We start from the raw sequence: 72,089 nt of genomic DNA on the forward strand, positions 1-72,089 counted from the left end.
TCATGGCTGATCATCTAATTTCAGTACCCTGTCCCTGCATTCTCCACAAATCCCTTGATCCCCTTAGCCTTAAGAAATATATCTAACTCCTTCTTGAATATATTTAATGAATTGGCCTCAACTGTCTTCTGTGGTAGAGAATTCCACAGTTTCGCCACACTCTGGGTGAAGAAATTCCTCCTCATCTCAGTCTTAGATGGCTTACCCCTTATCATTAGACTGTGAGCCCTGGTTCTGGACTCCCCCACCATCGGGAATATCCTTCCTGCATCTAGTCTGTCTAGTCCTGTTAGAATTTTATAAGTTTCAATGAGATCCCCTCTCATTCTTCTAAACTCTAGCGAATACAAGCCTGATCGACCCAATCTCTCCTCATACGTCATTCCTGCCATCCCAGGTATCAGTCTGGTGAATCTTCGCTGCACTCCCTCCATGGCAAGAACATCCTTCCTCAGATAATGCACCCAAAACTGCACACAATACTCAAGGTGTGGTCTCATCAAGGCCCTGTACAACTGCAGCAAGACATCCTTGCTCCTGTACTCGAATACTCTCGCTATGAAGGCCAACATACCATTTGCCTTCTTAACTGCCTGCTGCACCTGCATGCATACCTTTAGCGACTGGTGCACAAGGACACCCAGGTCTCGTTGCACTTCCCCTTTTCCCAATCTATTGCCATTTAGATAATAATCTGCCTTCCTGTTTTTGCCAACAAAGTGGATAACCTCGCATTTATCCACATTATACTGCATCTGCCATGCTTCTGCCCAATCACCCAACCTGCCCAAATCATACTGGAGTTTTGCTGCATCCTCCTCACAGCACACACGCCCACCCAGCTTTGTGTCATCTGCAAACTTGGAGATATTACATCTAGTTCCCTCATCTGGATCATTACTATATATTGTGAATAGCTGGGTTCCTAACACCGATCCCTGCGGTACACCACAAGTCACTGCCTGCCACTCGGAAAAAGACCCGTTTATTCCAACTCTTTGCTTCCTGTCTGCCAACCAGTTCTCTATCCAAGTCAGTACCTTACCCCCAATCCTATGTGCTTTAACTTTACATGCTAATCTCTTATGCGGGACCTTATCGAAAGCCTTCTGAAAGTCCAAATACACTACTTCCTCTAGTTCTCCCTTATCTATTTTACCAGTTACATCCTCAAAACATTCCAGTTGATTAATCAAGCACAATTTACCTTTTGTAAATCTATGTTGATTTTGTCCGATCCTGTCACTGTTTTCCAAGTGCTCTGCCATTGCATCTTTTATAATGGACTCTAGCATTTTCCCCATTACCGATGTCAGGCTTACCGGTCTATAATTCTGTTTTTTCTCTACCACCTTTTTTAAATAGTGGGGTAACATTAGCTATCCTCCAATGCATGGGAACTGTTCCAGCGTCTATAGAATTTTGGAACATGACCAGCAATGCATCTACTATTTCTAGGGCCACTTCCTTCAGTACCCTAGGATGTAGATTATCAGGACCTGGGGATTTATCGGCCTTCAATCCCGTCAATTTCCCTAACACCATTTCCCTACAAATACTGATTTCATTCAGTTCCTCCCTCTCATTAGATCCTATGTTCCCCGACAGCTCTGGGAGGTTATTTGTGTCCTCCTTTGTGAAGACAGAACCAAAGTATGTATTTAATTGGTCTGCCATTTCTTTGTTCCCCATTATAAATTCCCCTGATTCTGACTGCAAGGAACCTACGCTTGACTTCACCAATCTTTTTCTCTTCACATATCTGTAGAGGCTTTTACAGTCAGTTTTTATGTTCCCTGCAAGCTTACTCTCATACTCTATTTCCCCCCTCTTAATTAATCCCTTTGTTCTCCTTTGCTGAATCCTAAACTTTTCAAAATCCTCAGGTGTGCTGCTTTTTCTGGCCAATTTATATGTCCTCTCCTTGGATCTTATGTTATCCCTAATTTCCCTTGTTAGCCTTAGTTGGGTCACCTTTTTTGTTTTATTTTTATGCCAAACAGGGATGAATAAATTATGTAGTTCATCCATGTGGTCTTTAAATGTTTGCCATTGCCTATCCACCATCAACCCTTTAAGTAACCTTCCCCAATCCATCCTAGCCAACTCGCGCCTCATACCATCGTAGTTTCCTTTATTTAAATACAGGACCCTAGTCTCTGGATCAACTACTTCACTCTTCATCTTAATGAAGAATTCCTCATATTATGATCGCTCCTCCCCAAGGGGCCTTGCACAACAAGTTTGCTAATTTATCCTTTCTCATTACATAATACCCAGTCTAAGATGGCCTGATCTCTGGTTGGTTCCTCCACATATTGGTCCAGGAAACCATCCCCTATACACTCTATGAATTCCTTCTCCACAGTATTGTTACTAATTTGGTTAGCCCAATCTATATGTAGATTAAAGTCACCCATGATAACTGCTGTGCCCTTATTGCATGCATCTCTAATTTCCCATTTAATGTCATCCCCAACCTCAGCATTACTGTTTGGGGGCCTGTATACAACTCCCACTAACTTTTTCTGCCCCTTGGTATTGCTCAGCTCTACCCATACAGATGCCACTTCATCAGAGCTAATAGCCTTCCTTACTATTATGTTAATCTCCTCTTTAACCAGCAATGCTACCCCACCTCCTTTTCCTATTTGCCTGTCTTTCCTGAATATTGAATACCCCTGGATGTTGAATTCCCAGCCTTGGTCACCCTGGAGCCATGTCTCTGTAATCCCAATGATATCATATCCGTTTACATCCATTTGTGCAGCTAATTCATCCACCTTATTACAAATGCTTCTCGCATTAAGACACAAAGGCCTAGAAATTCAGTTGCTTGCACCAGCCGGTAGCGCCTTAGGAGGAGGAGATGTTGGGCGCTAGGCGGCTAGCGGCTGGGCTCAGCGCGATCTGCGCCTCTCCCCAACTTCACTAGAGATTTAGCGTCGGCACAAAGTCTTTGCGCGCGCTCAGCTGCGCGCGCAGATCCTGACGTCATTTCATCGTGCAACGCCCTTTGTGCGCCCCAAACCGGAACTTCAGTGGCGCCGCCCTTCTTTGCGCCTGGCGCCCCCAGCGGCTGGTAGAGGGGAACGGTTCCCAGTCGCTGCGGGGTGCGGGGGGCGCTATTTAAAGGGGACTCCTCCTGCATTATAAGTGACAGCCATTTTGTGCTAATCCTTCTGTGTGAGAGGCAAAGGCAGAGAGCTTTCTGCTTTGACTCAGCGCTCGCACAGGGACTTCTGGCTTCAGGCCAGAGCTTTGCACTTGGATTTCACTTTCAGTGCCATAGCCTTGAGTCGCCACATATACTGTAATGGGTGGAAACGTTGGCTTTCTGCATTGCATTCAAAGGGATCAGAGACGCCGTGAGAGAGTGCCAGTCATGGCCAGATGGAGAAGGGCCAACAGGTGTCGGCACAGGAGGCCTTACCCACCCAGGGTATACCGCCAGCAGTTCTCATATCTGAACATGTCTGAGGAGCAGTGTGTTCGGAGGCTGCGATTCAGAAGGGAGGTGGTCACTGAGATCTGCCACCTGCTTCGCAGAGATCTGCAGCCACAGCTGAGGAGCAGGACGTCTCTGTCGGTGGCAGTGAAGGTGACGGTGGCTCTTAACTTCTATGCCACCGACTCCTTCCAATCCGCTACTGGGGACATTGCCAACATCTCCCAGTTCGCGGTACATTGCTGCATCCGACAGGTGAACAATGCCCTTTTCAGAAGGAGACGTCAGTACATCTCCTTCCCCATGACCCTGGACAAGCAGCAAGAGCGTACAATGGGATTTGGAAGAATAGCGGGCTTCACCATGGTCCAGGGCGTAGAACTGATGAACCAGCATTGGTCAGGCCTTGCTTCAGGGCTGCAGTGCGCAGGGCATGGCAGCCAGACAAGTCCACCCTCCCCCTTTAAGAGCTGACCGGCGCCAGAGTGTCTGCCGTCAATCAGCAACTCGCCGCACCTGCGCTGCGCCCGCCCTCGGGGGTATCGCCCCGGACCGCCGGCTTAGCGCCTAATGATAGTCATGCATCGCCTGTTTTAGTGCAGCGGCAACCTCTTGGGGCGATGCGACTGAATATTGGCGAAGGTGGCGCGAACTTGCGCCGGGCGCAAACTTTAGCGGCCGCCCGACTTTAGCGCCCCGAACGTGGCTATACTGAATTTCTAGGCCAAACACTCTTAGACCTTTCATGATTATTATTTACTGTGGCCATGTTTGATTTACACCCTTGATTTCTCTGACTGCCACTTTTGCTTTTCTCTTTCCTGTCTTTTGTTTCTATCCTTGCTTCCCTTTCCTCTGTCTCCCTGCACAGGTTTCCACCCCCCTGCCATTTTAGTTTAAACCCTCCCCAACAGCACTAGCAAACACTCCCCCTAGCACATCGGTCCTGGTCCTGCCCAGGTGCAAACCGTCCAGTTTGTCCTAGTCCCACCTCCCCCAGAACCAGCTCCAGTGTCCCAGGAATTTGAATCTCTCCCCCTTGCACCATTCCTCTAGCCACATATTCAGCTGAAATATCCTTCTATTTCTACTCTGACTAGCACGTGGCACTGGTAGCAATCCTAAGTGTTAGATCCGTGATTCTGAGAGTATGATGTTTTTCAATAACCACACGGATTCTGTAACTTAACAATCAACAGGTATTTACTGGAGTAGGGTAGTCTCAAGACTGGGGTACAGAGGCATGCTCAAGGCTTATATACAGGTGTGGTCACTGCCGGTACTACAGTGTACAGGAGCTGTAAAAGTAGTTCTCTCTTAAAGGTACATACACTACAATTCCTCCCCTTTTAGATTAGTAATACCCATAATATTCAAATAACAATTAACACTTTAACATGTACATTAAACAACAATAGTCCATTTATATATTCAGTCTTTGGGGCGGCTTCCTGATCCTTTCGGGATAGCGCCTTTCCTGAGGTTCTTGTTCTTGGTGCGGAGGCGATTCTGGCCCCTTTTTATCGGTTAGTTCATCGGGTTCCACTGCTACTGGTTCGGAGGTAGATGCTACCGGTATGTCGGGTTCATCCCCAGGTACGCAAGACATGGGGTTGACTCATTCCTGTGACGCTAAGATCTGATCAACGTGGCGCCTCACAATGTTCTCCCTGACATCCACTGTGTACATTAATGGCCCCTGCCGTGTGCATATCGTTCCGGGTTGCCATTTCTCTGTTCGGTAGTCACGGGCCAAGACTGGTTGTCTTACATTGAAGCTCCTTGTCGGATTCTCATGGATGTGCTGGAATTGTTTATCCTCAACATTTCGCACATTTGGTCTAAGCAATTCTAGACAAGATCGCAACCTTCGGTTAAAGAACATCATGGCCGGGGTCTGGTTGGTAACTGCATGTGTCGCTTTTCGGTAGGCCAATAAGAAATTGTCCACCTTATGCTGCAATGGAATTTCATCGTCGCACATGGCCTTTATCGCCTTCTTAAAGGTTTGTACGAACCTCTCAGCCAATCCATTTGTGGCTGGATGATACGGGGCGGATGTTTAATGCCTTACCCCATTCCTTCTCATAAATTTTTGAAACTCTTCGGACACAAACTGTGGTCCATTCTCAGAGCAAATCTGCTCTGGCAAGCCGTTTCTGGCAAATATGGTCCGTAGGACTGCAATAGTTTTCTCTGTAGTGGTTGAGGACATTTTTATCACCTCAGACCACTTCGAATGAGCATCCACTGCTATTAAGAACATTGAGTCCATGAATGGACCAGCAAAATCAATATGCACCCATTGCCATGGAGAGGAGGGCCACTCCCTTGGGTGTAGAGGGGCATGTGGTGGTGCATTTTGGACCTTCTGGCATCCTGAGCAGCTCTTGGTTAGGTCTATGATTTGTTGATCAATTCCTGGCCACCACACATAAGCCCTAGCAAGGCTTTTCATTTTCACTCTCCCCAGATGACCTTCATGTAGCTCATTTAGCACTCTCTCCCTTAACTTGGGTGGAATCACCACTCTGGATCCACACATCACTGTCCCCTGGCATACTGACAGCTGTTCTCTTCTGGATGAGAATGCTGGCAACAGTGAGTCGCCATGTGTTGGCCATCCCCTCACCATGAAATCATATACCCGAGACAGCGTCGGATCATTGCGGGTCTCCTTCTCTATATCCGCGTTCGTTACTGGCAATCGTTCAATTATTGATGAATAAAATATCTCGATAGGGTCCACTGCTGGTGCTTCCTCCACCGTAGGCAGTGGCAGGCGCGGTAGCCTATCAGCGTTTCCATGCTGTTTCGTGCCTTTATATATCACTTTCACCCTTATTTTTCCTTTGGGGTAGACTTTTTGCCCCGTGTACTTCTTCAAGACAATCTCTGTAGCTTTCAAGGGTATATGTGAAAATAGCCGCTTGTAGTCCCTTTGGTTTATGACTGTTAGGGCTGATCTTGTGTCCAATTCCATTTTCACTTGGACTCCGTCTATCTTGAGTGTAACCCAGATAGTCTGGTGATCCTCCATTTTGGTTACCTTATGTAGTTTCAGACAACCCAGCTCCTTGCTTCCGGAGTCTGTGTCACTTTTCTGTTCGTCTGAACTACTGTCCATCACCTGGTGTACCTTTTTGTACTTCTCCTGTGGAGATTTCTTACTGTTTTGATTTCTTTTTGGGTTCAATAAAGACTCATTTCTGAAAGAGAATGTTGTTTAATCTAAAGTCTTGTTCAAGACTTTCTACAGCTTTTACAGAACACACTATGCTGTGATGCATCTAGAATGAAACTGAAAGTAAAACTCCTCTGGACTGCTTGTCTCTCACATGACCTCTGCTGGTCAGGCACAAGTAATCAAAAACACAGACAAATATGCTGTAAGGCATAAGTAATCAAACACAGACAAATATCATCACTATTTGCTGCTATCATTACATCTCCCTTTCTTAAAACAAAAGTATTTTACTTTTAACTAACAACATTTAATGAACTTACATTATCATTATCATGATCAAGGTTTTTTACCCTTGCTTTGTGTGTTCACATGAAATATGTCAATACACTAGAACTTGAAGAAAGAATAAGATAACATTACTTCCTTCTTTAACAATAGTCCTTAAATTTGCTCAATGAGTCTCTCAGGAGGCTTCACGTGTCTTGAGGATTTTCTGATTGATTGTCCTTGAATCTGAGTTGTTGCCTCAGATGATTGGTTCTCAGCTGTGTGATCAGGTTGTTCACCAGTATCAGTCTCTTGACCTGCTGTGGCTGGTCCCATGAGAAGATCTCGACGATTTCTTCTCAGAACAGCACCCTCATCTGTCTGAATGGTGTATGATCTTGGTTGAACTTCACTCAGGACAGTTCCCTTCTGAGTCCATGTGTTTGTTTTGTCTTTCAACCTTACTTGGTCACCAGTGTGGAGTTCAGGTAGGTTTTGTGTTCCTCTGTCATAGTAGTACTTTTGCTTTTCTTTCTGTTGCTCTTTGAACTTCCTCACTTTCTCCCCCTCTTTTGTTTTCAAGAGGTTCTCCGGGAAGGGTAGGTTTGACCTTAGCCAACGTCCCATCAGGAGTTGGGCTGGTGACATACCACACTCGAGCGGCATTGTGCGGTATACAAGCATGCTTTGGTAGAAGTCAGTTCCACTGTCTTTTGCCTTGTACATCAGTCTTTTCACTGTCTGGACCGATTTTTCCACCAGTCCATTGGACTGTGGATAGTGAGGACTTGGCGTTGTGTGGACAAAGTCCCATTCTTTGGCAAAGTGTCGGAAATTTGCATTGTTAAACTGGGGTCCGTTGTCTGTGAAGACCTCGCTTGCCACGCCATGTCTGGAGAATATGGCTTTCATACTTCTTATCACAGCTTCTGCAGTGGCAGTGTACAGTCTACAAACCTCTGGATACAGGGAGTAATAGTCTGTGACGACAAGATAGTCCTTCCCTTGACATACGAATAGGTCAGCGCCTACCTTCTGGTAAGGTCTGTCTGGTGCTGGGTGTGGCTTTAGTGGTTCTACCGGATTGCTTGCTTGATATTTCAGGCATATTGTGCAGTTTGACACCTCATTTGTCACATCTTGGTTGATTCGTGGCCAGTACATCACCTCTCGTGCTCTTTTCTTACACTTTTCGATTCCCAGATGTCCTCCATGGATCTTTTTTAGCATCTCTCTTCTCAGACTCTTTGGGATAACTATTTTACTTCCTTTGTAGATGATGTCTTCGACCACTGATAGTTCCGCCCTGCAGTTCCAGTACTCTGCTATATCAGGTGAGCAGTCTTGCTTCATGTTGGGCCATCCATCCAAGATGCTTTTTCTCAGTCGTCTCATTGTTTCATCTTTGTTTGTCTCAGTCTTTATGAGCTCCATTTTTACATCTGCTATGGGCAGTGCACTTGTGATCATGTCCAAGTAGGCGTTCACTTTTTCATCCATTGTGGTGTTTGCGGGCTCACTTGGGTCAACAGCTCTGGACAATGTGTCTGCTGTATACATCAGCTTACCCGGTGTGTACGCAACATTCAGTGTATAGCGTTGCAGCCTGATCATCATTCTTTGTATTCTAAGCGGACAGCTATTCAGTGGCTTTTGGAACAATGCAATCAAGGGCTTATGGTCAGTCTCTACACTGATTGCTTGTCCTGCCACAAACTGGTGAAATCTTTCACAGGTGTATGTGATGCTGAGCAGCTCCTTTTCTATTTGAGCATATCGCGTCTCCGCGTCTGTCATTGAGCACGATGCATATGCAATAGGTTGCCAGTAGTCATATTGTTGCAGAAGAACGGCACCGAGCCCACTCTGTGATGCATCTGATGATATCTTGATGGGTCTCGCTGGGTCATAAAACCTCAGAACTGGTTCCTCTGTGAGCAGTTTCTTTAGATTGCTCCATGACTTCTCATGCTCATGATTCCATTCCCATTCTATGTTCTTTTCAGTTAGTCTTCTCAGTGGCGCTATTTTTTCTGAGAGGTTGGATATGAATTTACCCATGTAGTTGATCATTCCATTAAACCTCTGCACGTCCTTTTTGCATTGTGGCCTTGGCATATTCTCAATGGCGGACACCTTTCTGGGATCTGGTCTGATGCCCTCACTGCTAAGGATATCTCCCACGAATGTCAGTTCTGTCACCCCGAGCTGGCATTTCTCTCTATTCAGCTTCAGGTTTGTTTTCCTTGTTGCTTCCAGCACTTTTTTCAGTCTCTCGTCATGCTCAGTTCTCGTGGTTCCCCATACTATGATGTCATCCATTGATGTATCAACTCCCTCCAGGTGCTCATAGATCATATGGATAGTCTTGTGATACACTTCAGGAGCTGAGGCAATGCCAAATGGTAACCTTAGGAATCTGTATCTGCCAAATGGAGTGTTGAACGTGCACAGTCTTGAACTTGCTTCGTCCAGCTTCATCTGCTAAAATCCTGAGGATGCATCTAACTTGCTGAAATATTTTGCATTTGCAAACTGTGCCATGATTTCCTCACGTGTAGGAAGCTTGAAGTGCTCTCTCTTCATTGCTCTGTTTAGATCTCTTGGATCCAGGCAAATTCTGAGTTTTCCATTCTTTTTGTCCACTACGACGAGGGAACTCACCCACTCAGTTGGCTCATCTATTTTCTGAACCACGTTCAGGCTTTCCATCCTGTCCAACTCTGCCTTCAGTTGCTTTTGAAGAGCAAACGGAACTTTTCTGCATGGATGTATTACTGGTGTCATACTTTTATCTACTCTGATCGTGTGTTCTCCTGGAATGCAGCCTAGACCCTTAAATAGGTCTTTGTACTCTTTCATGAGTTCATCATAGACTGTCTCTCCTTCGCTTTCCACAACGAGGACTCTCTTTACCAGGTTCAGTCTCTCACAGGCTTTTAACCCTTGTATGGCTTGCACATCCTTTGGCACCACGATTAATGCTAACGTGTGCTCTCTGTCCTTGTGTGTTACTTTGACAATGCATTTTCCTTTCACTGGTATATCAGTACCTGAGTATCCGGTCACTTTCACTTGTATTCCATGTAACTTTGATCTGGGTCTAATTCTCTTAAAATCAGTCTCTGATATCACATTAACTTGTGCTCCAGTATCCAATTTAAATGGAATGTGCATGTCATTCACTTTTAGTGTCAACATCCAGTCTCTTTCTTTTATGTTTTCAGACACAACATCTACATTGAATTCCTCTATCTCGCTTTCATCTACTGTATGGGCCTTGCTTTGTTGCGCTTGGTTCTTACAGCAACGGGTATAATGGTTGTTTTTGTTGCATCTATTGCATGTTTCACCATATGCTGGACACTTTCTTGGTGGATGCTGTGTACCGCATCGACTATATGACTTCCGATTGTCCGTTTCATTTTCGTTTGCTGGCCATGCCTCTTTTTTCACATTGGCGCTCTCTTTGTTAAACGGTTTGTATCCGTTCTTTCTCACTGCATCCACGTTGCAGCTACTGTCACTGAACAGCTCCTTTGCCTGCAACTTCACAGTCTCTGTAGCCCTACACAATGCTATGGCTTTTCCCAGGTCTAGATCTTGCTCGCTTAGCAGCCTTTCCCTTAAACCATTATCTGGAATACCACACACCAGTCTGTCTTTTATCAGCGAGTCTGTGAGTCCCCCAAATTCACACGATTTGCTCCAGTTTCTCAGTTCAGTCACATACTGATCAATAGTCTCGCCGATTTTCTGTACACGTGAAAAATTTGTGCCTCTCAAAGGTCACGTTGCGTTTAGGTATGCAGTAGGCCTCAAACTGTTCCATTATTTTATCTAGCTTCATTTTGTCTCCATCAACAGCAAATATGAAATTATTATATACCTCCAGCGCTGCATCACCCACGACATGTAAGAACATGGACGATTTTTGTTTATCACATTTCTCGTCAGCTCCGATTGCCGCTAAATACAACTCTAAACGTTGTTTGAACCTTCTCCAATTTTCAGCCACATTACCTGTCAATTGAAGCGTCGCCGGTGGGAGTAAACCTTCCATTTTTTCACTTTGTTAGCTATTCTCTAATGGTAAGCAACGATGTTCTCTTCTGGCTTGCTAATATGTGGAGAGCTGATTTCGCTTACTTGCCACAACTGCTTTCACTGTCCCATCAAGTTGCTAACTTCAGATTTTTTCTCTTTCAGCCACTTCTGACATCATGTTTTGATTTCTTTTTGGGTTCACTAAAGACTCATTTCTGAAAGAGAATGTTGTTTAATCTAAAGTCTTGTTCAAGACTTTCTACAGCTTTTACAGAACACACTATGCTGTGATGCATCTAGAATGAAACTGAAAGTAAAACTCCTCTGGACTGCTTGTCTCTCACATGACCTTTGCTGGTCAGGCACAAGTAATCAAAAACACAGACAAATATGCTGTAAGGCATAAGTAATCAAACACAGACAAATATCATCACTATTTGCTGATATCATTACACTTACTGTTGGTTTTCTTCCCAGACTTGGAGACTCTTGCTATGTGTCCTGCTTTTCCACACTCTCTGCACACTTGGTCCTTGAACCAACAATCCTTCTGGTCATGTGTTGTTCTGCCGCAGCGATAGCACTTCCCTGTTCCATAGGACATTTCATTGGTGCCATATTCTTGCGGTATCCGTTGTATCTCTGCAGCGCCCCTTGCGGCTGCCTCGTGTGATACTGCCATACTGAAAGCCTTGTCCAGCGTAAGATCCGTTTCAGATAGAAGCCGTTTCTGGGTTCCTTCATTTTGCAGCCCACACACAAACTTGTCCCTTAACGTATCTGCTAGTCCCGCTCCAAACTGGCCATGTTTCGATAGCTTGCGCAGTTCCGTTAGGTACTCAGCATTGCTTTTGTCTTTGTGTTGGTTCCTTTTATGGAACTTAAATCGTTCTGCTATCAGCAGCGGTGTGGGGTTTAAGTGGTCCTGTAGGATTTCTACTATGCTTTCGAAATTCTTGTTCACCGGCTTCTCTGGGGTTATTAGGTTTTGCAGTAACCCATAAGTTTTTGCACCCATGGAATTTAACAAAACCAGTGCTTTCCTAGCATCTGGCACTTCATTCGCCCTGCAGTACACCTCAATACGTTTCACATATGTCGCCCAATCTTCGACTTCATTGTCAAACATAGAGATACTGCCACTCTTCTGCATCCCTGGGTGTGATTTAACTGTCAAAAATGGCGTCTCCTGCGCTTCCCCTTCTTCTCCGCTGGCACAAAATGGCTTCTCCCGCGCTTTCCTTCCTTCCCGCGCTCGCCCTTCTTCTCCGCTGCGGCTTCTAAAAACGGCGTCTCCTGCGCTCTTCCTTCTTCTCCGCTGCTCAATGGCGTCTCCCACGCTCTCCCTTCTTCTCCCCGTGGACACTATTCAGCCCTTGAGCCCAGGCTTTGCTCTGCGCGTTCTTTTTTTTTGTGCGCCTTTCCCGTTTCCGCCGCTCGGTCCTGAACCTGGCTGTTGCTTTACCCTCTCTCTCTCCGTTTTGTTTTTCCTCGACGCCGCTCGGTTTTCAACCCCCGGCTGCGCCCTGTGCGCTTCACCCTCTGTCTTACCCCGTCGACGCTGCTCGGCTTTCTCTCCGCCGTCGGTCGGCTCCAGCCGCCGCTGTCCGGGAAGGGTCTGCGCTGTACCTGTCATCAGTCTATTGCTGATCGTCGTGGCTGGGGAACCAAGCCCGGCTCTCCACAGCCTCCCCTGCGATGTTTACTCTCTGCCAGACGACTGGGCGGTTGCTCGTCGTCGACGCTCGTGTTTCTGGCCTCGACTTTCTTCCACCGCCCTCCCGGAGCGAATCCTCGAAGGGAAATGCAGAGTTGCAGGTAGATTCGAATCGACACTCATCACCACTGTTAGATCCGTGATTCTGAGAGTATGATGTTTTTCAATAACCACACGGATGCTGTAACTTAACAATCAACAGGTATTTACTGGAGTAGGGTAGTCTCAAGACTGGGGTACAGAGGCATGCTCAAGGCTTATATACAGGTGTGGTCACTGCCGGTACTACAGTATACAGGAGCTGTAAAAGTAGTTCTCTCTTAAAGGTACATACACTACACTGAGATTACTACCTTTGAAGTCCTATTTTTTAATTTACCTCCTAACTCCCTATATTCAACTTTTAGGACCTCACCTCGGTTTTTACCTATATCGTTGGTACCTATATGCACCACGACAACTGGCTGTTCACCCTTCCCCTGCAGAATGCCCAGCAGCCGCTCAGAGACATCTTTGACCCTTGCACCAGGGAGGCAACATACCATCCTGGAGTCTCATTTGCGGCCGCAGAAATGCCTATCTATTCCCCTTACAATAGAATCCCCTATCACTATAGCTCTCCTGCTCTTTTTCCTCCCGTCCTGTGCAGCAGAACCACCCATGGTGCCAGGAAGTTGGCTGCAGCTGCCTTCCCCCAATAAGCCATCTCCCTCAACAATATCCAAAGCGGTATATCTGTTTGAGAGGGGGATGGCCACAGGGGACCCCTGCATTACCTGCCTGCACTTACTACTCTGCCTGGCGGTCACCCATTTCCTTCTTGCCTGTGCAGCCTTTACCTGCGGTGTGACCAACTGATCAAACTTGCTATCCACGACGTCCTCAACATCGCAAATGCTCCAGTATGTATCTATTTGCAGCTCCAGTGCCGCAATGCAGTCTGCCAGCAGCTGCAGCTGGATACACTTCCTGCACACATGGTCATCAGGGACACAGGAAGTGTCTCTGATTTCCCACATAGTGCAGGAGGAGCATGCCACGGGTCTGAGCTGTGCTGCCATGACTTACCCTTTAATTAATTTAAATTAAATTAAATCAAATCAATACCACTAATTACACTACAATTAAATGAAATACTCAAGGGCCCTTGCTTAATAGCACTCCCCGCTACACAACAGAGACCTTAGAAACTATAACCACAAAAATTAAGACCTTCTAAACTTTATAAACTATTAACTTTAACTGTCAAACTATAGAGTAGCATGTAGATGAGACATAGCTGGGGGCTAAGGAGAGATCCTTGAGGGACACCAAAAGTAACGATGCGGGAGCGGGAAGAGAAGCCAATACAAGGACAAGGGGAACCCTATCGTGGTTCTAAGAGGGAGGGGAAGGGGTGAAAGCAGAAGTGCAGGAAATGGGATGGACACGGTCAAGGGCTGTGTCAGCCACAGTGGAGGGTAATACTCGGTTGCAGAAAAAGGAAGACATATCGGAAGCACTGGTATGGAAGGTGGCATCATCAGCAGATCCAACAGAGCTGGAGAAACTGGGAGAATGGAATAGCATCCTTACAGGAAGCGGGGTGGGAGGAAGTGTAGTCCAGGTAGCAGTGGGAGTCAGTGGGCTTATAGTAAATACTGGTTGACAGCCTATCCCCAGAAATAAAGGAGTCAAGGAAGGGAAGGAAAGAGCCCGAGATGGACCATGTGAAGTCGAGGGAAGGGTGGAAATTAGAAGCAAAGTTGATTAAATTTTCTAGTTCAGGGTGAGAGCGGGAAATGGTACCGATACAGTCATCAATGTACCAGAAAAAGAGGTGAGGGAGGGGATCGGAGTAGGACTGGAACAAAGAATGTTCCACATATCCCACAAAAAGGCAGGCATAGCTAGGACCCAGACAGGTCCCCATAGCAACACCTTTAATTTGGAGGAAGTGAGTGGAGTCAAAGGAGAGGTTGTTCAATGTGAGAACAAGTTCAGCCAGGCAGAGGGTGGTGCTGGATGGGGACTGGTTGGGCCTCTGTTCAAGGAAGAAGCGGAGCGCCCTCAGGCCGTCCTGGTGGGGGATGGAGGTGTAGAGGGTCTGGACATCCCTGTAGTGCTTTGTTTTGTTGCCATCTGCATTTTCCAGATGGGAAAAAAAGCATTTTTTTGTATTTCTTTTATGATTCAGGGACTCCAGCTACAGTTGGGATCTTCACGAAAGATCTGTAAAGCATAAAACTGACAACGTTCAAGAAAAAAAACGAACATGTGAATGAATAATCGAATAAAATAATTAGGTATTTAAATAGACAGAAACTCATGGGCAAGATTGAACGAGCGGCAATGGAATAACCGCACACGTATGGATGCATGCATGTATATGGATGAATGAATGAACAGTTGAGCGAATTGAATGAATGAATGAATGAATCAATCAAGAAGGCGGCTACAGGCTGGGGAAATGCTGAGCTGCTCCTTTCAATCGTACAGCGTGGTAATGAACCAAAGCTCCGTCTCTCCTCCACACAGGGGCGGTGTTCTTACACCACTCGGTGCAAACCCGCGTCACATGATGAAAGAGGGGCCGCAAACGCTGAATTGCCACATCCTGGAAGACCGAGTGATATAAAAGTCCTGCGTCCGACAGATCAGCAGGTTCAAAAAAAGTTGGATCGCTATAGTTTAAAATAAAACTTTAACCATTATGGATCCAGATGTAGATTACATTGGTCAACTTCATCACTGGTGACCAATTTTAAAATTTAGCCGGGCTGGTTTTGGATCGAATGGTTGATTATTTTCCTCCTTAGAATCTAAATTTGCGGGTACCAAGTCAAAGCCAACGAAAATGAATACGAATATAAGTTGTTTAAACAGTTCCAGCCCGGTACCCGAGCCGTTCACATTCGATCGCCCACCTTGGGTGACAAACACTCTGGCGGGGTTGCTGATATTTACCATCGTGATCGATATCTTGGGGAATCTACTCGTCATCTTGTCAGTTTACAGGAACAAGAAACTGAGGAACGCCGGTGAGCCGAGCACTTTTTGTGTTTTCGTTAGTAACCTATTTCCTATTTTAAGTGTATATATATTTAAAAACTTGTATTTTGTTTGATCAGAACGATGCAGCTAATTATTCTTATTTTTGTGGTTAAGTAATGTTTCCCAGGTTCTCCATTATGAAACGCTAGCTGTGCTTATTTACATTCAGAGACCACCCGTCAAACACAGACTATTCCCTGAAACCTTAGCAGCGAACAGGTGTAAGGAGAAGATGCAAACGCGCTGATGGGCAGATCATCTCGTTGACTGTCGGCAGCTCGGACAGGAGGGTCATGTTGCTGACAGAATCATAGAATGATACCGCACAGGAGGAGGCCAATCGGCCCATCGCGCCTGTGTGGGCTCTTTGGTCGAGCTGTCCAATCAGTCCCACTCCCCTGCCCTTTCCCAGTGCCCTCTATTCCCCCCCCCCCGCCACTTTCAGGTATTTCTCCAATTCCCCTTTGAAAGTTATTATTGAATCTGCTTCCACCACCCTTGCAGCCAGCGCATTCCAGATGTTTTCCATTTTTATAGTGTATATTTCCCGCATCTACTTTGTTCTAAACTTCACATCGAGTGTGGGTTGCAATCGCGGCGGTGGTGGGGGGCACGACAAGGGATTGCTTTACAATTAGAGTGAAAAGTTGAAGCAGTTTTGTTGGCTTTTTGCCTTCACCGTATTTCCACTTTTAATTGTGACATTGATTTTACATTTTGTTGTGACGCGACTGACGTTTCCAGTTAGTCACTTTAGACCTGACTGCACACCCCAGCCAAGGTGCAGTAGCTCACTGCGGTGGCGAAAAAGAATCCATTACCTATGAAATAATTAGTTTGTCGGGATTTATCCTTTCACCGTGTTATCCGCAGAGCAATGCATCCAGGCTATATTTATAGTAGAGGTAGTGTCTGGGGACCGTGTGGTACCCGCGGTCCAGCTGGAGTGGAAATGGAGTCTGTTTAGCGCCTTTAGGAATGTGCCTGTTGATTTCAGCTGGATCAGCGAGATTATCCAATTACAGGACCGAGTGATCCAAAATTGAAGTGATTGTTTCGAAAGAACAAGCAGAATACTTGCTTTTGACATCAGCCTCAGCGGTGCGATGTTTGTACCCATATTTCAGGCATCAATGTGTGTGTACCTGTTTGAGAGAGAACGAGAAAGAGTGACCGAGGTGTTTTACGTGATATTGAGATGTTCTTTTTTTCTAATGTGACATTTTAAGGTTGGGTTTTAATGGTGCTAATATCTGCTGAAATACCCCAAAGAAGAAACGGTTATAGATTTATCACGGTCAGTGGTGAATCCACCTATAAAAGCTCCAAAGTCCCCCCACACCCCCATGTAATCACTTTTAATAGGACAATTTGTAGGGAATCTAAAGAAAATCAACACAAACGCATTTCAATGAACTGGGGAGGGAAATATTAATTGCCTTCTCTCCTGGTTCATATGTAGAATCATAGAATGATACAGCACAGAAGGAGGCCATGCGGCTCATTCTCCCTGTGTCGGCTCTTTGAAAGAGCTATTCAATTATCCCCACTCCCCTGTTCTTTTCCCTGTAGCCCTGCAACATTTTCCCCTTCAAGTATTTATCCAAATCTATAACCGTGTCCAATTTTTATTCATAAATATATGAATTTTGACTTGGTGCTATTTTTACTTTATCAACATAACTATAAATATTTCTTTGATAAAATTCTTCCCTGTGGTGATGCTGATCTCTACTGAAGTTTGTGAAGAATTCTTTGGTGTAAAACAACACTGCTTTCAAACAACACTCCCTCTGGCATATATCAGATGACAGTACCTTGTAACTACTGTATTGTCCTTTTCATTCTGTCTTAAGTTTATTTTTGTTACAGTTGGTATTTAAGCATCCTCACTAGATGTTAAGATGTATTATATATATATATACTAGCTGGGGGAGCCCGGCTTTGCCAGGGCTGTTTTGGGCCGGGCGGTTTAAATCGAGTCCCAGGCTTTCAGGCCCTGTCTGTCTGTCCCTCTGTGAATCTGCTGCCGGGCAACATTTTAAATCGAGTCCCAGGCTTTTGGGCCCTGTCTGTGTCCCTCTCTCAATCTGCTGCCGGGCAACATTTCTACCTTTTAATACCTTGAAAGATGAAAGTGAAAGTACTTATAAAATGTTTTTGGTAAATCTTATGTTATTTTTAAAAGAGATACTAACTTTTTCAAAGCTGGATGATCAAAGTAGTTTGAGCTGGAAGCAGTGAAACAATGGCTGCCACATCCCTGAGATGAAAATGATTAGTCCCGCCCACACACACACATCAATTGGCCAACCATCAGGGGACTGTACTGTAGGATTGGTCAATCGTGACGGCACAGGATTGGTCGAACCTTGACGTCAGTCAATCAATGCTAAGTAGCAGATAATGAGTTTAATTTTGAAGGTGTTTTGCATAAGGCGCGAACAATTTTCGTCCGACCGAAAAGTAAATATGCTTACGACTGTCCCGGAACCGTAAGCTTTCTTTGGAGGTAACGCGCGCGTAGGTACGCTCTATAACTTTCGAGCGCATAGCCGGACAGACGCACACCCGAGGACAGAAGGACAGACAGACAGATAGACAGACAGATCGATTCGTTTATATATATAGATACTAGCGGGGGGGGAGCCCGGCGTTGCCAGGGCTGTTTTGGGCCGGGCGGTTTTAAATCGAGTGCCAGGCTTTGGGGCCTCTCTGTGTCCCTCTGTGAATCTGCTGCCGGGCAACATTTTAAATCGAGTCGCAGGCTTTTGGGCCCTGTCTGTGTCCCTCTCTCAATCTGCTGCCGGGCAACATTTCTACCTTTTAATACCTTGAAAGATGAAAGTGAAAGTACTTATAAAATGTTTTTGGTAAATGTTATGTTATTTTTAAAAGAGATACTAACTTTTTCAAAGCTGGATAAGGAGAGTAGTTTGAGCTGCAAGCAGTGAAACAATGGCTGGCACATCCCTGAGATGAAAACGATTAGTCCCGCCCACACACACACACTGATTGGCCAACCATCAGGGGACCGTACTGTAGGATTGGTCAATCATGACGGCACAGGATTGGTCAAACCTTGACGTCAGTCAATCAATGCTAAGTAGCAGATAATGAGTTTAATTTTGAAGGTTTTTTTGCATAAGGCGCGAACAATTTTCATCCGACCGAAAAGTAAATATGCTTACGACCGTCCCGGAACCGTAAGCTTTCTTTGGAGGTAACGCGCGAGTAGGTACGCTCTATAACCTTCGAGCGCATAGCCGGACAGACGCACACCCAAGGGCAGAAGGACAGACAGACAGATAGACAGAAGTATCCGTTTATATATATAGATACTAGCTGGGGGGAGCCCGGCTTTGCCAGGGCTGTTTTGGGCCGGGCGGTTTAAATCGAGTGCGAGGCTTTGGGGCCTCTCTGTGTCCCTCTGTGAATCTGCTGCCGGGCAACATTTTAAATCGAGTCCCAGGCTTTTGGGCCCTGTCTGTGTCCCTCTCTCAATCTGCTGTTTGGGCCGGGTGGTTTGAAATCGAGTGCCAGGCTTTGGGGCCTCTCTGTGTCCCTCTGTGAATCTGGGGCCGGGCAACATTTTAAATCGAGTCCCAGGCTTTCAGGCCCTGTCTCTCTCTCCCTGTGTGAATCTGCTGCTGGGCAACATTTCTACCTTTTAATACCTTGAAAGATGAAAGTGAAAGTACTTATAAAACGTTTTTGGTAAATCTTGTGTTATTTTTAAAAGAGATACTAACTTTTTCAAAGCTGAATGATCAAAGTAGTTTGAGCTGGAAGCTGAAGTCATGGCAGTGAAACAATGGCTGCCACATCCCTGAGATGGAAACGATTAGTCCCACCCACACACACACACACCGATTGGCCAACCATCAGGGGACCGTACTGTAGGATTGGTCAATCGTGACGGCACAGGATTGGTCGAACCTTGACGTCAATCAATCAATGCTAAGTAGCAGATAATGAGTTTAATTTTGAAGGTTTTTTGCATAAGGCGCGAACAATTTTGGTCCGACCGAAAAGTAAATACGCTTACGACCGTCCCGGAACCGTAAGTTTTCTTCGGCGGTAACGCGCGTGTAGGTAGGCTCTATAACTTTCGAGCGCATAGCCGGACTGACGCACACCCGAGGACAGAAGGACAGACAGACAGATCGACTCATTTATATATATTACTAGCTGAAGTGCCCGGCGGTGCCGAGGCTTTTTCGAGGGCATGTTGTTGTTGGAAGAGAGAGAGAGAGCGACTGGGGGGAAGAGAGAGAGCGACTGGGGGGAAGAGAGAGAGCGACTGGGGGGAAGAGAGAGAGCGACTGGGGGGAAGAGAGGGAGGGGAGGGGGGGAGGGGAGGGGGGAGGGGGGAGGGGAGGGGGAGGGAAGGGAGGGCAGGGGGGGGAGGGGAGGGGGAGGGCGGGGGGGAAGGGAGGGTGGGGGGAAGGGCGGGGGGAAGGGAGGGGGAAGGGAGCAGGGGGGGAGGGGAGGGAGGGCGGGGGGCCCCCCCCGAGGGTCGCGGCCCCCCCCCCCGAGGGTCGCGGCCCCCCCCCCGAGGTGAAGACCGCCGATTGCGCGCGCAGCAGGAGCTGACACGCGGCATCTCTGGCTCGGCCGGCGGGCTCGGTTGCCAGGGTAACCGTGACGCTGACCAAGCCCCGCCCCCCAGCCGAGCAGAGAGAGAGACATCGCGTCTCAGCTGCTCCTGCTGCGCGCGCGGCCCCCCCCCGAGGGTCGCGGCCCCCCCCCGAGGGTCGCGCCCCCCCCCCCGAGGGTCGCGGCCCCCCCCCCCCGAGGTGAAGACCGCCGATTGCGGCTGTGCCAGACGTCCGGCGGGCCCGGTTGCCAGGGTAACGCTGGATGCTAGCCAGAGAGAGATGCCGCATCTCAGCTCCTGCTGCGCGCGCACCCTAGCGGCGCTGGGCTGAGGCTCGGCCCTCCAGCCTTCGAGTGGGGCCGGGAGGTGCCTAGCTCGGGCGTGGGTGTGGAGGAGACGCCGAGGCTTCTAGGCCTACCTGGAAAAAACGGGGAAAGGTAGGAAAATTAATGAGATTAGATAAGTTAATTACTTTCTAAATCATTTTTTTTTAAAACAAAATGTGTTTTAAAAGCAACTTTTTTTTTTTAAGACGCAGAAAGCGGGGAAAAAGAAAGGAAAAGTTTGGAATCAAGATGGCGGCGACTCACCTCGGTTCAGAACGATAAAGCCCGGCCACACATGCACTGATTGGCCCCGGCGGCACACGCCAGCAACCCGGCGTACGATTGGTCGAGCTCGAGGTCACTCTGTCGCTAATGAGCGGATAATGAGATGCTAATGAGTGGAACGTTGAAGGTTTTTGGGATACCGCGGGCGGGATTTTAGCCCGGCCGAAACGTAAATACGCTTAAAACCGTCTCGGAAGCGTAAGCTTTCTTTGGAGGTAACGCGCGCGTAGGTACGCCCTATAACTTTCGAGCGCATAGCTCGCCAGACGCACACGCGATGACAGAATGACAGAATGACAGACAGAATGACAGACAGACACACCGACCGATTTATATATATAGACTAGCTGAAGTGCCCGGCAGTGCCGAGGCTTTTTCGAGGGCATGTTGTTGTTGGAAGAGAGAGAGAGAGCGACTGGGGGGAAGAGAAGAGAGCGACTGGGGGGAAGAGAGAGAGCGACTGGGGGAAGAGAGAGAGCGACTGGGGGGAGGGGGAGGGGGAGGGGAGGGGAGGGGGGAGGGGAGGGGGAGAGGGAGGGCGGGGAAGGAAGGGAGGGGGAAGGGAGGGGCGGGAAGGGAGGGGTGAAGGGAGGGGCGGGGGGGGAAAAGGGGGGTGGGGGGAGGGGCGGGGGGCCCCCCCCAGGGTCGTGGCCCCCCCCCAGGGTCGCGGCCCCCCCCCACGCCCCAGGGTCGCGGCCCCCCCGGGTCACGGCCCCCCCCCAGGGTCGCGGCCCCCCCCGGGTCGCGGCCCCCCCCCGAGGGTCGCGGCCCCCCCCCGGGTCGTGCCCCCCCCCCAGGGTCGCGGGCCCCCCCCCCCCAGGGTCGCGGCCCCCCCCGGGTCGCGGCCCCCCCCCGCCCCCCTCGAGGTGAAGACCGCCGATTGCGTGCGCAGCAGGAGCTGAGATGCGGCGTCTCTCTCTGGCGGCCGGCGGGCCCGGTTGCCAGGGTAACCATGACGCTGACCAAGCCCTGCCCCCGGGCCGAGCCAGAGAGAGAGACGCCGCGTCTCAGCTGCTCCTGCTGCGCGCGCGGCCCCCCCTCCCCCCCCAGAGGGTCGCGGCCCCCCCCGAGTGTCGCGGGGCCCCCCCCCCGAGAGTCGCGGGCCCCCCCCCCCCCGAGGTGAAGGACCGCCGATTGCGGCTGTGCGAGACGGCCGGCCGGGGTTGGCAGGGTAACGCTTGACGCTCAGCAAGCCCCGCCCCCCCGGCCAGCCAGAGAGAGACAGCGCGTCTCAGCTCCTGCTGCGCGCGCACCCTAGCGGGCGCTGGGCTGAGGCTCGGCCCTCCAGCCTTCGAGTGGGGCCGGGAGGTGCCTAGCTCTGGCGTGGGTGCGGAGGAGACACCGAGGCTTCTAGGCCTACCTGGAAAAACGGGGGAAAGGTAGGAAAATTAATGAGATTAGATAAGTTAATTACTTTCTGAATCATTTTTTTAAAAAACAATATGTGTTTTAAAAGCAACGTTTTTTTTTAAGACGCAGAAAGCGGGAAAAAGAAAGGAAAAGTTTGGAATCAAGATGGCGGCGACTCACCTCGGTTCAGAACGATAAAGCCCGGCCACACACACACCGATTGGCCCGGCGGCACACGCCAGCAACCCGGCGTACGATTGGTCGAGCTCGAGGTCACTCTGTTGCTAATGAGCGGATAATGAGATGCTAATGAGCGGAATGTTGAAGGTTTTTGGGATACCGCGGGCGCAATTTTAGCCCGGCCGAAACGTAAATACGCTTAAAACCGTCTCGGAAGCTTTCTTTGGAGGTAACGCGCGCGTAGGTACGCCCTGTAACTTTCGAACGCATACCCGCAAGACGCACACGCGATGACAGACAGAATGACAGACAGAATGACAGAATGACAGACAGAATGACAAACAGACAGATCGACCGATTTATATGTATAGATAGATATATATATTTGCACATGTAATATTTCAGGACCAGCCATCTTTTTCCCTTGCATTTCAAATTTTATTGAATATGTTTGTGTTGATCTTCTTTGGATTCCCTGAAAATTGTCCTATAAAAAGGCAAAAGGAAAAAAAATCTCTTTGGAGCTTCCATAGATGAATTCACTAGTACTGACCATGATAAATCTATAACCTTCTTTAGGATATTTCAACAGATATTAGCATAATTAAAACCCAATTGTCATGATTCTTCCCTCTAAGTAGACATGAAGGTATTGGTAGAGTAAGTCAGAGGATTATTGATATGACAAAGTATGAAGGTATTGGTAGAGTAGGTCAGAGGATTATTGATATGATGACAAAGTATGATGATAGGAAATTATTCAACCCTCCCCTGAATTGCCATGTGCTAATTTCATTGCCCTGTCAGTAATATTTTGGTATCTTCTTGGCAGAACAAGTATGATAACTTTGATAAACTTTCCTAATTCACTGACAGATATCAATAGAAAACAGCAATATTTTGCAAAGTAACAGGTTTCCTTTATAAAAAATTACAGCGAGCACGATTGATTGACAGTGAAACATTGGCAGACATATTTGAAATGAACAGTAAACTGTATATTTCATCCTTTTTCCAATGGATATTTTCAGTAGTAGAAAAGAAAAATACAGATACGCATTTGTGATAATGCAGAACGAGTAACGGTTCTACAGTTTTTGGAGTTTAATGTTCCCTGTGATGTAATTAGAGTATGATAGGTACCTATACCTCTGTCTTTTCACACCACTTGCTTTTTAAATCTTATTTCTGATATTCAGTCCAGTCATTTGCAAGTTTTACCTAAAAGACAGCTCTCAAAGTACAGATTTTTCAAACATGTTGAAAGTAATTTGGCAGCTGAAGAAAGGACAGAAAGAAACATCAGAAGAAATATAAATATGACAAAGAAAGTGATTATACCTGCAAAATTATTACATCCTGCTAGGACATAACAGAAGGTCATGGGTTTAGTTGATCTTAGTACTTGGTACTGAATAAAAACTTTCCAGCTTCTAAGATGCTGTCTTTATGTTATAACTTATAATCTTACCATAAACATTCTACTTTGGAAGGCTAAGTACTTAAAATTTAAAAAAAAGTTACCTTTCATCTTAATAGTATCTATTGGTTATTTAAAAGATTTGCAGATATATATGTCTCATACATTAACATGGAATGGTAAAAATGATTCTGATTGTTTGGTTATTTTCATTTGCCTTCAGTACGGGTTTAAATTTCCAGCATTATATGAGAGACAGAGAGAGATAGAGAGAGAAATAGAGATACTTTTAATTTATTATTTGCTCAGAACACTTTGTGACTTCAGCTTTTGACATGAGAGATTAAATTTCAATTAACAATAGAATTACCATGTTATTCTTGGCAATAGAATGATCAGATGGTATTTTAAACAAGCAAGGATAAAATGTTTCTACAAGTCTTTGTGTAGAGCAGCTTCTTATTAAAATATCCTTTCCAAGTTACAATTATCCTTTCCAATTACAAACTTTAGAAATTAATATGAATCTTTTTGAAAGTAAAACTTATTTGTACTCTCAAGGATATTCAAGACAATACTGAGAAAAAATATTAAGAGCAGTAGACCAAACTCACCAAGAGCTCATTCATTAGTTATTGCTAATGTGATTGTGATTTGGAGATGCACGGTGTTGGACTGGGGTGGACAAATGTAAGAAGTCACACAACACCAGGTTATAGTCCAACAGCTTTATTTGAAATCACAAGCTTTTGGAGCGCTGCTCCTTCATCAGGTGAAGTGAAGATTTGCATATAAGCACAGCATATATAGTCAGACATTACTGCCAGATGATTACAGGTAATCTTTCTAACTGCCCTTTATCACACCTCGGCAGAGAGATAATCACAGCAATCACAGGTGTGAATGGTGTCCAAACAGGTCAGTCAGGAAAACATTACATCAAAGAACAATGAGGTGGGTTCACAAGGGGTCAAATGTTGCAGATGCTGGGGACTGTATGAAAAACAAAAAACAAACAAAAAACTATTTTTTTGCTGGAAATCACAGCAGGTCCGGCCGCATCTGTGTAGAGAGAACAGGCCAATGATGACTCGAGTCTGGATGACTCTATGTCAGGTGGGGTTACATGTAGCGTGACATGAACCCAAGATCCTGGTTGAGGCCGTCCTCATGAGTGCGGAACTTGGCTATCAGTTTCTGCTCGATGATTTTGCGTTGTCGTGTGTCTCGAAGGCCGCCTTGGAGAATGCTTACCCGAAGATCGGAGGCTGAATGTCCTTGACTGCTGAAGTGTTCCCCGACTGGGAGGGAACACTCCTGCCTGGCGATTGTTGTGCGGTGTCCGTTCATCCGTTGTCGCAGTGTCTGCATGGTTTCGCCGACAACGCAAAATCGTCGAGCAGAAACTGATAGCCAAGTTCCGCACTCATGAGGATGGCCTCAACCGGGATCTTGGGTTCATGTCACGCTACATGTAACCCCACCTGATGTACAGTCATCCAGACTCGAGTTGTCGTTGGCTTGTTCTCTCTACACAGATGTGGCCGGACCTGCTGTGATTTCCAGCAAAAAAATAGTTTTTTGTTTTTCATACAGACCCCAGCATCTGCAACATTTGACCCCTTGTGACCCCACCTCATTGTTCTTTGATGTAATGTTTTCCTGACTGACCTGTTTGGACACCATTCACACCTGTGATTGCTGTGATTATCTCTCTGCCGAGGTGTGATAAAGGGCAGTTAGAAAGATTACCTGTAATCATCTGGCAGTACTCTTTGACTATATATGCTGTGCTTATATGCAACTCTTCACTTCACCTGACGAAGGAGCAGCGCTCCAAAAGCTTGTGATTTCAAATAAAGCTGTTGGACTATAACCTGGTGTTGTGTGACTTCTTACATAATGTGATTGTGACACTGATCTGCATATGAAAAACATCTACCGTTAAAATTATAATATTTCCTCCTGAATTTTCTTCAGATTCTGGTTTGTGAGTTTACAATGGGTGTGAAGTAAAGCAATAGGCGGTTAGTTGTGCATGTTAGTTTGCTAACAATTATACCATACTGCTGCCATGAGACCAGTCACTGTGGAGTGTGAAGCACGGCTGGCAAGGCCACAGTTATACAAGCAGAGAGGAGACAGCACTTTGTGTGCATGCTTATACGCAGCCAAAGAGCTCTGCTTCTCAGGTGGATATGTTTTAATGTTAGGAGATCACAGATGGTGGTTATTTTTTCATAATTTTATAAGGCTGAGTACTAAGTTAAGGAAATGTCCAGGAGATCTAACAGACCACATGAGCACTCTGAACCTGACTTCACAGCATTTTTGCATTGATGTGCAGCCAAAACCACTTTTCATCTCCAAGAAAAAAATAATTCAACTTTATTGTCATTGTACAACAAAATGTGATCTTGCAAGCTCCCATGAGTCCAGTACAAATAACATTAACAGTAAATAGCACCGTCCTGGGAGAAGCAAACCCGCTGCGTCTGTGCGTGCTGCCATTCCATTTCCACCATTCCTCCAATCTTCAGCCCAACACCCGGGCCTGCCCGGGGCTCTTTCCATGACTTTCTCACCAACTGCCCCTCCTTGGGGCTCTTTCCGTGACCTTCTGCACCTGGTCTTCCCTGATGGTCACCCCTCTAGGTACTAACGAGGCCTGGCTCTGCTTAGCTTCCAAGCCCTTGCCAGTGACCCTGTCCCTAGTCCCAGGAACAACAGATCTTATTTGCAAAGCACAGTGTTGCCTTTGGAGAAGTTCATTAAAGAATAAAGAGGGTAATATCCAGCGTAGAGATAAAAAAAATGTGGTATGATCAGGCTCATGATCATTTTGCATGAATTGCAGACATTCTTTAGGAATGCAGTCAACCTCATTTCAGAAAGTATCTGTTAAATGCAAATCCATTTATTTAACACACTTTTAATGTTTAATGTATTTTCTAGTTACTATTATAGAATCCTATTTATGAAAACAAATGCAATTTAGTTTAGATTCTGTACACTTATAATGCATTAATAACCATAGTATTAATAGTTTTGATTCTGGGTTTTCCAAAAGCAAGTTGATCCTGAATGCATCAGTATTCATACCTTGTAGTTTGTTAAACAGCATTTAATGTAAATGTGACAGGTCATATTTTTCCTTTCAACTCTCTTTGGCATATTGCATTAAAAAGAAGAATTTTAAAGAATATTTCAGATGTTTAATCTTTATTGATTTCCATTCTAGTTAAACTGAAGAAACAAATTAATATTGCCATTAATTTCATATTACAGTATATTTTGTATTGATTACTCTCTTGAACTGGCAGCGGTGCCGCCTTTTGGCTGAGGCGGTAAACCGAGGCCCCGTCTGCTCTCTCAGGTGGACATAAAAGATCCATGGCACTATTTTGAAGAAGAACAGGGGAGTTCTCCCCAGTGTCCTGGCCAATATTTATCCCTCAAAAAAATCATTAAAAATAAATAGACTATCTGGTCATTTTCTCATTGCTGTTTGTGGGAGTTTGCCTACTCCTGCTCCTATTTTCTATTACAACAATGATTACACTTCAAAAAGTACTACATTGGCTGTAAAGCACTGTAGGACATCTTAAAGTCATGAAAGGTGCTATATAAATGCAAGTTCTTTCTTTTAGTATATACCCACCCCAACGTGCACATCATGAGCCATACAATTAAGAGAGATTAAATGATATGTCATGTCATACGACACTAGGAATGTACAAGCTCTTTATATTCTTCTTCTTTATACTTTGTAGTTGTAAAATACTTTATAGGCTAGGGAATCCTTCAAACCTATCTACATCTATTGTACATCTTTATCTGCAATTATATTAATGCAGGGTGCATTAGATCTGGTGAACCAGACAGATAGCTAAAGTTTTGCTACCCATCCACATTGCTAACAATGACCAGGAGTTTGCGGTCACTGGTGAAGGAACAGCACTGGGCATTAATTGCGCTTACAGCTGCCGACAGACTTTTCGCGGGCTTTTGAGCAACAACTTATGGTGCCAAGAGATCATTTTCAGCATGTTGCTCTCTACAGGAGATCTGTGGCGTGCGAGGGCAGGCCAAGCAACAGCAACCAATCAGATTGAAAAATCCTCAATAAGACATGCAGGGCTCAAAATTCGGATTGGTAGCGCCCATTGTTTGGGTGCTATGAGTGCCAAAATGGTTTCCGCGGTACGTGTGCACACTTGTGGGGCGAATCACGGCAGACACCATATTGGTGAATATATTAGCACACACACAGTGAACGCCCACTGGAAGTATGCAGAGTAGGCAGATCATGATGTCAATTCACGTGCAATACTGATTTGACACCAGCACTGCCATTTTGGAGCTCAACGTTTCAACTAATGCCCTCTCTTAACCTCGCACAACTGAACACGAGTTCAGAAGCAGGAAGGACCCCCCACCCCCCTCCCACCAGCGCTATTTAAAGGGAGCATCAACTACTTACAGGTTAGTTGCTGATTGATTTCTTCTGGCTGTTGGTATGCATCTACAAATGTTTGTAGCTTTCTATAGTTGTTTAAAGTTGCTAAAATCTACAGGGAGTGGCGTGGCACATGCTGAAGGGCTTTTTCCTGACTTCAAGACTTCTGCACAAACCACTTGCTGCCAAACATGGGTGCACTAGTAGGAATTCCCCTTGGAATACAGCATGACTTGGAGAATAACAGAGGGCAAAAAGAGCAGGACAAGCTGGTGGAAGAGGGAGGAGGAAGAGGGGGACAAGGGCTCTCAGCAGAAGACCAATTCTGCCCAGGGTGTTCAGGGAGCAATCCTCCTACCTGAACCTCAGTGAGGAACAATGTGTGAGATGTCTGCACTTCGGTAAGGATGTCGTCACTGAAATCTGCCACCTGCTGCATCCACAACTGCAACCTCAGAGCAGAGCAAGGGCGGCATTGCCAGTGGCTGTGAAGGTGAACGTGGCGACGAACTTTTATGCATCAGCCTCCTTCCATTCTGGAGCTGGAGATATTTACAGCATCACACAGTTTGCCATCACTATTGCATAAGGTCACTGAGGCTCTGTATTCAAAGAGAGCTGGATACATTTAATTATCTCGCCAGAGAGCAACAGGCGGAGTGAGCACATGGCTTCATAAGGATTGCAGGCTTCCCCATGGTGCAGGGTGCCACTGACTGCACGCACATCGCTTTGCAGGCGCCGCATGTCAAATCTACCATGTACTGGAACCAAAATGGATTCCACTCCCTCAACGTCCAGCTGGTGTGCGACCATAGGCAGTGAATCACGCAGGTCAATGCCCAGGATCCTGGCAGGGCAGTCTGCTGTGCCATCTGTATTTGGGCCACAAGAAAAACCAAAGGGTGGCTACTGGGCGACAAGGGTTATCTGCTAATAACATGGCTCATGACTCCGGTGTGCAACCCATGCACACATGGGCAGCATGCATACAATGGAAGCCATGCTGTCACAAGAAATGTGATAGAGCAGACCATTGGTGGGCTGAAACAATGCTTCAACTGCCTGGACCACTCTGGAGGAGTCCTGCAGTATTCAGCAGAGTTGGTGTCAAGATTCATGGTGGCCTGCTGCATGCTGCACAACCTCGCAATCATGAGGGAACAGCCCTTGCCACCTGCTATATGGTGAGCAGCTGAGGAGCCAGAGCATGAGGAGGAAGAGGAAGAAGAGGAGGAGGAGGAGGAAGAAGAGGAAGGGAGCGGGCAACCGAGACAGCCCCTTTCTGCCCGGGCTGTCCATGAAGAACCTCCATCCAAGTGTGATACCAGTAACTGCAACCCCAGTTCTCCATTCACGAACAGTCCCACACCTTCCCTTCCCTCTGTCACTGACCATCACAGTGTCCACTTGGCCACAATGCAAAAATTAAAGCCAACACAAAATAAACATTCTCCAAACCAAATTTATAAATCAAATCATGCCATATTGCATACAAATGTAAACTAATCACCCTTGTGCATTCCCTTAGTGCCTATCTTCCGTGTGCCTTTGCCTGTCCTAGTGCTCCTACACAGTGCTACCACCAGTGGCTTGTGCATGGGCTAGTGGAAGGCGGCTGGTGGAAGGCCTGCTGACTTTCAGTGGAGGAGACTGCAGATGGCCTTGGAGGACGACCTCGAGCAGCTCTGGGCCTCGAAGACCTGACAGTGGACTGCACCACCTTTGCATGAGCGGCAGCAGTCTGGGTTGGCTGGCTGACAGGCAGCAGCAAGGGGCACTGGTGGAATGGCAGTGGTGGGAGGAGGAATGCTGTTATCCTGAGAGAGGACAGCAGGTTTGTGCTTCATGGAGCCACTGCCACTCTCCTGGGGTGGCCGCCTCAGCAATCCTAGTCATCTGTTGGAGGACACGATTGCTGGACTGCTTTTGACACCCTGCAAGCCCTGTTGAACACTGGAATCCAGAGCCATGATGGGTGGACGTTGGGTGGATGCTGCTTGTGCTGCAATGGAAGATGAGACATCAGCCATCAGAGGTTGCATCATGATTGGGTCCACAAGTGTGCTCATGGATTTGACCACCACTTCCATGCTGGAAAGGATGGGCTCCAAGTTCTGTGCAAAATTCTGTGTGAAGTTGATGCCGGATTCCTCCATGCTCCTTGACATTGCATGCAGGCTTTCTGGCAGACTTCCCACTGCACCAAGCATTTCATTGTGCATAACCATCAGCTTTCTACTGTAGCCTGGCCCATCAAAATCCTCATCTGAGTCCTCTACAGCAGAACTCGTTTGTGACTTCACCTTCTGGCGAGCTGGCACCTGCACTATCCTTGCATCTGCCCTGACTGCAGGCCACTCATGCCCAGTGTCTCACCATGTGCAGATCCTGCCTCTATGCTATCTTCTAAATTATGCACAGTGTCAGTATCTGAGCTTGTGGCTGCGAGTGCTCTTCCACCACTGCCTGGTCAGGTTGCAGTTCTTGGGTATCTGAAAGCAGAAAGGCAAAAGAGTAAGGTTGTGGTGAGGGTGGGGGGTGGGGGGTGAAGCAGGAGGTGCATGCTTACACCCTCTGCAGCTTGTAAATCAGAAGAGATTGTAGGGTGAGGGGGAAGTGGGATTAGGTATGAGGATACCGTCATCATCTATGGTTTCCTGCTGTCTCTGGTTGTGTGCCACCTTGTCCTGCAAGAGAGAGGGAAGTATATCAGTGAGTGTCGTGCAGTCTGTTTGGGTGACGTGGCTGTCATGGTTGAAGGGCTGGCAGGGTGTGCAAGCTGTGAGATGTGGGTGTGAGGTTTGTAGCAGTGCTAAGTGAATGAGGGTGAGGTGAAGTTATGAATGTTAGGTAGGGATTGTTGGTAGGGATTGTTGGTAGGTGAGTGATGGGAGTGTGGTGCATTGAGCAGAAGCTGAGGCGAGTGGTGCAGTTGGTAGGATATGGCATTTGAAGATGCATTCACTGACCTTGACCACTCATGAGGTCATTAAACCTCTTGTGACACTCCATCCAGGTCCTCAGGGCTGTACTCCTGGCATTAACCTCCACGGCTATCTGCTCCCACTGCCTTCTGAGCGGGTGTCCAGAGGGCCTTCTGGCCCCCTGTGGATGCAGCACACTTTTTTTAAGGGTAACTAGGGATGGGCAATAAATGCTGGCCTGGTCAGCGACGCCCAGATCCCATAAATGAATTTAAAAAAAGGCAGCAATTCCCGAGTTTCTGCACTCATTTTGCGACTACTGAAGTATCCTGAAATGATGCACAATAATGTTCGATCGAATCTGGAACAGTTCCCATGGATTGGAGGGTAGCTAATGTAACCCCACTATTTAAAAAAGGTGGTAGAGAAAAAACGGGGAATTATAGACCGGTAAGCCTGACATCGGTAGTGGGGAAAATGCTAGAATCCATTATAAAAGATGTAATAGCAGAACACTTGGAAAACAGTGACAGGATCGGACAAAATCAACATGGATTTACAAAAGGTAAATTGTGCTTGATTAATCAACTGGAATGTTTTGAGGATGTAACTGGTAAAATAGAAAAGGGAGAACCAGTGGAAGTAGTGTATTTGGACTTTCAGATGGCTTTCGATAAGGTCCCGCATAAGAGATTAGCGTGTAAAGTTAAAGCACATGGGATTGGGGGTAAGGTACTGACTTGGATAGAGAACTGGTTGGCAGACAGGAAGCAAAGAGTTGGAATAAACGGGTCTTTTTCCGAGTGGCAGGCAGTGACTAGTGGGGTACCGCAGGGATCGGTGCTAGGACCCCAGCTATTCACAATATATATGAATGATCTAGACGAGGGAACTAGATGTAATATCTCCAAGTTTGCAGATGACACAAAGCTGGGTGGGCGTGTGTGCTGTGAGGAGGATGCAGAGAAACTCCAGTACAATTTGGACAGCTTGGGCGATTGGGCAGATGCATGGCAGATGCAGTATAATGTGGATAAATGCGAGGATATGCACTTTGGTGGCAAAAACAGGAAGGCAGATTATTATCTGAACGGGAATAGATTGGGAAAAGGGGAAGTGCAACGAGACCTGGGTGTCCTTGTGCACCAGTTGCTGAAGGTAAGCATGCAGGTGAAGCAGGTGGTTAAGAAGGCAAATGGTATGCTGGCCTTCATAGCGAGAGGATTTGAGTACAGGAGCAAGGATGTCTTGCTGCAGTTGTACAGGGCCTTGGTGAGACCACACCTTGAGTATTGTGTGCAATTTTGGTCGCCTTATCTGAGGAAGGATGTTCTTGCCATGGAGGGAGTGCAGCGAAGATTTACCAGACTGATACCTGGGATGGCAGGAATGATGTATGAAGAGAGATTGGGTCGATCAGGCTTATATTCGCTAGAGTTTAGAAGAATGAGAGGGGATCTCATTGAAACTTATAAAATTCTAACAGGTCTAGACAGACTAGATGCAGGAAGGATGTTCCCGATGGCGGGGAAGTCCAGAACCAGGGGTCACAGTCTAAAGATAAGGGGTAAGCCATTTAGGACAGAGATGAGGAGGAATTTCTTCACCCAGAGAGTGGTGAACCTGTGGAATTCTCTACCACAGAAGACAGTTGAGGCCAATTCATTAAATACATTCAAGAAGGAGTTAGATATATTTCTTAAGGCTAAGGGGATCAAGGGATATGAGGAGAAAGCAGGGACAGGGTACTGAATTTGGATGATCAGCCATGATCGCATTAACTGGCGGAGTAGGCTCGAGGGGCCGAATGGCCTACTCCTGCCCCTATCTTCTATGTTTCTATATTTCTATGTTTCCTTGGAGCTGCTCTTGCTCCACCAACATAAATTCAGCACAATATTAAAAGCGTGGTCAAAGGGAAAATAGGGATCTGGAAATTCTTTCAATAGAATTGAGAAAGATTAATTCAGTAGAATTAATCAGTAGAATTAATTAAGGGAAGCCAGCATGAATTTGTTAAAGGTAAATCATGTTTTACTAACTTGATTGAATTTTTTGATGAGGTAACAGAGAGGGTTGATGAGGGCAATGCGGTTGATGTGCTGTGCATCGACTTCCAAAAGGTGTTTGATAAAGTGCCATATAATAGGCTTGCCAGCAAAGTTAAAGCCCATGGAATAAAAGGGACAGTGGCAGCATGGATACGAAATTGGCTAAGTGACAGGAAACAGGGAGTAGTGGTGAACAGTTGTTTTTCGGACTGGAGGAAGGTATACATTGGTGTTCCCCAGGGGTTGGCACTAGGACCACTGCTTTTCTTGATATATATTAATGATTTGGACTTAGGTGTACAGGGCACCATTTCAAAATTTGTTACGATCTGAAATTGTTGATCTTGATGTTGAGTCCAGAATGCTGTAAAGTGCCTCATCAAAAGATGAGGTGCTGTTCCTCGAGCTTACGTTGAGCTTGATTGGAACAGTGTAGCAGGCCGAGCTGGGCTTTTCAGCCTTGAAAGAAGAAAAGAGAGGAGCCCTTATAGAGGTATATAATCTAGTGAACAGCAACACTAGATCTGGAACACGACTTCAGAGTAAACCATGACAGTGGGTTCAAACTAGTAAAAGGCAAATTTAGGGCCAATGTCAGGAAGTTCTTCTTCACATAAAGTGATCAGCACATGGAATGGAAGCGGAAAGCTAGAAACCATTTACAAACGGTTACTTGAGCTAGGGGAGCTGTAGAGCTTTATGGATGAATTAACTAAAGTGGGCTGAATGTGTTAATTGAACAATAAGAGTGATGTGTTAAAACATAGAAACATAGAAACATAGAAGATAGGAGCAGGAGTAGGACATTCGGCCCTTCGAGCCTGCTCCGCCATTCGATGAGATCATGGCTGATCATCCAAATTCAGTACCCTGTCCCTGCCTTCTCCCCATATCCCTTGATCCCTTTAGCCTTAAGAAATATAACCAACTCTTTCTTGAATATACTTAATGAACTGGCCTCCACCGCCCACTGTGGCAGAGAATTCCACAGGTTCACCACTCTCTGGGTGAAGAAATTCCTCCTCATTTCAGTCCTAAATGGCTTACCCCTTATCCTTAGACTATGACCCCTGGTTCTGGACTCCCTGGCCATCAGAAACATCCTTCCTGCATCTAGTCTGTCCAGGCCTGACAGAATTTTATAGGTTTCGATGAGATCCCCTCTCACTCTTCTAAACTCCAGTGAGTATAAGCCCAATCGACACAATCTCTCCTCGTACGTCATTCCTGCCATCCCAGGTATCAGCCTGGTGAATCTTCGCTGCACTCCTTCCATGGCAAGAATGTCCTTCCTCAGGTAAGGTGACCAAAACTGCACACAATGCTCAAGGTGCGGTCTCACCAAGGCCCTGTACAACTGCAGCAAGACATCCTTGTTCTTGTACTCGAACCCTCTTGCTACGAAGGCCAACATACCATTTGCCTTCTTAACCGCCTGCTGCACCTGCATGCTTACCTTCAGCGACTGGTGCACAAGAACACCCAGCTCTCTTTGCACTCCCCCTTCTCCCAATCTATTGCCATTCAAATAATAATCTGCCTTCCTGTTTTTGACACCAAAGTGGATAACCTCACATTTATCCACATTATACTTCATTTGCCATGTTTCTGCCCAATCACCCAATCTGTCCAAATCGTACTGGAGTTTCACGACATCCTCCTCACAGCATACCCTCCCACCCAGCTTTGTGTCGTCTGCAAATTTGGAGATATTACATCCAATTCCCTCGTCCAGATCATTAATATATATTGTGAACAGCTGGGGTCCTAGGACTGATCCTTGCGGTACCCCACTCGTCACAGCCTGCCACTCGGAAAATGACCCGTTTATTCCAACTCTTTGCTTTCTGTCCGCCAACCAGTTCTCTATCCAAGTCAATACCTTGCCCCCAATCCCATGTGCCTTAATTTTGCACGCTAATCTCTTATGCGGGACCTTAACAAAAGCCTTCTGAAAGTCCAAATACACCACATCCACTGGTTCTCCCTTATCTATTTTACCAGTTACATCCTCAAAAAATTCCAGTAGATTAGTCAAGCATGATTTACCTTTTGTAAATCCATGTTGACTTTGTCCGATCCAGTCACTGCTTTCCAAGTGCTCTGCTATTACATCTTTTATAATGGACTCTAGCATTTTCCCCACTACCGATGTCAAGCTTACCGGTCTATAATTCCCCACCTTTTCTCTGCCACCTTTTTTGAATGGTGGGGTAACATTAGATACCCGCCAATCCATGGGTACCGTTCCAGAGTCTATCGAGTTCTGGAAGATGACCAGCAATGCATCTACTATTTCTAGGGCCACTTCCTTAAGTACCCTAGGATGTAGATTATCAGGCCCTGGGGATTTATCGGCCTTCAGTCCCATCAATTTTCCTAACACCATTTCCCTACAAATACTGATTTCTTTCAGTTCCACCCTTTCATCAGACCCTATGTTCCCCGGCATCTCTGGGAGGTTATTTGTGTCCTCCTTTGTGAAGACAGAACCAAAATATGTATTTAGTTGGTCTGCCATTTCTTTGTTCCCCATTATAAATCCCCCCGATTCTGACTTCACCAATCTTTTTCTCTTCACATATCTATAAAAACCTTTACAGTCAGTTTTTATGTTCCCTGCAAGCTTACTCTCATATTCTATTTTCCCTTTCTTTATTAATCCCTTTGTCCTCCTTTGTTGAATCCTAAACTGCTCCCAATCCTCAGGATTATTGCTTTTTCTGGCCAATTTATATGCCCTCTCCTTGGACCTTATGCTATCCCTAATTTCCCTTGTTAGCCACGGTTGGGTCACCTTTTTTGTTTTATTTTTATGCCAAACTGGGATGAACAAATTCTGTAGTTCATCCATTCGGTCTTTGAATGTTTGCCATTGCCTATTGTAGGGGGTTTCTCTTGCTCTTTCTGGTCTCCTGCCAGGCTTCGTGCAATAATTACCCTTGAGTGGTTCGACCCACTCCCCCCTACGGTTCTAGACCTTGGACTTAGGTGCAGAGAACAGTAGTGCAGAGAAAGAACTCAATAGACCAGGTTGAATAGCACGAAATGGATGCTTTTATTTTTAAACAGTTTGAAGCATTACAAAATACATATCATAGGCACAGATTAAAGTTACTACAATCATGCACAAATTTATGAACTTGACTCTATGGAAATGGGGAACACACGGCACATCGAAAAAGGGGAAACACATTACGATTTCCCTTAACTCCCTCCCCTATACCTAAACTAAGTTTCGACCTGGGGAACTTGGGATCATGCTCACCACTCTCGAAATCGCGAGAAAGGGGGGGTTCGCAGCCTTTTTGGCACCGCTTTCCGTCGTCACGTGGATTTGGAAACTTCTGGCGCAGTCGATATTCTCTCCTCCCTCGAGGCGGTGGGGTAGACCCAGCCTCGATGAGCGCTCGTTAAGGTTGAGATCCACCAAGTCAATTTGGGTTCATGGAGCAGACCCAGATGCAGGCTATGCACTTGGGAGAATCTTGTGGCATCGATCGCCGGTTCTCCAGAGGGTTTCTTCTCCGTCGGCCTGGGTCGTCGATGATCTCCCGACCCCAGTACCCGGGCCACCCTCGTCGTCTTCTCGTCGTGGCCGAGCCTTGTTTGGCTGAACACCGACCACGTTGTCCTTTTACCGAAACCGTCCGTCTTTAAAAAGACGAAAACGTTTTCATCGATCTGCCGAAGTGGAAGAGGCGCCGATCCGGGCACCGTCCGCCCTTCGTTTGTTCCTCGTAGAAGAAAGTTCTTGAAGAAAATGGAAGCCTGAAGTCGCCCAACAAGAAAGCCGTGGCAGTGAAGAAGAAGTTGTTCAAGTAACCCGGAGTCCGAAGTTATTTAGCTGGACTTTCAATCCATAGTTATACTCTTTTGGGACAGTCTTATCTCCCGCCAAATCATAGTCCTGTCTTTGTATTAATTTTGGCGGGCAGAAATCTCTGCAGGGGCGCTTTGTCTTGTAACGGAGCCGGTGATAACTTAAACTGGCCTTCCTGGCCGATAATGTCTTTCAATGTCTTTTGCATTGTCACCGTGGCTCGGTTCGCATATTGATCGGTCCGGACATTTTCCTTGATGGCTGCTAAACGGTTTTTCCTTTGTACGATAAATGGGTATAAGTGTTTTTACATTGTCCGCCCATATCTTGATGGGCCCCATCCTGTACTTATAATCCATTGAATATGTATGCTGTTGCTCTGAGTTTCGGTTCCCAGAGATTGGCTTTCGTGGGCTCACTGTCTTCAATCCACAAGCCTGTCTGGCTTGCAGTAACAGAAATAAAATGGTTCATAAACTGATCACGGGGCCTGGCGGCCATTTTGTATGCCCTTTTATCAAAGGTTTTTCTGTGCAAGCTTACTTTGGTCAATAAACAGTCTTAATTTTATCCAGTTTTCTTGCGTGATTTTTGCTGAAAATTGCGAATCTTACAGGCCCCCCTGTGATACTGATAGCTTGCTTAAAGTATCAATAATCCTTGATGAGCAAATTTTCCCTGATTCCCCACATCCAAACATTCCTGGCACTTAACTATCTATGCCCCTCACGACACATGCAGTTCCCATTTCCGGAGAAAAATGAAAATTACCTCATGCACATTTGGAATCATAGACAGCAAATCTTAAACTATAACACCTTCACCTGTCAGATGGGCAGGGGTTGATACCCTTTTGCGCCATCTGCATGCATCTTTTATTAATCCAAAAAACTTAAGAACAACTAATAACATGACAATACTTATTTCCTTATAACCCAAAACAATCAAAAAAAAAAAAAAAAAATTTTTTTTTAAATGGTGGGACGCTTAATCTTATACTAGCAGCTTAGAGTGGGGTATCTGCTTCCCCCATCTGCACATAGCGTTCTCTCCATTCTCCTGTGTTCTCGTGCCTCTGGAGGCGTTTGCCTCTTTTGCAATGCACGAAGAGCAAAAATATCACAATCAAAACCTGACATACTACTAGGATATGGGATGCTATTCTAATCCAGGCGGGGACCTCTATGTTGGTGAACAAGTCCCACCATGGTGGGATGGTTATATCCAATATGTCTTTTCCTATCTCTAAAGTCTTCTGCTCCAGTGTATAGAAATGTTTCTGCGAAACTATAACGGCTTTTAAAACCTTGGTGAGGTGTTCGGGAAGAGGGGGAATGACATAACCAAAATGCGCGACAAATCGTTGTAAGTCTGTGAAATTCTCTTTGATAGTGATGTGTACAGTGGAGGGCGCAGGAATGGGAACAATTCGTTGTTGTGCCACTTGAACCTCGGCCCTGGGTTTGAAACAGAAACTGCTATCACCGACCGAACACCACTCGTGTTGTCCATATCGGTACTGAGGCGCTGCAGTGGTGACGCAGTATGTCCCACCCCCGATATATGCTACCTGTGGGGGCACATGGTCCTCTGCCATTGCCTCCATGGTGCAATTCACCGGCTTCGCGCTAGCGGTTCTGAACCCGCACTGTGGTTTCAAAAAGGCATTCAAGTGCTGGGGACACAGGATGATGTGTGCTCCCCGGCTCCGACATCCCGAGAGGTCGGTGCCTGTCATCGTACGCTCCCATCTGATGACGTAAGGCGGGACCACTGCGTAACGAATGTGTGCGCCCCCCTGAATGACTCCAATGTTCTCTACTCTGTATACCGGGGCGGGCTTTGCTGCGGGACCCAACACCGGCATTCTTACTACTATTCCCATAATAGTGTGATTCGAATGTCCGCAGTCTACTGGAACTGGGTATGCTTCTGCGGCTAGTCTGAGCTGGCACGGGCTTAATGCATTCTCAAAAGGGTGGAGCGCTTGCAAGTGCTTGTTGCTGATCCAGGACGGGACCAAACCCTGTTTTAAATCCTCAAGATTACTGCGGCCCTCGCCCAATAACCACGCCCCGTACAGCACACAGGCCTCGTTTTGCGCAGCTTGATCGGACGCATTCCGATCCTCCTTAATGAGTGCATTTACCGTTCTCGCGTGTTTCTCCAGCTCAGCAATTATGTCCTTAAAGTGTAGTGTCATGGCCTGGTCCTCATGCAACTCAGAACCCACGACCTTGTTTTCGTCTGTCAATATGTTCCTTAACTGGGCTTTTAAACCGTTGATCTGTGTCTGCAGTTCCACGTTATCTAGAGCGTTGACAACAGATGTCCCGGTATTAAAAGCAGTGAATATGTCATTTACAGTACCCCTTCTTTGCCTCCCGACTCGATCCAAAACTTCTGGCAGTGTGGTGTATAATTTGTCTCTGTCGATGTCGGCAAAATCAAATTCGTAAAATTGTCTAAACATACTGGTTAACAGGACCTGGTATAATTGTTCCGTTTCTTTGGGACACCACTCCGGCAATCTTACCTCAGTGAGATTTAAAATCACTGAGGCCACCGCGTAGTGTACCCCTTGGTACAGCACCTGACCGGTGGGTACCAATAATAAACCGTTCCCGGGTCCCCTGGTGGTGGTTGGGCACCCTCCTTTCTGGGCTAGTGCTACCGGAAGCGTGGGCAGGGGCTTGCGTGGGCGGGTGATGAGTTCAGTGGCGTTCACCGGAATAGGGGAGTATGGGGCTCCGCACGCTCGAGTGCTAACATCCCATCTCATCCCCTTCCCTTCATCCTGCCACTGCCTCTGGAAGAAGATGGACACGCCCTTGGGGCAGACGCGTCTCGAACCCCACATACAGACATATATTCCCTCATCCGGTTCCCACCATTTGTCCCAACACACACGTAATTGTCCGTGAGTTCCCGTAATAGTCCGATGGGTATTATTACCCAGTCGCTCCCACTCGACCGTAGAGTTTCTCATGTCCTTTCCCAGCTTTCGTAGCCACCACCATCGCCTTGGTGGTACGTTCCCATTGCACACCAGACAAATCCTCTTTCCCACGGTGACGCTGACTCTGGGCGCTAGGATCCTCACTCGAGGGCACGTTAATGAAGTCTCTTGGTAGGCAAAACCGAAATTGCTGGAATATTCCGTAGAATTCGTTCCCAGCCAACCTGGCCATCTCCCTTGGTGGAAGTAGGTGGCGGTTTCCTCTACCTCTCGCTCCCCCGTCCCATCCGTTGCGATGGGGGCCGTGTCCCCGGAGCACCCGAAAATGATGACGTCCTTGGTGCGGCCTCGGTAGGCCCACCCGCACCCGATCGCCATGAACGCGACGACAATCCTTTCCATCGTATCCCAGGTTTCTGTAACCAACAAAATGATGTAGCCGGGCTCCCGATAGGTGCTGGCCTAAATTAATTGGACGCGCGGGTTCCTGGACCCCGCTCCCTAACAAACACACATACCGGGCAGACTTCAAAATTGTACTCTTAACACCATATACTTTACATTCCTTAAACTATGACCATAATTACCTATCTTAACTTATGTACAGCGCCGCCCTCCGTGGGGCGGCTTTCCGAATCCCTGTGAGGTCTGTCGTGTGCCACACCCTGCGGTGGGGCTGCATTGATCTTTGGCCTTGATCCCCCGCAGCCTGTCGCTGCTGAACGGGGATCATGTCTTCCTGGGGCTGCTTTAAACCGTGGTTGGGGAGGATGGGGAGAATCTGGCCAAAATTTTCTGGGCTGGGGCGCTCGAGCTGACCTACGAGGGGCTGCTTTGGGTTGGGCTCCCGGGGCCGATGGACCTGGGGTCGTGACTGTTACCGTCACAGCCTGTGGTTCCTCCACAGCTGCCGGCTCCAGCTCCCCTTCCTCAGGCTCCGCCCCCCCGGGGTCGGGATCTGTGGCTTCCGACTCCACCTCACCTGTCCCTACAGGTAACGAGTCTTCACCCCCACTCCCTACCTCCCCCAAGCTTGAGTCGAGGGCGGGACTGCCGTCCTCTGACTCTTCCTCCTCCGTGATTGGGTCTAAAGCGAGGTTGAGCTGTTCGGGCTCTCCCCTGCCTAAATCCCATTCAAAAGATGAGACCTCCCACTCCAATGGGATGGCCTCTCCCTTCACGCAGGCTACTGCTCCAGCCTGTGTGGTCTGTGACTCTGTTACAGGCTGAGGATCTTTGTTCTCAGACCTGGTCCCCTTTGGTGGCCCTGGTGTACCCGGTTTAAACAGTTTACACTGGTTGATGTGAAACCATTTGGTACGTCGGGGCGTCTTCACTGCATAAACCATGGGGCTGGCTTTGTCTACAATGCTGTATGGCCCCATGTACAGTGGTTCAAAACTCCCTACCCTGGCGTAGTTTCGGACCATGACCTGGTCCCCGACTACCCACTCTTGTTGTTTCCGAGGTTCCAACAACAGTTTATTTCCCTGGTGCTGTCTTCCCATGTTCCCAGCCGCCTGCCCATAAATCTGTCTCAGGCGCTCCAAGAGGGTTTGGGCGAATTTGTCCCGTTTCACCTCTCGGAGCTGGCCCTCAGTGAGCACCGGGGCTAGCACATGGGTGGGTGTTCGCATGATCCTTCCAGTCATTAACTCGTGCGGGGAATACCCCGTGCTTTTGGACTGGCTGGCTCGGATCCCCATGAGGACTAAAGGCAGGACCTCCGCCCATTTCTGGGGCGAGCCCATTGTCTCTTTCCTCAGCTTTTCCTTGAGGGTCCGATTCATACGCTCAACAATCCCGGATGACTGGGGATTGTATGCTACGTGCCACTTTCCCTCAATGCCCAAGAGCCTGAGGGCGTTCTGCATTACTTGACCGGTGAACTGACTCCCTTGGTCGGACTCTACAAAACGGGGGAGTCCCCACCGTGAGAACACTTCCCGAATCAAGATCTTAGCAGTACCCAGTGCCGTAGCTGTTCTGCACGGGAAGGCTTCTACCCATTTGGTGAACACATCTACCAGGACAAGGCAGTACTTATAGCCTCCCTGGGCGGCGGGCAGGGGCCCTATGTAGTCGACCTGAATCGACTGCCATGGTCCCTCTACCCTCCTGATGTGCCCCATGGGCACCTTCCTTTTGTGGGGGTCTGGGTTGTTAGCAGCACACACAAGACAGCTTGCGCAGAACTCGCGGACATCGTCCCGAAGTCCCGGCCACCATCCCGCCTGCTCCACCCGTTGCCAGGTGACCTCAGGTCCGGGGTGTCCCGCTCCTGGACCCTCGTGGGCCAATTGCAGGAATTCCCTTCGGTGCTGCTGCGGCACAACCCACTGCTCCTTTCGGAACAGCATACCTTCTTTGACTGTGAGGGCTGCCGTACTGTACGGACCTTCTACCTGTTTGCCCTCTGTGATGGCTTTTAGGACTGCTTTTAGGGCGGGATCCAGGGTTTGGACGGTCTTTAGGTCTGGGGGCGGTGTCACCCCTGTGTTCCCGGGAATTCCCTCCCTGCCTTGGATCGCCGCCACGGGTCCGGGTTCGTATGGGTCCCAGAGAATGCCGTTGCGGGCACCCTCCCTGGCTAGCGCATCCGCCTGCTGGTTGCCCTGACTGCGGGGTTCTGTAATGGAGTGAGCCTTCACCTTATGGATGAACACCTCTCCTTTCTCCCCCACAGCTGCTAGGATCTTCTCCAGCAAGGGCTTAACTGTTAAAGGCCGCCCGTCCGCGGAGGTGTACCCGCGTCGGGACCAGATGGCGAGGTACTCCGTACACGAATTGCACGTGAACATGCTGTCTGAGCAAATCGTGTATGGGGTTGGGAAAATCTCGGGGTGGGTAACCACGTACGCCACCGCGGACAGTTCAGCCTGCTGCGCGCTCATAGTGCTGGGGAGCTTTATTGCCAGGGCAATGTTTGCCGCAGGGTCATAAACTCCACACCCTGTGAGTCGCTTGCCGTCAGCTACAGTGCTAGAACCGTCTACGTAGATCTCGCGGCCCGTGGGATGTATCCCGGCCCGTAAACCTATGTTAACTTCCCATACCCCTTCTACGGAACATTGATGGGCTGTCCCGGGATATGCCATATTGGCTGCGAGCCTTGGCGCGCAGAGGCCTTTAACTTTGAGATCCATCTGGGAAAGGAGGAGGGTCCAGCGCGCAATCCGAGCGCTGCTTACGGTCCCATCCTTAATCCTCCCGTCCAGAAGCATCTTCGTGGGGGTGTGATGGGTGAGGAGCGTAATGGGAGAGGTCCCTGTGAAGATCACTGATCTGTTCACAGCCCAATGCGTGGCCAGGAGATGCCGTTCGCAATTGGAGAAACTCCTCTCCACATCCGTGAGCACCCTGGAGGAATAAACTACTGGTCTTAGCTTGCCGTGCCGCTCTTGGAGCAGTACTGCGCTCAGGCTGTCCCCACTAGCGGCTACCTCCAGAAAGAACTCCTCTCCCCCATCTATGGCCCCTAGGGCTGGCGCGGTCTGCAGATCTCTTTTCAACTTCTCGAATGCTGCCTGGCACCCCTCGTCCCAAGACCACTCGACTCCCTTGTGTAAGAGTCGAAGTAGCGGGGCCGCTGTGGCAGCATAGTCCTCGATGAAATCTCTGCAGTACCCGGTCAATCCCAAAAAGGACCTTACACCCGTTACTGTGTTGGGAATCGGCAGATCTTGTATAGATTCCCGTCTGGCCTTATCTATGGCTCTTTACCCAGCGCGGATGGCCAGACCCAGGAATTTAACTTCCTGCTGGCCGATCTGCGCTTTCTTTGGGTTTACTTTGAAACCCTTCCTTTCTAACAGTTCCAACAATTCGGCTAACAGTGGGCCGTGCTGCTCCCTTGTATCTGTGAACAGGAGTAAGTCGTCCACATACTGCACTATCTGGTTGGGCTGGCTGAACTCTTTCAAACTCCCCGCCATACACTGATGGAAAATGCTGGGGCTGTTGTGAAAACCCTGTGGTAAGCAGTTCCAGGTGTACTGTTGCCCTTTGAAAGTAAAGGCAAACTTGTACTGGTCCTCCCGCCGCAGCGGAATGGACCAAAAACCGTTCGAGATGTCCAGCACCGTGAATGTGGTCGCCGATGCTGGAATACTCCCTATTAAATCTGCAACTGCTGCTACCGTGGGCGCACAGGCTGGGATATTACTATTGAGGACTCTATAGTCCACCGTGGCTCTCCACGAATTGTCCGGTTTCTTTACCGGCCATAATGGGGAGTTCACGTGGGTGGCTATCGTCCTCAATACGCCCTGCTGTACCAATGAAGATATTGCTGTCTCCATGTCGGGTTCTGCCTCCTTGGGGAAATTATACTGCTTTTGGGGTCGGATCATGGGGTCCCCGTCTACGCTGACTTCGAACCCAGTGACTCTCCCGCAGTCGTGCTTGTGGGTGGCGAACGCGGTCAGATTTTCTGACACACGCGCCTGCAAGTCCGTTGGGACGTTTGTTATCATGAGCTTGAGATCGTAACCTCCTGATGGCTTCATAGTGCACAGGGCCCCCTTTTCTTCCTTCCCCGGGATTACGACTACCTTACCTAAACCGCCCTCGGCTCCCCAGAGACAGTGATTTCTCAGGTCCACGAGGATCCCGTGTTCCACCAAGAAATCAGCCCCGAGGATGCCTTTCCCCCCCCCCTCTTTCCACTTCAATAGGATGCACGTCCATGTGGTGTGGAGCGCTCCCAACTGAATGGAGAGCGGGAGGGAGTGCGCGCCAGCCTGTGCTCTACCCGTGAAACCCGCTACTAAATATGGAGCCTGGGCGGACAGAGGTGAGGCAAAAGGTTTGTCCGTGTGGATCAAGGTACATGAAGCTCCCGTATCCAACAGGTAACTACCCCTTTGTTTCTCCACCTCCATCTCCACCACAGGTCTTCTCCAAGCGTCATAGCGGAGCGGACACAAGTAGATGGGCTGCGCGGGCGTCAGTCATTTAGGTGTTTCGGCTGGGGTCTCGGGGGCGATAGGGCTGTTAGCAACCGCTACCTTCCCCTGCCAGGTCATCAGAGACCGCATAGTCTCCAAGACTGACTCGATCGCAGCGGGGTCCACAACCGCACCACCCCCTTCATTCGGGGCAAAAGCTACGGTTGGGTTCTGGACTGGTGTTGGGGCAGCGGCCTGCACTTGTGGTTGTGCTGGTGTTGGGGAAACTCTCGGGCCATTGGCGACTCGGGCTTGGGCTCGATCTTGGGCTGCGGCGAACTCTCTCTCCCTCTTATCCTTCCAAGGATTCCTACAGTCCTTGCGCCAATGACCCTCCTTCCCACACCCGTAACAACTGCTATTTGCTTGGGGATGGCGATTTCCCTCCTGACGCCATTCCTTTTTAGCAGAGGCTGCGGGTCTCACCTCATGCACCTTTCCTTTCACAACAGGCGTTTTCTTGCCCTTGTTGTTTCTATAACTGATCGTGAGCTGATCTAGTACTACTTCCTCCGTGGAGCGGGCGTTAGTGGGGTCAAACCATGCTTTGGCCTGTTCCTTCACTACTGGCAGGCAACCTGCTACCAGGCACCGAAGCCAGTGAGCCCTTTGTTCGCCATCCAGCCTGGCCCGGGCCGGCCCGCCCGGGCAGCTGCGCCGATACACTGGCCACAACCTGTCGGCGAAAACCCGTGGGGGTTCTCCCTCTAGCTGCACTGTCTTTTCTAAACGGAGGAACGGAGTTCCGTCCCCCTCTCCCATGATCTCCAGAATCTCATCCCGTAGCAACTCATAGTCCCTGTGCCCTCTCTTGCTCTCGTCAGGGAGACACTGGAGGAGCGAACTGTCCAGGGAGAACAGCAGCATTTTAGACTGTTCAACCCCGTCGCAGTCATTGACTGCTGCGGTCTGCTCCACGTCCCTGAAATGCACGGAGGGATCTCCTGACTCGGAGAGTTTTGGGATGTGACTTATCATCTCTCTTAGCTGTCGTGCGCTATGAGGCATTATGATCTGACTCTCAAGGGGTCCGTCATCGCCATTTTCTTCATTTGGACCGATCCTCCGGTGTCTCGTTGGACACATTGGCGCCGACCCCGACTCTACTGTCTGGGGTTGCTCTACCTCAGGGCTCTTTTCCTCTACCGTCTCCGTCTCCTGTCCCGGAGTCCAAGACTCCTCATAGGCAGGAGGCGCAGAAGGTTCGGGGGTTGGTACCCCAACTGCCTCTTGTGGAATCGGTCTTTTGGATTCCTTGGCTAGCAACAGCTGACTCGCTGGTGGATTTATGAGACACACCAACCCGTTTGCCTTCGCTAGGGCCTTTCTCAGGTCCTCTAGCTCCCGGCGGCAAGTGCTGTGGTCGGTGTTCTCAGATCTATCCTCCATGGCCATTTTATATGCTGCCCTGGCTCCCAGGAGCTTTTCCTCTTGGGCATCTACTTGTTTGGCTAGACGGGAACACCTCTCTCTCATTCTACCTTCACTGGCCTTGGCCTCCACGACCTGACATTTTAAATATTCTACCCGGGTTTCGTGGCAGCGAATTACAGAGCGGCGTTCCTGGTTCAGCGCGTCAAGCGATTCAATCAGTTTTTGACCTCCCGCAACCTTTTCCTCCACGCCTTTAAGCAAGCCGTTGATCTGGACTGTCTGTGCTGCAACTACCTGGTCCAAAAGCTGGACTTGCTTCTTGTAGCACATCAGCCAGACCGCCTTTTCTACAGATTTCTTATGCTCTCTACCCGCTGTCCACTTGATGGCTGCGTCTAGCGGGCGCCTATCCCTTAGTAGATCAGATATCCATTGTTTTGTGAGGTTGACTTTTCCGAAAACATAATCTGCTATTCTTTCATCCATCACATTTCGTCTATTCAGATCTTGATCTAACACACTACTTTCCTGCTGCCAAGGTCCTGCCGCGGTCGCCATTTCTGTAGGGGGTTTCTCTTGCTCTTTCTGGTCTCCTGCCAGGCTTCGTGCAATAATTACCCTTGAGTGGTTCGACCCACTCCCCCCTACGGTTCTAGACCTTGGACTTAGGTGCAGAGAACAGTAGTGCAGAGAAAGAACTCAATAGACCAGGTTGAATAGCACGAAATGGATGCTTTTATTTTTAAACAGTTTGAAGCATTACAAAATACATATCATAGGCACAGATTAAAGTTACTACAATCATGCACAAATTTATGAACTTGACTCTATGGAAATGGGGAACACACGGCACATCGAAAAAGGGGAAACACATTACGATTTCCCTTAACTCCCTCCCCTATACCTAAACTAAGTTTCGACCTGGGGAACTTGGGATCATGCTCACCACTCTCGAAATCGCGAGAAAGGGGGGGTTCGCAGCCTTTTTGGCACCGCTTTCCGTCGTCACGTGGATTTGGAAACTTCTGGCGCAGTCGATATTCTCTCCTCCCTCGAGGCGGTGGGGTAGACCCAGCCTCGATGAGCGCTCGTTAAGGTTGAGATCCACCAAGTCAATTTGGGTTCATGGAGCAGACCCAGATGCAGGCTATGCACTTGGGAGAATCTTGTGGCATCGATCGCCGGTTCTCCAGAGGGTTTCTTCTCCGTCGGCCTGGGTCGTCGATGATCTCCCGACCCCAGTACCCGGGCCACCCTCGTCGTCTTCTCGTCGTGGCCGAGCCTTGTTTGGCTGAACACCGACCACGTTGTCCTTTTACCGAAACCGTCCGTCTTTAAAAAGACGAAAACGTTTTCATCGATCTGCCGAAGTGGAAGAGGCGCCGATCCGGGCACCGTCCGCCCTTCGTTTGTTCCTCGTAGAAGAAAGTTCTTGAAGAAAATGGAAGCCTGAAGTCGCCCAACAAGAAAGCCGTGGCAGTGAAGAAGAAGTTGTTCAAGTAACCCGGAGTCCGAAGTTATTTAGCTGGACTTTCAATCCATAGTTATACTCTTTTGGGACAGTCTTATCTCCCGCCAAATCATAGTCCTGTCTTTGTATTAATTTTGGCGGGCAGAAATCTCTGCAGGGGCGCTTTGTCTTGTAACGGAGCCGGTGATAACTTAAACTGGCCTTCCTGGCCGATAATGTCTTTCAATGTCTTTTGCATTGTCACCGTGGCTCGGTTCGCATATTGATCGGTCCGGACATTTTCCTTGATGGCTGCTAAACGGTTTTTCCTTTGTACGATAAATGGGTATAAGTGTTTTTACATTGTCCGCCCATATCTTGATGGGCCCCATCCTGTACTTATAATCCATTGAATATGTATGCTGTTGCTCTGAGTTTCGGTTCCCAGAGATTGGCTTTCGTGGGCTCACTGTCTTCAATCCACAAGCCTGTCTGGCTTGCAGTAACAGAAATAAAATGGTTCATAAACTGATCACGGGGCCTGGCGGCCATTTTGTATGCCCTTTTATCAAAGGTTTTTCTGTGCAAGCTTACTTTGGTCAATAAACAGTCTTAATTTTATCCAGTTTTCTTGCGTGATTTTTGCTGAAAATTGCGAATCTTACACTATCCACCGTCAACCCTTTGAGTGCCATTCCCCAATCAATCCTCCCCAACTCGCTCCTCAGACCATCGTAGTTTCCTTTATTTAAATTGAGGACCCTAGTCTCTGAGTCAACTATTTCATTCTCCATCTTAATGAAGAATTTGATCATATTATGATCGCTCCGACCCAAGGTGCCTCGTACAACAAGATTGCTAATTAATCCTTTCTCGTTACATAATACCCAGTCTAAGATGGCCTGATCTCTGGTTGGTTCCTCGATATATTGGTCCAGGAAACCATCCCATAAACACTCCAGGAATTCCTCCTCCACAGTATTGTTACAAATTTGGTTGGCCCAATCTATATGTAGATTAAAGTCACCCATGATGACTACTGTGCCCTTATTGCACGCTTCTTTAATTTCCCTTTTAATGCCATCCCCAACCTCCGCCTTACTGTTTGGAGGTCTATAAACCACTCCCACTAACGTTTTTTTTCCCTTAGTGTTTCTCAATTCTACCCATACAGATTCCACCTCATCAGAGCTAATATCCTTCATTACAATTGTGTTAATCCCTTCTTTAACCAGTAATGCTACCCCACCTCCCTTTCCTTTTTGCCTATCTTTCCTGAATATCGAATATCCCTGGATGTTGAGTTCCCAGTCCTGGCCTTCCTTGAGCCACGTTTCCGTAATCCCAACCAAATCGTATTTGTTTACTTCTATTTGCACAGCCAATTCATCCACCTTATTACAAATGCTCCTCGCATTAAGACACAAAGCCTTCAGGCTTGTTTTTTTAATGCTCTTACACCTATTAGAATTATTATTTACTGTGGCCATGTTTGATTTAAACCGTTGATTTCTCTGACTGCCACTTTTGTTTTTCTCCTTCCTATCTTTTGCTTTTATCCTTGTTTCCCTTTCCTCTGTCTCCCTGCTCAGGTTCCCAACCCCCTGCCATTTTAGTTTAAACCCTCCCCCACAGCACTAGCAAACACTCCCCCTAGGACATCGGTTCCAGCCCTGCCCAGGTGCAAACTGTTCGGTTTGAACTGGTCCCACCTCCCCCAGAACCGGTTCCAATGTCCCAGGAACTTGAATCCCTCCCCCTGGCACCATTCCTCTAGCCACGTATTCATCTGAAGTATCCTTCTGTTTCTACTCTGACTAGCACATGGCACTGGTAGCAATCCTGAGATTACTACCTTTGAGGTCCTGTTTTTTAATTTATCTCCTAACTCCCTATATTCCGCTTTTAGGACCTCATCCTGCTTTTTACCTATATCGTTGGTGCCTATATGCACCACGACAACTGGCTGTTCACCCTCCCCTTCCAAGATGTTCTGCAGCCGCTCGGAGACATCCTTGACCCTTGCACCAGGGAGGCAACACACCATCCTGGAGTCTCGTTTGCGGCCGCAGAAATGCCTATCTATTCCCCTTACAATTGAATCCCCTATTACTATAGCTCTACCCCTCTTTTTCCTCCCATTCTGTGCAGCAGAGCCACCCCTGGTGCCAGGAAGTTGGCTGCTGATGCCTTCCTCTGATAAGCCATCCCCCCCAACAGTACTCAAAGTGGTGTATCTGTTGGAGAGGGGGATGGCCACAGGGGACCCCTGCACTACCTGCCTTCGCCTTGTACTCTGCCTGTTGGTCACCCGTTCCCTTTCTTCCTGTCCAACCTCTACCTGCGGTGTGTCCAACTCTGTAAATGTGCTATTCACGATGTCCTGAGCATCGTGAACGCTCCAGTATGTATCCAATTGCAGCTCCAGCGCCGCAATGCGGTCTGTCAGTAGCTGCAGCTGGATGCACTTCCTGCACATGTAGTTGTCAGGGACACAGGAAGTGTCCCTGAGTTCCCACATTTCGCAGGAGGAGCAGATCACGGGGCCCGGCTGTCCTGCCATGACTTACCCTTTAATTAATTAATTATAGGCAACAGCATTAAAAAGTGGAAACTACAACAATAAAGTATCAAGCCATCAGCTGGGAGACAGAATCGCAGTTCTGGTTAATTTGCACTTGAGCTTTCCTGAATGATTTGGTTTATGAGTCTCAGAAGGACCATCAAGGGAAGGAAGGAGAATTGACTGGAAAGGGATCTATTACCCTTTGCATGAGCACACTGCCTGGCAGTTCACCAAACAGTCTCAGTGGAAATGTCCATACATTTGTCTCCCTTTTCCAACTGAGGAAAATAGCACAGATGCAGAGGATTAATTTGAGTGGGTGGAGAAAATATGGGTCACAACTCACATTAAACTTATTGTAATGTTGACAACTTTATTTAGGGTGGCGGCTTGACTAGAGTTCAGAGTTTAATCACTTTTAATTAAAAACAAAAAGCCTACCTGGGATCTGGGTGGTATAGTGGAATAACACTCCTTTCACCTCTGGGACTAGGGCTTGAATTCTTGTGCTGATTTTTTTTTCAAAATTATATATAATTTTGTGTTACCTGGTACTGAATCACAATTATTCAGCTTTATGCACTGCAAGGTTTGATGCTAATATGGTCTGATTTTAGAAAGAAGATTTAAACTATCTTGTACTAAGTTAATAGAACAGTGACAGGCTGTAAAATGACTGGAGAATTGTGTCTGGCTGATTTAGTGTCATCTTAGTTGGGTAAGCGTTTACTTCCATCCTCAGTTTAACTATTTGCCCTCAATATCGTCAAATTTATTTTAAAAAAGTTTGTTCACAGATAGGCCTGAATTTACCTCCTCTCACCAGAAGTCCAACATCTGCCTGCCATGTGACCCATGGTGGCCCTATCCCGTTTTCCTGGGGCGGGGCTAATTTGATAAACAGGACATGCTTTGAGTGATATCTCCACTCCTGAGTTTCTTACCACTGATGAGGAAAATCATGTACAGCTGCAGTGTATAAAATGCGGCAGCTGCTTAAAGGGGTGGGGAACTTCAAAATATCCTGCAACCTGAGATAGCAGAGAGAAGCATGGACATGTCTGAAGGAGGAGCAGCTTTGGGTGTTGCAGCTGTAACCAGAGTCCTGAAAATCTCAGATGCCTTGGTGGACATTCTCTTGGCAGAATTTAGGACTGGAAGGGAATGGCCCACATGGACAGAGAAACCCCAGAAGAAGGTGGTACAGGTCTTATAGAAGTAATGAATGCCGCCTTCACCAACCCTTGCGCAACTATGCAATGCTGAAAGAGATTTAATGGCCTCCTGAGATTGGCCAATGTAAGCGAAGAGTGACAACACAAACACCACACACATCCTGAAACAATGTTCGGAGCATGATTCACGCCCACACCTACCATGCCCTCACTGTAAATCATGAAATGAATGTGACAGTTAAAATTCATAGTACACTACAGATTCCCCCCCACCCCACACATACACACTCATTTCCTACCATGCCATTTTACCTTCTTCCAGGGTCTGAGATGAAGGGTAGCATTGTGAGGTTCAAATGGTGTGATCGCTGTTAGCCTGTACCTGAAGCATTCTTACTGTGCGATAGCTGCAGACACTTGGGTGAAATTCAATGATTTGACAAGTCGGAGCCTTTCTCACACTGTTCTCTTTGAAAAGGAAAAGGTAGCCCAACATTACTGTCAAAGCATAGCCATTGGGGGAGGAACTGCAATAATCTGTTCTCAAAGTGCTCACAAGAATGTAGCACTGGAGCACTGAAACTCGGGGGTGGGGGCGGGCGGGGGAGAAACAATGAGAGATGGGGACAGTTTGGTAACCACTGAGATCCTTTACAATACAATGATTAGTTACAGCACCAAAGTTGCTACATTAATGCAAGGTCTCATTTTAGGTTGTGTCTATTTGCATGAACAAATTTCTGATTGGTCCCGTTGGAGGACAAGACCAGATTTCTGATTGGTCCCCTTGGAGGAGAAGACACATCCAATAGTTTGTCTGAAATGTGTAATTTAATCCTGCCTGCTGGGGTCTGGAGAGTAATCAAAATCTTTGCAATATGTAATTTGATTCATTCATTGTTACAGCCAGGCTCCAGAGCTCACAGTGCTAACACTACTGCTTTCAAAGAACAGGCAGGGCTCACCATCCCGGCTTAGGAGCACTCACAGTGTATATTGAATGGGAGTGGGAATTCTGACTGAATTTCCTTCTCATGAGCCTGAGGTGCTGATGCTAATTGTAGCATCGCAACTGCCACTGAGGCTGAGATCAGCTAATTCAACACAGATCAGGAATTAAATCTAGGGCCTTCTTGATCTTGATCTGTGTGGCTACGTCCCACATCGGGCAATGCTTTTATCCATTGTCATGGGCAGTTTGTCACTGGTTACTTCATTGTTGGGACGATAGTTTACCATGTGACAGTACTCCTTTACATTAATGAGTTATTGCCATGGGTACCCACCAGCAGCAGCTTTGGCCTGTTCTGCAAATTAATCTGACAGGTGCTTGTTATAACCATGTTATAATTATTATGTGCATATTACAGTCTATCTCAAGGATTTTCCCTTCCACAGTGATCAGAACATTGCTTTCTGTGCCATGGGCTCTCAATGGGAAATAAAACTTCTATCGGTTAATTGGAATCTTGCTGCTGTCAACTGTAAATTGATTTTCCTCAATTGGAAACTCCTGAATCCTTCCCAAATGAAATATTGATTGAATATTCTGCTTGAGTTCTTACCCCTAGATATTACTGTTGTCCTCATAGGCGGAGAAACGCTTAACCCTTTAAACAACATTCCTCTGTTCATTATTTCAACTGAACATTTACCCATTTCAAATAGCTGCCAGGCAATGTCACACAAACAGGTTAAGCATTTGTCCATTAATATCACTAAGCTTCTTTATGCCATAAATGACAACAATAACATCCTTTTCCAGTGTTTTATTTCTTAAGCACTTTGAGCAAGTTTGATTCCCAAGAGAGTTCTTGTTTTACTTTTCCTTCTTCTTCCAGGACACTAACAGTGAGCTTCTGTGGGCTATTCTATTACAGAAGTGATGTGCCAAATAACGGCCTGAATCCAAGAGGTTAAAGCTTAAAACTAAAGGCTTTTATTAAGTAAGAACATGGCATCAAGTTAACACAGGGCAACCATCATTCATCACCGACCCAGCCCTTATGAGTAAGACCCAGCTCTTATGAGTAAGACTCACACCAATCCGGAGGATCCAGAGGGGCGGGACTAGGGAGGAGCATTAGTGGTTACACCTGTAGAACATTCCAGACATTAACAAGTACAACAACAACAGACAATACAAATGCCAGAACACAGAGTTATTTCATCACATTCAGCCCCTGCTATAGATTCAGTCTGTCAGGAGGTCTGATAGTCCTCTGGGAATGACGTAACTCTTGCTGAGGCTCCTCCCGGAGTACTAACTCCGGTTCATTCGAATTCTCAGAATCATCAGTGTTTTCCACACTGAGGGTTTGTGTCTCTGAAGGTCCAATACCACGTTTAAAAACTCTACTCTAAGAGTCGAACTCTTTTTGAGCTCCAGCAGGTGCAAAATCTTTAATAGAGACCGTATCCTCTCGCCCATCCGGATATTGAATGTACGCATACTGGGGATTAGCATGGCAGAGTTGTACTTCCTCCACCAGTGGATCAGTCTTGTGGCCTCTCACATGTCTGCGCAACAGCACAGGGCCCATGGTCGTCAACCATGTGGGTAACAATACTCCATTAGTAGCTTTTCTTGGAAAACTAAACATCCTTTTATGAGGGGTGGCATTCGTCGCTGTACACAAAAGAGACCTTATGGACTGCAGCATGGCTGGCAGGACATCCTGCCAGCGAGAGGTCGGCAGGCCTCGTGACTTCAGAGACAGTATGATAGCCTTCCACACTGTTGCATTTTCTTTCTCGACCTGCCCATTACCACGAGGGTTATAGCTGGTAGTTCTACTTGTTGCAATCCCCTTCGATAGCAAAAACTGTCGCAATTCTTCGCTCATAAAGGAAGAACCCCTATCACTATGTATATAGTTAGGCATGCCAAACAAGGAAAACAGTTGGCAGAGGCATTTCATTACAACAGCACTAGTCACATCCGGACAGGGGATAACAAAAGGGAACCGAGAGTACTCGTCTATAATATTAAGAAAATATACATTATGGTCGCTCGATGGAAGGGGACCTTTAAAATCGAGACTCAAACGCTCAAATGGTCGAGTTGCTTTAATAAGATGAGCTGGCTCGGACGGCTTATAGAAGCGGGGTTTGCATTCAGCACAAACACGACAGGTTCTGGTCATTGTCCGGACCTCCTCAATAGAGTAGGGTAGATTGTGGGACTTAATGAAGTGGTTCATTCTGGTAACCCCAGGGTGGCAGAGTGCGTCGTGGAGACTTTGAAGCTTATCTATACCTAGACTAGCACATACTCCTCGTGACAAAGCATCCGATGGCTCATTGAATACTCCAGGCCTGTACTGAATATCATAGTCATATGTTGACTGTTCTATTCGCCATCTTAAAGTCTTATCATTTTTGATCTTGCCTATCTGCTTAGTATTGAACATAAAGGCCACAGATTGCTGGTCAGTAATGGGCATAAAACGTTGGCCAGCGAGATAATGTCTCCAATACCTGACTGCTTCGATAATCGCCTGTGCCTCCTTTTCCACTGAAGAATGTCGAACTTCTGGTCCTTGCAATGTACGAGAGAAAAAAGCTACTGGTCTACCAGCTTGATTAAGAGTTGCTGCCAATGCAAAATCAGATGCATCACTTTCCACTTGAAAAGGGATCTTCTCATCCACGGCACATACCACTGCCTTCTCAATGTCCCATTTGATATTAAAGAAAGCCTCCTAAGCTTCCGCCGATAGCGGAAAAGACGTCAACTTAATAAGAGGTCGGACTTTATCTGAGTAGCTAGCCACCCAGTGGGCATAGTACGAGAAGAATCCCAGACACCTTCTTAAAGCTTTTACAATGTGAGGTAAAGGTAATTCCTTAAGCGGGCGTAATCTTTCAGGATCTGGCCCGATTACCCCATTCTCCACAACGCAACCAAGAATACACAAACGTGTAGTATTGAAGGTACACTTGTTTTCGTTGTAGGTCAGGTTTAACCTCTTTGCAGTCTTTAGGAACTTCGCGAGATTTTGATCATGCTCCCGTTGGTCGCGCCCACAGATAGTAACATTGTCCAGGTACGGGAATGTTGCTTCCAACGCGTATTCATCCACCATACGATCCATCTCCCGTTGGAAGACGGATACCCCATTTGTCACTCCAAAGGGCACCCTAAGGAATTGGTACAGGCGCCCATTAGCTTCGAAGGCCGTATAAGGTCGGTCTTCTATTTTAATGGGGAGTTGATGATAGGCAGACTTTAAATCAATGGTGGAGAACACGCAGTACTGAGCTATCTGGTTCACCAGCTCAGAAATATGAGGCAAAGGATAGGCATCTAATTGGGTATACAAGTTTATAGTCTGGCTATAATCGACCACAAGTCTTTTCTTTTCATTAGTTTTAACCACCACCACCTGGGCACGCCACGGGCTATTACTGTGTTCGATGATTCCCTCCCGTTGAAGCCTTTCCACTTCCTCTTTTATAAATTTTTTATCTTCTGAACTATACCGTCGACTCTTAGTCGCTATAGGTCTACAATTAGGAGCAAGATTCACGAACAAAGAAGGCGGACTTACTTTTAAAGTAGAAAGGCCGCAGAGTGTGAGCAGAGGCTGGGATCCACCATACTTAAGGGTGATGCTCTCATGCTGATACTGGAAGTCCAAACCTAAAATTAAATTCACACACAACTGAGGTAATATGAGGAGTTTAAAGTCCTTATACTCCGTATCCTTAACGGTCAATGTGACTTTACAATATCCAGTTACCTCCGAAGTAAGAGACTTGGACGCCATCACGGTTTCACTTCGAGTTTGATACACCTTCAAAGAACAGGAGTTAACAAGTTTGGGGTGTATAAAACTTTCAGTACTGCCACAGTCTATCAAACACCCAGTAGGACGACCATTAATCTTGATGCCTATCATAGATTTCGACAAGGAACACGGTATGGTCTGCTCAACCGTAACCGAGGCTAGAGTAAAACGATAGGTGGCAGCAGAAAAGACATCGGGTACAGGATTACCCTTACACACTTTACTAAAATGTCCCCGTTTCTTACATTTAAAACAGGTAGCCTCTCTGGCTGGGCATCTTTGCCTGGGGTGTTTAGATTGGCCACAAAAATAACACTTAGACCCATGGGGTACAGCCGCAACAATAGGATTAAGTGGAGGCTCCATTGGTGTTATGGATGCCTCCATACTCGGAACACACAAGGCTGAAAAAGACGCATGGGCTGATGCATACACTTCTAAATTCTTCTGGGCTACATCTAACGATCGAGCAGTAGCGACGACCGTTTTTAAAACTAACGAGTCATTCTCGAGGAGTCTCTGGCTAATATAATTAGATCGGAGGCCAGATATGAAAGAATCGTGGATGGGTTCTTCCTGATACAATATGGCAGAGACAGCCTTGTAGTTGCAATCCTTAGCCAAAGCCTTAAGGTCCTGCAGGAAATCGTCCAGGGATTCCTCGGGTAATTGCCTGCGAGTAGACAAAAGATACCTGGCGTATCGTTAACCGACTTAAGGTACTGGGCCTTAAGGGCTACGAGGGCCTCTTCATATGTAGTAATATCTTCAATTATAGAGTAAGTTTGATGACTCACCAAGTTGGTTAGAAGACCCAACTTGTTAACCGTCGGATCGAACGATGCGATGAAGTGTTCAAAACATCGAAGCCAATGCGTAAATTTCTTCGACGCGTCTGCCAAATGGGGATCGATATCCAGACGCTCTGGTTTCAAAAATTGATCCATCTTCCAAAAGTTGTTACTTAATAAAATTGATGTGCCAAATAACGGCCTGAATCCAAGAGGTTAAAGCTTAAAACTAAAGGCTTTTATTAAGTAAGAACATGGCATCAAGTTAACACAGACAGGGCAACCATCATTCATCACCAACCCAGCCCTTATGAGTGAGACCCAGCTCTTATGAGTAAGACTCACACCAATCCGGAGGATCCAGAGGGGCGGGGCTAGGGAGGAGCATTAGTGGTTACACCTGTAGAACATTCCAGACATTAACAAGTACAACAACAGACAATACAAATGCCAGAACACAGAGTTATTTCATCACAAGAAGTCATGACTGCTCATCCCTATTTAATGTCCACATTTCCAGCAGAGGTTAGTAGATATCGATTTGGAGCAAGAACCCTGGGTTATTTTCCCCTCCTGACCAAAGGTTAATTGAAACTGATTGAAGCATCACTGTCACTGCACCAGCTGTCGTTTTCTGCCCAAAACGGGAAAGCAGCTGACCGGTGATATTAAAATGAAGTCCAGGAATTAAAATCTCTCAGGCCTCCGACGAAGAATCTCTTCTCTGCATAGTAGTAGGGATGGTGACAAACTTTTGAGGGCAGCCGAATTTGAGGAGGACACTCCATAATCCCTCATGGTTGACAGTGTCAAAGGCCTTTGTGAGATCAAAGAAGGCCATGTACAGCGGTTGGTGCTGTTCCGTGCATTTCTCTTGTAATTGACGTGCGGTGAAGATCTTGTCCATTGTTCCCCTTAGTGGGCGGAATCCGCATTGCAACTCTGGGAGGAGCTATTCAGCCACTGGGGGAAGGCGATTGAGGAGGATTCTTGTGATGACTTTGCCTGTGGCAGACAGCAGGGAAACTCCTCTGTAATTACTGCAATCGGACTTGTCACCTTTCTTGAAGATGGTCACAATTACGGCATCTCTGAATTCCCCTGGCATGCTCACCTCCTTCCAGATAAGAGAAATTAGTTCATGAATTCGCACCAGTAGTGCTTCTCTGCCATGCTTTAGCGCCTTGGCAGGGATTCCATCTGCTCCTGAGGCCTTGTTCTTCTTCAGTTGTTGGACAGCCTTTTCAACCTCATGCCAGGCTGGGGTTGTGCTGAGATGGTGGCGGGTAGCATGCTGCGGGATGGAGTTGAGGACACTTGCGTTGAAGACAGCGTCTCGGTTAAGGAGATCTTCGAAGTGCTCCTTCAGCAGGCACTGACTGCCTCCCTGTCCTTGATGAGTACCTCTCCGTTATTGGCCTGCAGTGGGGTAGGACCTTGGGTGCTTGGGACGTAGGCGGTCTTGACTGCGCTAAAGAGTCCACGCACATTGTGGTTGTCGGCTAGCTGCTAGATCACCTGCGCTTTCTTCACCCACCATCTGTTCTTTAGGTCGCGAGTTTTTTGTTGGACCTCGGCCTTCAGGTGTCTGTAGAGCTGCTTTCTTGCTCTCGAGTTGTGTTGCAGTTTCCAGATCTGGAATGCCTTGCACTTGCGGCTTATTAGCTCCTGGATCTCCTGGTCGTTCTCGTCGAACCAGTCTTGGTGTTTCCTGGTCGAGTGACCGAGCGTCTCTTCACAGGTGCTGTTTATGGAGGCCTTGAGTGCAGACCAGGTGCTGTGGACACTCTGGGCTCGAATTTCATTGGTCCGTTGAGGCAGGATTGGAGGCGTGTGGGGGGTTAAAATCATGAAATCAGGGGGCACGAACCCATCCCGCCCCCAACCCGCCTCCATGCCCGTTTCACAGGAGGCGAGTATCCGACCTGTGCTGGGAGCCATCTCCCCGAGGCGGGACGGGGATTAGTGCCAAATAACTGCCTGTTAACAGGTAGTTAACAGGCAGTTTTTAGCCTAATCCCTATTTTTATCTCTGAAGTGTGGGCTTCCCAACGGCTCCAAACCACGCCAAGTTAGCGAGGCGGACCATCGGGCTGAAGGACTTGGAGGGTTCGAGATGTCCGTGTTCAGGTGAGTGATGGGTGCATGAGTGCAGAGGTAAGTGTGTTTGGTGTGTGTAAAGTGTTTAAATAAGTTTTACTTACCTTTACTTACTAATGCAGGCTTCCTTCCTTCAGGTCTCGGGAGTCCCTCATCTCACCGGCACAGAAAGGAGAATGGCCGCGAGCTGTCAAAATCTGCAGCCTCTGCTTTCTGTTCTGGAGAGATCTCTAAATCAGCCTGAGGGGAAGGAATTAACTTAGAGTACAGATTGTCAGTGTTTGACAGCTTCAAAAGCTCTTGACAGATGACATGTCAATCTGTGACATCACCTGTTGCCAGGTGGCCCTTAATTGGCCTGCTGGGCGGGCTCAACAAGGTCAATCAAGGGAAAATCGAGTGGGTTGGCCACAACTCGATGGAGGCGGGACTGCAACCACAAAAGTTGGAGTCCCACTGTAGTGTATGTATCCGTCTACCTTTAAGAAAACCATTGTATGTAACCGTTCACCTTTAAGAGAACTATTTTAGGTGTGGCACTACTTTGTTGGCTTCTGTATACTGTAATACCGACGGTGACCACACCGGTATATAAGTGCTGTGTCAGGATTTATTTGGCAGATTCGCCCTGACCTTCGAATAGTAAAGTCCTGTTTTAAGTTACTCTGGTAGTCTGTGTATTAATTAACTAAACAACTCACAGACTTTACAGTGGCGACGAGTCCGATCGTACCCTGCGGCAACAATACTTCCGAAGCAGTTAACGAGCGTCGAGAAGAGGCAACCGCCCTCGTCGTTCTGCTGGGAGAAAACTCGAGGCTGCAGAACTAGAAAGGAAGAAGAAGTTAGAGACAAAGGCCTAGAAATTGGGTTTTGGCTTAGCCAGGGCTTTAGCGCCGGAAGTTAGTGCCGGCGCTAAGTCCCCGCGCGCGCCAAAAATTCAGTGGCGCCGCGCCCAAACGGCTGCCGGCGCTACTGAAGGGTCTTTGCGGCGGTACATCGGCGCTAACTGCCGTTTCGCGCCGCAATTCCGGCGCTGCGGCACCCGATGCGGTGCGGCAGGCTGGGGACGTGCAGGCCTCCTCCTCCCGTTAAGGAGGAGCTGCCTGCACCCGGCCGCGGCCCGCGCAAATCAGCTTAAAAATGAGCCCGGCACCTCGGACAAGTGCCGGGCTTGCATCTGTTCCGGGGGGGGGCGGGGAGAAGTCCGGGGAGGGAGCTGCGGGCAGGCGGCCGGCGGGAAAGTGGCCGGCCGCCGCAGGGCCTTTAATGCGCCGGCGCAAACTGGAGTAAGGCACCTCTGCCAGAACGTTGCTTGCGGCTGCCACGGGCGAGGCGGCCGCAACTCAATTTCGGAGTTCGGGCGGGTTACCACGGCAACCGGGACGCTGCGCACACCGATGACGTCATCGGTGCCGGCGCAGCGCTACCGGTGCAACGCCGATTTAGGGCCCCAGGGAATTTTTAAACTGGCCATAACTCTGGCGCTAGTCCCTCTAGCGCCTCAAAAGCGGCGCTAAGGCTAGTGAATTTCTAGGCCATAGACTTCCATCAGCAACAGGCACTGACTGTTCCTTCTGCCATGGTGAGGAGTGAGCCGATCAGCACGAGAAGCAAGGCGGCCACGGTGACTGTGAGTAAGGGAAAGTAAAAAGAATAACCGGAGGATAAGGGCGGTGCACTCGACCACGGTCGAGGGGGAAAGGAGCCGGACAGAAGTCAGGTCCAGAGGCGCTGAGACTGGGGCAGCGTGGAGCAAGGAAGCCGCGGTACAGACAGGCTGGGGGACGCAACGGCGTCGTGAGACAGCTAGACCGCGACCGGCGAAAAAGGCCGGGCAGCAACCGAAGCCACGAAGCGCTGCGACTGGGAGCGTAGGCGCGGGAAGAGATAAACTCAGCCGCAGCCGGGGAGGGAAGCACCGGACTGCGAGAGGGCTGGGAGGCGCGATTGGGAGCCGAGTGAGCGGGAGAGGCAGAGCCGACCAAGGGGGAACTGAGCGAGAGCCAGTCCAGCGGCTGAAACTGTTCTCCGTCAACGGGGTGTACCCAGCGCCGGTAGAGCCGAGCGAGCGGGAGAGAGACAGAGCCCGAGCAAGGGGAACCGAGCGAGAGCCAGCCCAGCGGCTGAAACTGTTCGCCATCAACGGGGTGTACCCAGCGCCGGTTGCCCTGCCAAGAAAAGGGAAAGCCCTGAAGCCGACGCGCAGGCTGTGACCCTGAAAGCCAGCGGCCGTCGCCCGTGGGGAAAGTGTACCCCTCCCGCTAGGGAAGAAACGCGGGAAGCTGCCATTAGGCGGGGAAGAAGACAGAAGCGGGAAACCGCCATTGAAGTGGGCGGGGAGAGAAGATAAGCGTGGGAAACTGCCATTTTCGCGGGAACCGCCATCTTGGAAAAAAAAATAAAAGAAAATTTAAAGAAATAATTCGTGGTGTTATCAGGAAGAGAGGAAGATGCCTAAGCATGGTAACATCAACGATTTTAATTCCGAGGTAGAAGACTGGGCCACGTATGTGGAACGCATTGAGATCTATTGTGAGGCCAATAAAATAGAAGAAGATGACAAAGCTATAACCTTGCTAAACTCGATGGGCGCGAAGACATACGGGCTCTTGAAGCATCTACTAGCACCAGCTAAACCGGCGGATCAGACTTTCGATGATATTGTGACTGTTCTGAAGGATCACTTGAACCCCACACCGTTGATGTTGGCGGAACGATTCAAATTCTATGCGAGAACGCAAAGGAAAGACGAAAGCAACGCAGAATACTTGGTCGACCTGCGTAGACTAACGAAACACTGCCAGTTTGGAGGGAATCTGACAGAGGCATTGCGAGACAAGTTCGTGTGCGGGTTGTCAAAGGAAGGAACGCAAAAGCGACTACTCGAAGAGAACGACCTTACACTTGACAGGGCTGTCCTTATTGCAGCATCGCACGAAGCCGCAGTGAAGGGAACTGCGGAAATGCAGCTAAAGGCAGCGGCACTCAGTGTGGATCAAATTACCTCGACTACAACAAAATGCTATCGTTGTGGGAAGACAACACACGACCAGAACCAATGCTGGTTTAAGAACCAGGAATGTAGGAAATGTGGCAAACTGGGTCACATAGCTAAGGTATGCCGGTCAGGGAAGAAGACCAACAACCAAAGGAAGCCATCACAGGAAAAGTACAGCAAGGTACACAAGGTGGCTGAGAAGAGTTCAGACGAACAGAATTCGGACTCAGACCCAAACGGCCAGGAGCTGGGCAGTCTGAGAATTCACAATGTGAGTAAGGAAGCTGACCTACAAACTATCTGGGTCATGCTAAAAATAGCTGGAGTCCAAGTGAAAATGGAGTTGGACACTGGATCAGCTCTATCAGTCATAAATCGAAGGGATTACCACCGGCTATTCTCACATATACCCTTAAGAGATACCAAGTTCGTATTGCAGACATACACGGGGCATAAAGTATACCCCATGGGGAAGATAAGAGTCAAGGTGAGAGATGGGGGTAAAGAACACCCAAGAATGAACTTATACGTACTACCTGAGGGAGGACCACCACTTCTGGGACGGGAGTGGATCAAGAAAATAGACATGGAATGGCACTATCTAAAAGCCATAACGAGTGAGGACTCGGTGCAGACAATCAGCTCAGATTCTGAAACGGATGACGATAAGACCAACCCAAATATGAAAGACAAGGCTAAAATGGACTTGCCGACGAAGGTTGGAAGAACGAAGGCATGCATAAAGGCTTATGCGCCAGAGAAGAACAAAGTTTCAGAACAGAACTCCACCGAACAACGACAACATAGTTTGACAGAGAATTCTGAGTCTGTTCAGTTTATGGACATATCCATGACTGACGAACACCGAGCTCGGACTCAACTTTATTTCAAATTACGACAGCAAGTAGAACAAGTGAGTTACCGTCTCGAACAAGAGATGAAAACAATGAAAAAGTTCTATGACACCGAATGGGAGAATCTGGAAAGACAACAGAAGCAGCTAGCTCAAGCAGAGAGCGACCATAGAGCCATTGTGACCAATTACCGATCACATCTCCCTTATGCTGTTCAGGAGCTAGAATATTTGCAGGAAGGAGCAAATGAAGAGGAACCTTCAGGAAGCCAGGATTTTATTCCCGTTCTTCTCTACGACTCCTTACAAGCAGAGTTTGAGAAGTTGAAGGAACAGTATGAACAGGCCCAGGCTACAATCCTGGAGGGGATTAACTCGGCAACCTCCGAAAAGCTAGTTTCAGTAGAAGCATATGAGCAACTAAAGGTTGAACATGAGCAAGAAGTCCAAAGGCTGCAGGAAATTCTTGATGAGCTCAAGGCCAAGACAGACTCATCGGTAGAAGTTCCATCCATAGATGAGAAATTAGAGGTGAAAGACATGGCAGAACATGAAAGACAAGATGTCCAAGAACTCATAAAAATATTGAAGGAAACCCAAGACAAATATGAGGCGGCAATGTGAAGAACAGATTCAACTGGGAATCCTTTCAGTGGAAGAAAAGGAAACTGTAAGAAACACAGAGACTGTAAGAATGGCCCCTGAACATGAGCTAGAGAGCATCAAGGCGCAACTTCTCCGAGCGCTGAAAGCCAAAGTACAAGAGGAAAAGAAGGTGAAAGCATTGGAGGAAAAGGTGGATGAAATGGAGAAGACTCTGATCCACAGTGTTCCCGTGGAAGAGTTAACGGTCAGCCAACTCCTTCATATGCTGAGGGACAAGACTCTGCAATGGGAACAATCTGAACACGAGCTTCAATCTTCAAAGGGAAGGAGTTCGGAGCTCTCAAAAGTTATGGAAATAGCTGAGGTTGCAACACAGATTTTACTGGGATGCCAAAAGTACGCTGAATCACGTCTATGTGAACAACAGAATGTTGAAACAGCTGCTCCAGTAGAAGGATTGAATAGCCCGATCAATCAATCCCCGATGGAAGGGGAAGTGTTGAAATCACAAATGAGGTCATTAGTGAAGGATTTGCAGGAAACCCAGGAAAAGCGGGATGAATATGAACGCATGAAGAAGTCTTTTCAGGAAAGATGTCTAGGGAGGGAACAACAGTCGGCTAACGTCCAGTTGGGTAAGGAAGAAGTAGCAGGCCCTCTCGCTAGACTAGTTCAGGACGACACCGAATATTACCATGACCTGTTGAGTGACACGGAATATTACGAGGACTTGGTCTGCCCAGCTTGTGATGAAAACTCCCAAAGTGCAGAAATCAGGATGAAGCACTTAAAGTCTAAGGAACATAGGGAGATGGTGGCGCTACAGCTGGCAGCTGATAAGGGAGCCCCGAGAGTCTCCAAGAAGCAGAAAAGAAAAAGACAAAGCAGAAGGTGATAACCATCTAAATCATTATCACTTCTACCAGATCATGTACGTGGGCCCTACGAAGGGAGCCAAATCAGTTGGCAAGTAGGAAAAATTACCAAGGCAGTCCAGCTGTTTGTAAAAGTCAGCACTGCTGGTTCAGCAGGACGGAAGTTCAAGCTGTTAAGTCAAGGGAAAGACTATTGGATGAGTCACGCTAGCAATGTGAACCGGCTACACCACAGAGATGTTGTTCGGACCGAGTCAAGACCAGAGACTGAATCTGTGAGCTGTTCCCGCAGAGACTGAATCTGTAAACTGTTTCCCGCATAGATTATACCTGTGAATTGTTTTACATGAAGTTGAATATATGTTATGTTTAATGGGGGACTAAGTATGTTGTAAGCTAAAAAGGGAGGATTGTAGTGTATGTATCCGTCTACCTTTAAGAAAACCATTGTATGTAACCGTTCACCTTTAAGAGAACTATTTTAGGTGTGGCACTACTTTGTTGGCTTCTGTATACTGTAATACCGACGGTGACCACACCGGTATATAAGTGCTGTGTCAGGATTTATTTGGCAGATTCGCCGTGACCTTCGAATAGTAAAGTCCTGTTTTAAGTTACTCTGGTAGTCTGTGTATTAATTAACTAAACAACTCACAGACTTTACACCCACCTCCTACACGCCTCCATTGATAAGCCCTCTGTGTCTCTGCATCACTGGGAGTCGTCAGATTGTTTGTGAGGCACAGGCTGAATAGGGCTTTCATAGTGGGGTCTTTGAGTGCTCCAGCGTTGATTTTCCTGCGACATTGTTTCTGTTGCCGCCGCTGTTTTGGGGCTACATTGATGGAGATGACAGAGCGGATTAGGCGGTGGTCTGTCCAGCAGTCATCAGCTCCTGTCATGGTGCGGGTGATGCAGATGTCCTTGCGGTCCTTCGCTCGGACGATGACGTAGTCTAGCAGATGCCAGTGCTTGGAGCGAGGGTGCTGCCATGAAGCATTGTACTTGTCTCTCTGCCAGAACAAGGCGTTGGTTATGACAAGGCCATGTTCTAAGCATTTCATCAGGAGGAGGGTAAAGTTGGAGTTGACTTTCCCTACCTCCTCTCTGCCGATCGTCACCAACGGTTCCACCACAGACCCAATTCATGTACGGACCGGGGTCAAGCAAGGCTGTGTCATCGCACCAACGCTCTTCTCGATCTTCCTTGCAGCAGTGCTCCATCTCACCCCCAGTAAGCTCCCCACTGGAGTGGAGCTAATTTACAGAACAAACGGGAAACTGTTCAACCTCCGTCACCTCCAGTCCAGATCCAAGGTTGTCCCTTCCTCTGTCGTCGAATTACAGTATGCAGATGAAGCTTGCGTCTGCGCTCACTCTGAGGTTGAACTCCAAACCATCATCATCACCTTCACTGAAGTGTACGAGAGCATGGGCCTTACACTAAACATCTGTAAGACAAAGGTCCTCTACCAACCTGCCCCCGCCACACAGTACTGCCCCCCGATTATCAAAATCTACGACAAGGCCTTGGACAACGTGGACCACTTTCCATACCTCGGGAGCCTACTGTCAACAAGGGCAGACGTCGGTGACAAAGTCTAACACCGCCTTCAGTGTGCCAGTGCAGCCTTCGGTCGCCTGAGGAAGAGAGTGTTTGAAGACCAGGACCTCAAACCCGGCACCAAGCTCATGGTCTACAGAGCAGTAGTAATACCCACCTTCCTGTTTGCCTCCGAGACATGGACCATGTACAGCAGGCACCTCAAAGCACTGGAGAGGTACCACCAATGCTGCCTCCACAAGATCCTGCAAATCCATTGGCAGGATAGGTGCACCAACGTCAGTGTTCTCGCTCAGGCCAACAACCCCAGCATCGAAGCTTTGACCAGGCTCGATCAGCTCCGATGGACGGGTCACATTGTCCGCATGCCCGATACGAGACTCCCAAAACAAGCACTCTAATCAGAGCTCTGACAAGAGAGCCCCAGGTGGGTAGAGGAAACGCTTCAAGGACACCCTCAAAGCCTCCTTGAAAAAGTGCATCATCCTGGGAGTCCCTGGCCCAAGACCATACAAAGTGGAGGCGAAGCATCTGGAAAGGCGTCGAATACCTCGAGTCTCTTCGCCGGGAGCAAGCGGAAGCCAAGCACAAGCAGTGCAAGGAGCGCACGTCAACCCAAGCACCCCACCCACCCACCCCTTTAACCACCGTCTGCCCCACCTATGACAGAGACTGTAGGTCCCACTTTGGACTCCTCAGTCACCTGAGAACTCATTTTTAATGTGGAAGCAAGTCATCCTTGTAATGATATCAGCAAACAGAGATGGTATTTGCCTGTTCGATTATGATGCCTTAACAGCATGTTTGCATGTATTGATTGCTTGTGCCTGACCAGCAGAGGTCATGTGAGAGACAAGCAAGGCAGTTTGAGTTTAGTTTCAGTTTCGTTCTAGATGCATCACTAGCTTGATGTCTCGTGTAAATGCTGTATAAAGAGTTGAACAAAGCTTTAGATTAAAAGACATTCTCTTTCATAAATGTCTCATCATTGAACCCACAAAGAAATCAATACATGGTGTCAGAAGTCGCTGAAAGAGATGAAGAGAAAAACTCTGAAGTTAAATCAGCTCTCCACAGATTAGCAAGCCAAAAGTGAACATCGTTGCTTACCATTGGAGAATAGCTAATGAAGTGAAAAAATGGAAGGTTTACACCCACCGGCAACGCTTCAGTTGACAGGTAATGTGGCTGAAAATTGGAGGAGATTCAAACAACGTGTAGAGTTGTATTTATCAGCAATCGGAGCTGACGAGAAAAGTAATAAAAGGAAATCGTCACTGTTCTTACATGTCGTGGGTGATGAAGCGCTGGAGGTGTATAATAACTTCACATTCGCTGTTGATGGAGACAAAATGAAGCTAGATAAAATAATGGAACAGTTTGAGGCCTACTGCATACCTAAACGTAATGTGACGTTTGAGAGGCACAGATTTTTCACATATATACAGAAAACGGGTGAGACTATTGATCAGTATGTGACTGAACTGAGAAACAGAAGCAAATCATGTGAATTTGGGGGACTGACAGACTCGCTGATAAAAGACAGACTGGTGTGTGGTATTCCGAATAATGGTCGAAGGGAAAGACTGCTAAGAGAGCAAGATCTAGACCTGGGAAAAGCCACAGCACTGTGTAGGGCTACAGAGACTGTGAAGTTGCAGGCAAAGGAGTTGTTCGGTGACAATAGCTGCAACGTGGATGCAGTGAGAAAGAACGGACACAAACCGTTTAACAAAAAGAGCGCCAATGTGAAAGAGGCGTGGCCAGCGAACGAAAATGAAAGAGACAATCGAAAGTCATGTAGTCGATGTGGTACACAGCATCCACCAAAAGAGTGTCCTGCATATGGTAAAAAATGCAATAGTTGCAACAAAAACAACCATTATGCCCGTTGCTGCAAGAACCAAGCGCAACAAAGCAAGGTCCATGCAGTAGATGAAAGCGACATAGAGGAGTTCAATGTAGATGTTGTGTCTGAAAACAAACAAGAAGAAAGAGACTGGATGTTGACACTAAAAGTGAATGATATACACATTCCATTTTAATTGGATACTGGAGCACAAGTTAATGTGATATCAGAGACTGATTTTAAGAAAATTAGACCCAGACCAAAGATACATGGAATCAAAGTGAAAGTGACAGGATACTCAGGTACTGAAATACCAGTGAAAGGAAGATGCATTGTCAAAGTGACACACAAGGACAGAGAGCACACGTTAGCATTAATCGTGGTGCCAAAGGAGGTGCAAGCCATACTAGGTTTAAAAGCCTGTGAGAGACTGAACCTGGTAAAGAGAGTCCTCGTTGTGGAAAGCGAAGGAGAGACAGTCTATGATTAACTCATGAAAGAGTACAAAGACCTATTTAAGGGTCTAGGCTGCATTCCAGGAGAACACATGATCAGAGTAGATAAAAGTATGACACCGGTCATACATCCATGCAGAAAAGTTCCATTTGCTCTTCAAAAGCAACTGAAGGCAGAGTTGGACAGGATGGAAAGCCTGAACGTGATTCAAAAGATAGATGAGCCAACTGAGTGGGTGAGTTCCCTCGTTGTAGTGGACAAAAAGAATGGAAAGCTCAGAATTTGCCTGGATCCAAGAGATCTAAACAGAGCAATAAAGAGAGAGCACTTCAAGCTTCCTACACGTGAGGAAATCATGGCACAGTTTGCAAATGCAAAATATTTCAGCAAGTTAGATGCATCATCAGGATTTTGGCAGATGAAGCTGGATGAAGCAAGTTCAAGACTGTGCACGTTCAACAGTCCATTTGGCAGATACAGATTCCTAAGGTTACCATTTGGCATTGCCTCAGCTCCTGAAGTGTATCACAAGACTATCCATATGATCTATGAGCACCTGGAGGGAGTTGATACATCAATGGATGACATCATAGTATGGGGAACCACGAGAACTGAGCATGACGAGAGACTGAAAAAAGTGCTGGAAGCAACAAGGAAAACAAACCTGAAGCTGAATAGAGAGAAATGCCAGCTCGGGGTGACAGAACTGACATTCGTGGGAGATATCCTTAGCAGTGAGGGCATCAGACCAGATCCCAGAAAGGTGTCCGCCATTGAAAATATGCCAAAGCCACAATGCAAAAAGGATGTGCAGAGGTTTAATGGAATGACCAATTACATGGGGAAATTCATATCCAACCTCTCAGAAAAGATGGCGCCACTGAGACGACTAACTGAAAAGAACATAGAATGGGAATGGAATCATGAGCATGAGAAGTCATGGGGCGAGCTAAAGAAACTGCTCACAGAGGAACCAGTTCTGAGGTTTTATGACCCAGCGAGACCCATCAAGATATCATCAGATGCATCACAGAGTGGGCTCGGTGCCGTTCTTCTGCAAAAGTATGACTACTGGCAACCTATTGCATATGCATCGTGCTCAATGACAGACGCGGAGATGCGATATGCTCAAATAGAAAAGGAGCTGCTCAGCATCACATACGCCTGTGAAAGATTTCACCAGTTTGTGGCAGGACAAGCAATCAGTGTAGAGACTGACCATAAGCCCTTGATTGCATTGTTCCAAAAGCCACTAAATAGCTGTCCGCTTAGAATACAAAGAATGATGATCAGGCTGCAACGCTATACAGTGAATGTTGTGTACACACCGGGTAAGCTGATGTATACAGCAGACACGTTGTCCAGAGCTGTAGACCCAAGTGAGCCCGCAAACACCACAATGGATGAAAAAGTGAACGCCTACGTGGACATGATCACAAGTGCACTGCCCATAGCAGATGCAAAAATGGAGCTCATAAAGACTGAGACAAACAAAGATGAAACAATGAGACGACTGAGGAAAAGCATCTTGGATGGATGGCCCAACATGAAGCAAGACTGCTCACCTGACATAGCAGAGTACTGGAACTGCAGGGCGGAACTATCAGTGGTCGAAGACATCATCTACAAAGGAAGTAAAATAGTTATCCCAAAGAGTCTGAGAAAAGAGATGCTAAAAAGGATCCATGGAGGACATCTGGGAATCGAAAAGTGTAAGAAAAGAGCACGAGAGGTGATGTACTGGCCACGAATCAACCAAGATGTGACAAATGAGGTATCAAACTGCACAATATGCCTGAAATATCGAGCAAGCAATCCGGTAGAACCACTAAAGCCACACCCAGCACCAGACAGACCTTACCAGAAGGTAGGCGCTGACCTATTCGCATGTCAAGGGAAGGACTATCTTGTAGTCACAGACTATTACTCCCTGTATCCAGAGGTTTGTAGACTGCACACCACCACTGCAGATGCTGTGATAACATGTATGAAAGCCATATTCTCCAGACATGGCGTGGCAAGCGAGGTCTTCACAGACAACGGACCTCAGTTTTACAATGCAAGTTTCCGACACTTTGCCAAAGAGTGGGACTTTGTCCACACAACGTCAAGTCCTCACTTTCCACAGTCCAATGGTCTAGTGGAAAAATTGGTCCAGACAGTGAAAAGACTGATGTAGAAGGCAAAAGACAGTGGAACTGACTTCTACCAGAGCATGCTCGTATACCGCACAACGCCGCTCGAGTGTGGTATGTCACCAGCCCAACTCCTGATGGGACGTCGGCTAAGGTCAAACCTACCCATCCTGGAGAACCTCCTGAAAACAAAAGAGGGGGAGAAAGTGAGGAAGTTCAAAGAACAACAGAAAGAAAAGCAAAAGTACTACTATGACAGAGGAACACAAAACCTATCTGAACTCCACACTGGTGACCAAATAAGGTTGAAAGACAAAACAAACACATGGACTCAGAAGGGAACTGTCCTGAGTGAAGTTCAACCAAGATCATACACCATTCAGACAGATGAGGTTGCTGTTCTGAGAAGAAATCGTCGAGATCTTCTCATGGGACCAGCCACAGCAGGTCAAGAGACTGATACTGTTGAACAACCTGATCACACAGCTGAGAACCAATCATCTGAGGCAACAACTCAGATTCAAGGACAATCAATCAGAAAATCCTCAAGACACGTGAAGCCTCCTGAGAGACTCATTGAGCAAATTTAAGGACTATTGTTATAGAAGGAAGTAATGTTATCTTATTCTTTCTTCAAGTTCTAGTGTATTGACATATTTCATGTGAACACACAAAGCAAGGTTAAAAAACCTTGATCATGATAATGATAATGTAAGTTCATTAAGTGTTACAGTTAAAATGCAGATTAATACAAAGAAAACATGTTGTTAGTTAAAAGTAAAATACTTTTGTTTTAAGAAAAGGAGATGTAATGATATCAGCAAATAGAGATGGTCTTTGCCTGTTCGATTATGATGCCTTAACAGCATGTTTGCATGTATTGATTGCTTGTGCCTGACCAGCAGAGGTCATGTGAGAGACAAGCAAGGCAGTTTGAGTTTAGTTTCAGTTTCGTTCTCGATGCATCACTAGCTTGATGTCTCCTGTAAATGCTGTATAAAGAGTTGAACAAAGCTTTAGATTAAAAGACATTGGGCTAGATTTTCAGTATAGACAGTTTTGGGGCGCTAACCTTAGCGCCCGCCCGAAGTTAGCGCCCGCCCCAAAGTAGCGTCCCGTTGCCGGAAATTCAGTGGCTTCGCCCTAAGAGGTTGGTGGAGCGCTAAAAGAGGCGTTCCACTGCTATCTTTAGGCGCTAAGCCGGCGGTGCAGAGCGCAGCGCCCGAGCTCGGGTGCAGCGCACGGCAGACACTCTGGTGCCACTGAGCTCTTAAAGGGGAAGGGTGCATGTGTTTTTGGAGGAGGAGGAGGAGGAGGAGGAGGAGGAGGAGGAGACACCGTTCACAACAACACACTGGATCCTTCCACAGAACACATGCAGACTGCCGTTTATAGTGCAGGAGGAGTGCCCTTTAATTTGCGCTCCCCAGGGAGTGTTGCGTTCCATTTTACAAACGCTCTGGACGCCAGCCG

This window comes from Somniosus microcephalus, chromosome 2, assembly GCF_052327205.1.
Source record: "Somniosus microcephalus isolate GS21.2 chromosome 2, FLI_Smic_1.0, whole genome shotgun sequence".
Taxonomy (NCBI): Eukaryota; Metazoa; Chordata; class Chondrichthyes; order Squaliformes; family Somniosidae; genus Somniosus; species Somniosus microcephalus.